Below are 72,089 nucleotides of genomic sequence, written 5' to 3'. Positions count from 1 at the left end.
TATATCGAGTGGATACATCTAAACTGCAGAAGAGACTTTTGTATCTTGAATGGGAACTGTTTAAGAACTGAATGGATTTGAAATCACCTAGCATTCTGGACAATAGAGCAGTTGTATTTCCCTTTTGTTTTAGCCCAGGGAGCTCCGGAAGACACATTAACTCAGTCCAACCACTCTGAGTTAGCCAATCACAGCTTTCTCTTGTGTATTGGACCCTTTGGGTGGGAATTTTGCACACAGCCCTTGCAAGGCAGAATGGCAGGGGGCTTACCAGGTATAAAGATAGCTGCTGAGAAGCTATCACTCTCTTTTTACTTCGCTGGACCACAGGTGAGCAGGGTGTTCTGACTCCTCAACAAGGCAACCTAGCAGGAGTTTGGGGGTGGTGATTTAAGGGAATTGCTAAGATTGTTTAAATAACATTGTAGTCATTTTATCCCTCGTTTTCGCCGTCTGCAACCCCCTGTTATATAGTTTTACTGTAATTACCGTGTTCGTGTGGTATAGTTTATTCTTTTGATTGTAGTTTATTTAGGTAATAAAACTTGATTTTTCTCTCATCCAAACCACTTGTCCGTTTTAATATCATTAATTATAAGTTCCTCCACTCAGAACTGAAGGAGGGGTAGCGATTCAAAACCACTGTTTGTAAATTGGTTTAGAGTGCAGCAGCAAAAATCTGCTGACCAGGTGAATTACCGTAAACCAGGTAAAAGGTTGGAATTGGTCAGAGCTCAGAGGCAAAGGCTGCTGGCCAGGTAAATTACCATAAACCAGTTAAAAGATGCCCCCCTTACAGACCAGGTGGACATCCCTTACTAGTGGCCGTCAAAGTCACCACCGCACTCAACTGTTTTGCCTCAGGCTCATTCCAGGGATCAGCAGCAGACATCAGCGGCATCTCCCAGGCGGCCGCACACACTTGCATCATGCAGGTAACCGATGCCCTCTATGCCATCGTGCACAATCACATCCATTTCACCAAGGATCAAGCAAGTGCGCATGCGGTTGGATTAGCTTATATGGCAGGCTTTCCAAGGGTGCAGGGTGTCATTGACTGCACACATGTGGCCCTTAAGGCACCCCATCGCAATCCAGGTGTTTTTGTCAACCACAAGGGCTTCCACTCCCTTAACGTTCAGCTGATGTGTGACCACAAGAAGGAAATTTTGCATGTTTGTGCCAAGTACCCTGGCAGTTGCCATGACTCCTTCATACTGCACCAGTCTAGTGTGCCTCCGCTATTCAGCCTGCCAGACCAACTTAATGGATGGCTACTTGGAGACAAGGGCTATCCCCTGAAGACGTGACTAATGACACCATTGAGGAGCCCATACAACGAAGCTGAGGAGAGCTACAACTGCAGCCACATGTCCGCCAGAGCCATAAATGAGCAAACCATCAGTTTGCTGAAAATGTGCTTCAGATGCCTGGAAAGATCAGGTGGAGCCCTGCAGTACTCAGCAGCCAGGGTCTCCAGAATCGTCGTGGTTTGCTGTGCACTTCACAACATGGCACAACGGCGTGGCTCGCAGATTCCTGAGGAGAAAGTGGCTCGTCAGATATCCTCCTCAGATGAGGAGGAGGGGGAGGAGGAGGAGGAAGAGGAGGAGAGTGAAAATGAACATCTTGCAGAGGCCCATCAACCAGCGGCAGCAGTACGCAAGAACATTGCTGCCCGGGATGCAAGGAAAGCATTCATCTTGGCCAGATTTGCTTAGCCTAGCCAATCAAGAGCTTTTGCCTCGCAGCTTCTTACCTGAGCATCGGCAATGACCAAGGACCAACGGATTCCTAGCGATTTGACCACCATACTGACATTTGCAAGTAATCCTAAGCCCTCAATGTGAAAGTGCCATTCGCAAAATGACACACGCCACAACTACAGCAGTAGTCATCAGATTTTTTATTTACATTATTCATCTGATGGCTTTTTCACATAAAACATCAAATTTCACCCAAGTGATTACCCTTGTGACTATTTGTGCAGTATCTTTCTCTTATGCGTGCTCCTACGTGGTGCTTCCCCTGTGGCTTCAGCAGGTGTGGTGGCCCCTTGCTCACTTTCCTGCTGCTCCTGTCTCGACACCTTTGGCGGGCGTCCTCTGTGGTTGCGAACCTGTGAGGGCTTGGCAACAGTATGCTGCTCCTGCGGCTGTGCAGGGGTTGAGACGCCGATCTCAGATGGGTATGGACTCTGGTGGTGCTCTGACCGAGGGCTCTGCAGTGGCATGGAAGTGTGTGCGCTTGGAGAGGAGCCCCCACTTCCTTGATGTCTGCCACCAACTTCCCTGTCATGGGTCTGGTCCCCCTCAGCGCTTGCAAATGGCTTGAGAGCACCTTGCTGCGCATCAGGGGGGACATGGGGACCCGTACCTGCACTGGCAGTCCTACTCAGAAGGACTTCCATGAAGGTCTGGTTTCTCTGTTCAATAGATGACCATCACTCCTCCAGAGATGTCATTCTATTCTGAACACTCACCATGTTTTCTGCACTCTGGCGATTTATCACCTCCATGGAGGTTGCCATCCTTTCCATGGTGATGCATTCATGCGCCAATGACTCCACAAAGGCTCTGCTCATGTTCGCTATGGACTCCTCCATTCGCTCCACACTCGTAGCGACCCTGGAGACAAAACCTGCCAGAGACTCCTGCATCTGTTCCTGGAGTTCCAGCACCGCTGATCTTCTGGATGGACCCAGAGGCAGAGGGTCGACATGCAGCTGAGCCGAGCTGGCAGAGTCCTGCACCCTCCGACTAGGACTCTCCACTGCTGTCCCTGTCTCCATAATCTGCTGATGCTCACTTGTAAGCTGTGATACACCAGTTGACAACACTACTCTATGTCCCGAAGGTCCCACCGAGATGTGAGTGTCTGCGCTGGTGCTGGATATGCTCAATTCTGCTGACGCTGCGCCCTCAGAGGTTGCAGCTTCCTCTGAGGAATCTTGAGGCTCATGCTCTTCCTCCTGGACAGTGGGAACGGGTGCTTGCGATGGTCCTGTGGGGGAGTAAAGGAAAGAGTCAGAGATGTGATGCCAAGCTTACATGCAAACTGCATATTGCAGATGATCATTAGTCCATCTGTTAGAGCTTCAGAATCATTATCAGCGACTCATGCAATGTCAATGAGATGGAAAACTATTCTGTCACCAGCTTGCTGTGATGCACCCCTCTGTCCGTCCCCCACTTGCGCATCTCCCTCCACTCCTACGATCTCCAGGACCGCCTCCTCCCAGGGGGTGAGGTGGGCTACTGAGGGTGGCCCTCCTCCTGTCCTCACTCTTTCTCGCTTATTGTGAGCTCTCTTTTCCTGCAATGAGGGAGACAATCAGAGGTTGAGTGAGAATGAAGGAGTGAGTGTAGAGATTCCATAGCATAGATACTTAGAAGGAGACAAAGATGGAGTGAGGTGGCAAGACCAAGGGCCCTCCCTGTGTGTTGTCAGTTGTTTTCATAGCATCACATTGACAGGGAGTGTGAGGGCTGCATAGTCGAATAGTTAGGTGAATGTGACCATAGAGAGAGGGGGAATGGGTAAGGGTGCATGGATGTCAGTCTCAAGTGGGATGTGGAGGATGAGATTGCTAAAGCTGAGTGCTGGTGAGGAAAGGCAATGGCGATCAGATTGAGGGTGATGGGAAATTCATACTCACTTTTCCAGTGCGCAGAAGATCATGAAATCTCTTCCTGCATTGAATGCAAGTTCTGCGGGTTACTGATAATGAGCTGACCTCCTCTGCCACCTGGATCCACACAGCCTTGGTCTGCTGGGGAGGCTTCTTCCTCCCTGTAGAAGGGAAGAGCACCTCTTTATGAGCTCTTGCTCCCTCAACTAAAGCCTGCAAGGCAACATATCAACATGGAAACATAGAAGATAGGAGCAGGAGTCGGCGATTCGGCCCCTCAAGCCCACTCCACCATTTAATGAGATCATGGCTGATCATCCAAATTCAGTACCCTGTCCCTGCTTTCTCCCCATATCCCTTGATCCCTTTAGCCTCAAGAAATATATCCAACTCCTTCTTGAATATATTTAACGAATTGGCCTCAACTGCCCCGTGTGGCAGATAATTCCACAGGTTCACCACTCTCTGGGTGAAGAAATTCCTCTTGATCTCAGTCCTAAATGGCTTACCCCTTATCCTTAGACTGTGTCCCCTGGTTGTGGACTCCCCCGACATCGGGACATCCTTCCTGCATCTAGTCTGTCTAGTCCTGTTAGAATTTTATAAGTTTCAATGAGATAACATCATCAAACCTCGGAGCAGCCCTAGGTCTCTCACTGGTCATTCTGCCTCCAGGTCCCTGTAGCATGAAAGGCCAAAAGGTTAGCAGTCTGCAGAAGAAGCAAGGCTTGTTGAAGACCTTAAATGCAGCAGCAATGATGATGTCATCGGAGGCGACTTTCAGACTGGAAAAACTCATTTGCCATGGGTTCCCACATGTTGGAACTCAATTGGCCAATTAAGTTAAAATCGCATCAATCTCCCACATCGATTTAGATTCGGGTGGATAACACAAAATGTGGATTACACGACCCCAGCCTGCCCCTGAATTAAAATCCAGCCCATAGAATGTGTCAGAGAGAGAGTGTGTCAGAGAGAGCCAGAGACAGTGTGGGTGGGCTGGGGCGTGTCAGGTGGCATTCGTGTCAGGGCCCCGACTCCGAAGTGAAGAAAAAGTGAGATTTTCCCCTAATTGGGCAATTGATTTCCAGCGTGTGGGAACCCCTGGCCCATTGAGTCTTTTCACACAGAAAGTCGCCTCCGATGACGTCATCAATGCTGCTGGATTTAAGGCCTGCAAGCGGCCTTGCTTCTTCTGGAGCCTGCAAGCTTTGTGGCCATTGTAGTAAGCACTTCATTGATCGACTATGTCCACCAGTAGCCAAAGTGTGCTCCACACTTCAATGAGCCCTCCCTGCAAGCTCTGGTGGAGGGAGCAAGATCCAATAAGGATGTGCTGTTCCTCAGGGAGAAAAAAGCCACCCCAGCAGATTAACGCTGTGTGGCTGCAAGTGGCCCAGGAGGTCAACTCCATCTCGAAGAGCCACAAAATCTGGTTGCAATGCAGGAAGAGGTTTCATGACCTTCTCCGCACAGGAAAAGTGAGTATGACTTTCCCATCACCCTCAATCTGATCCCCATCGCCTCTCCTCACCAGCACTCTGCTTTGTTAACCTCTTCATCCACATCCCACTTGACACTTACATCCCTGCACCCTTACCCATTCCCTCTCTCTCTATGGTCACATTCACTTAACCATTCGACCATGCAGCCCTCACATTCCCTATCACTGTGATGCCATGACAACAACTTACAACACACAGGGAGGGTCCTTTGTCTCCTTCTAAGTATCTATGCTATGGAATCTCTACACTCACTCCTTCATTCTCACTCAAGCTCCACTTGTGTCCCTCGTTGCAGGAAAAGAGAGCCCACAATAAGAGGGAAAGAGCCATGACTGGAGCAGGGCCACCGTTAGTAGCCCAGCTCACCGCCTGGGAGGAGGCGGCCCTGGAAATCAATGGGATCGATGACGATTCCCAAGTGGGGGACGGACAGACGGGTGTATCACAGCAAGATGGTGACAGAATAGTTTGGCATCTCTCTCATTGATATTGCATGAGTCACTGATAATGATTCTGATGCTCCAGCAGATTGACTTATGATCATCTGCACTATTCAATGTTATGTAACCTTGACCTAACATCTCTAACTCTTTCCTTTACTCCCCCACAGGACCATCGAAAGCCCCCGTCTCCACTGTCCAGGAGGAACAGCCTGAGCTTCCAGACTCTTCAGAGGAAGCTGCAGCCTCTGAGGGCGCTGCGTCAGCAGAATTCAGCGCACCCAGCACCAGCACAGACACTCACACCTCGATGGGACCTTCGGGACATAGAGTAGAGTTGTCACCTGGTGTAGCACATAAAAACATAGAAGATAGGAGCACGAGTAGGCCATTCGGCCCCTTGAGCCTGCTCTGCCATTTAATGAGATCATGGCTGATCATCCAAATTCAGTACCCTGTCCCTGCTTTCTCCCCATATCCCTTGATCCCTTTAGCCTTAAGAAATATATCTAACTCCTTCTTGAATATATTTAATGAATTGGCCTCAATTGCCTTTTGTGGTAGAGAATTCCACAAGTTCACCACTCTCTGGGTGAAGAAATTCCTCCTCATCTCTGTCCTAAATGGCTTACCACTTATCTTTAGACTATGGCCCCTGGTTCTGGACTCCCCCGCAAAAGGGAACATTCTTCCGGCATCTAGTCTGTCTAGTCCTGTTAGAATTTTATAAGTTTCAATGAGATCTCTCATTCTTCTAAACTCCAGTGAATATAAGCCCAATCAACTCAATCTCTCCTCATACGTCATTCCTGCCATCCCAGGTATCAGTCTGGTGAATCTTCGCTGCACTCCCTCCATGGCAAGAACATCCTTATTCAGATAAGGCGACCAAAACTGCACACAATACTCAAGGTGTGGTCTCACCAAGGCCCTGTACAACTGCAGCAAGACATCCTTGCTCCTGTAGTCGAATCCTCTCGCTATGAAGGCCAACATACCATTTTCCTTCTTAATCGCCTACTGAACCTGCATGCTTATCTTCAGCGACTGGTGCACAAGGACACCCAGGTCTCATTGCACTTCCCCTTCTCCCAATCTATTGCCGTTCAGATAATAATCTGCCTTCCTGTTTTTGCCACCAAAGTGGATAACCTCGCATTTATCCACATTATACTGCATCTGCCATGCATCTGCCCAATCACCCAACCTGTCCAAATCATACTGCAGTTTCTCGGCATCCTCCTCACAGCACACACGCCCACCCAGTTTTGTGTCGTCTGCAAACTTGGAGATATTACATCTAGTTCCCTCGTCTAGATCATTAATATATATTGTGAATATCTGGGGTCCTAGCACCGATCCCTGCGGTACATCACAATCACTGCCTGCCACTCAGAAAAAGACCCGTTTATTCCAACTCTTTGCTTCCTGTATGCCAACCAGTTCTCTATCCAAGTCAGTACCTTACCCCCAAGCCCATGTGCTTTAACTTTACACGCTAATCTCTTATGCGGGACCTTATCAAAAGCCTTCTGAAAGTCCAAATACACCACATCTACTGGTTCTCCCTTATCTATTCTACCAGTTACATCCTCAAAAAATTCCAGTAGATTAGTCAAGCACGATTTACCTTTTGTAAATTCATGTTGACTTTGTCCGATCCTGTCACTGTTTCCCAAGTGTTCTGCTATTACATCATTTATAATGGACGCTATCATTTTACCCACTACCGATGTCAGTCTTACCAGACTATAATTTCCCGTTTTCTCTCTACCACCTTTTTTAAATAGTGGGGTAACATTAGCTACCCTCCAATCCATGGGAACTGCGCCAGAGCCTATAGAATTTTGGAAGATGACCAGCAATGCATCTACTATTTCTAGGGTCACTTCCTTAAGTGCCCTAGGATGTAGATTATCAGGCCCTGGGGATTTATCGGCCTTCAATCCTGTCAATTTCCCTAACACCATTTCCCTACCAATAATGATTTCGCTCAGTTCCTCCCTCTCATTAGCCCCAATGTTCCCCGACATCTCTGGGGGGTTATTCGTATCCTCTCACAGCTCACAAGTGAGCATCAGCAGATGGTGGAGACAGGGACAGCAGTGGAGAGTCCTTGTCGGAGGGCACAGGACTCTGCCAGCTCATCTCAGCTGCATGTCGACCCTGTGCCTCCAGGTCCATCCAGAAGGAGAGCGGTGCTGGAACTCTAGGAACAGGTGCAGGATTCTCTGGCAAGTTTTGTCTCCAGGGTCGCTGCGAGGTTGGAGTGAATGGAGGAGTCCATCGCTAACATGAGCACAGCTTTGTGGAGGCATTGACGCATGAACGCATCACCGCGGAAAGGATGGCAACCTCCGTGGAAAGGATGGCAACCACAGTGGTATGCTGGCTATGGTAGAGGAGAGGATGGCTATGGTAGAGAAGAGGAGGGCTACGGCCATGGAGGAGCTTAGTCGCCAGGGTCTTGAAAACATGGTCATTGTTCAGAATAGAATGACATCTCTTGAACGAGCGATGGTCAGCTATTGAGCATACAAACCAGACCTTCATGGAAGTCCTCTGGAGTAGGACTTCCAGTGCAGTAACGGGTCCTCATGGCCGCCCTGTAGTGCAGCAAGGTGCTGTCAAGCCACTTGCTAGCTCTGAAGTGCGGCTGACGCATGAGAGGGATGTTGGTGGCAGACAACAAGGAGGTGGGGGCTCCTCTCCAAGTGCTCACACAACTTGCCAATGAAAAGCCCTCGGTCAGAGCCCCACCAAAGTCCTCACCCAATTGAGATGGGTGTCTCAGCCCCTGCACAGTCACAGGAGAGGCAGACTGATACCGAGCCCTCACAGGTTCGCAAACCCAGAGGACGCCCGCCAAAGGTTTCGAGACAAGAGCAGCAAGAAAGTGAGCAAGGGGCCATCACATCTGTTGAAGCCACAGGGGAAGCTTCACAGCCCGACCCCAATGGCAAAATCGAGCCCAGTCTGTCAAAGAGAGTGTGTCAGAGAGAGAGTGTCAGAGAAAGTCACAGAGAGAGTGAGAGAGAGTGTGCCAGAGAGAGAGTGTGCCAGAGAGAGAGTGTGCCAGAGAGAGAGTGTCAGAGAGGGAGTTTGTGTCAGAGAGGGAGAGAGTGTCAGAGAGAGTCAGGGAGAGAGAGTGAGTGAGTGAGAGTGTCAGAGAGAGAGTGTCAGAGGGAGAGAGAGAGGGCTTGGTTTTAATGGAGGAGGCGGGTTGGAGTCGGGTTGCCTGGTGTGCGGGTTTCTATCCCGCTGCTGATTTTAGGTACTCCCGATTTCCCAATTTGGCTCAATTGGACCAATTAGTCCCATCGTGCGCGCTGCCTGCTGCAATGTGTTGGAACGGGTCTGTTGGCCTGCACTGATGAGGTCTTTGCTGCACTTGTTTTTAAGGGCTCCCTGTAGCCTCAGCCTCTCATTTCTCGTTGCTGCTGCTGCTGGAAAGGGCCAGGATCACCATGAGTGCTGCCAAAGGCAAGGAGGCTGCTCCCAGATTCAATGACGACTCTTGTAGAGGGAGTAAGAGGGCGCAGGGACATTCTGTTCCCTGTCGATGGCCGCAGGATGCCTCCTCAACAGACACAGGCAGCCTGGCTGGAGATAGCTGAGGAGGTCAGCGCAAGGTCGCTGTGTGGACGCACCTGGCTCCAGTGCCGCAAACGCTTCCATGGTCTTGTGCGAACATCAAAAGTGAGGATCACCTCACACTGACCTTCACTCTACTTCCCTTCTCTTCTCATCACCAGCACTCTGCATTGTCAGCCTGCTCCTCCACATCCCACCTTACCCTTACTTCCCTTGCACCCTTACCTTTCTATCTCCCTCTCTGTACTGAATCACTTCACCATCCTGCTATGCAGCCCTGACACTCACTCTCACTGTTATGCAATGACAACAACTAACAACGCACAGGGAGGCTCCTTCCTCTTGCCACCTCACTCCATCCTGGCCTCCATCTAAGATTCTACCTTATGGATTCTTCACACTCACTCCATCACTCTCGCTGAAACTCCACTTGTGTCCCTCCTTGCATGAAAAGATAGCCCACAATAAGAGGGAGAGAGCTAAGACAGGAGGAGGCACACCATCACTTGCCACATTAACTCACGCTGAGGAGGTTGCTCATGACATCATGGGAGGTGGCGAGGAGCTGGAAGTAGGGGACGGAGAGACGGGCGCACTAGAGGAAGTTGGTGACAGAATGCATTTTCATCCCTCGCTTTTGCAATTCCTGACTGACTGCAATGGCACATGTTGCTCATAGAGATTGACTTCTTATCATCTGCACAATAGGATGTGTCTGCTACCTCCAAATCTGATGTCTAACTCATGCCTTTACTCTCCCACAGGACCATCGAGAGCTCCCCTCCCACTGTCCAGGAGGAAGAGCCAGACAAATCTTCAGCAGACTGTGGAGGAGCCCTCAAAGGCTCCCAAACTCAGAGGACGCCCACCAAAGGCATCTAAGCAGGCGCAACATCAAAGTGAGCAGGGTGCCTCTAAATCTGCTGAAGCCACAGAGGAAGCACCACGTAGGAGCACGCGTAAGAGGAAGTTAAAGCACAAATAGTCACAAGGGTAGTTACTTTGGAGTTTTATAGTGTTGTTAAATATCGAGTGTCATCCTTTTGTGATGTAATTAAACAAAAGTGATGGCATAGAGTTGAGGTTCTAGCCTATGTGTTCTGGGAAATGAAAGGTCAAGAGTGAGGGGCTCAGGGCTAATTCCATTTATAATGATGATGATGGTGAGAGTGAGCGGAAACCACCGTTTATTGGACAAATGATGCATGAGGTTTTGAGAAGGTCGGCCTTATATTCATCTCCATCTGCCAGCCACATCTGTTTGAAGCATAAGCTTTTGCGAATCTGGCATGGATGAGTGCTTCCCTTGCCAGACGGCCAGCAATGTGGTCGCGTGCGGCTGCATTGGCCACATCTGGCCCACAACGCATGGCTCCCCGTCCTCCTCCTCATGCTCCTCCTCATCCTCCTCCTTGCCCTCTTCATCATCCTCTTCCTCTTCTTCTGAGGAGTATGTGTGCTGAGCCACTTCTTTGTCCGGCAGCACTAAGCCGCGCTGCACAGCAGACCATGATGAGTCTGGACACCCTGGCTGGTGCATACTGCAGGGCTCCACCAGATCTGTCCGAGCATCAGAAGTGCATTTTGAGCAAGCCGATGATTTGCTCGATGGTGCTTCTGGTGGATAAGTGACTCAGATTGTAGCGCTCCTCAGCATCGTTTGATGGCCACCTCATTGGTGTCATAAGCCACTTTTTCAGGGGATAGCCCTTGTCGCCAATAAGCTATCCAGAAAGTTGGGTTGGCGGATGGAAGAGCTGAGGCACAGTAGACTGCCGCAGGATAAAGGAGTCATGGCAACTGCCAGTGTACTTAGCGCAAACATGCATGATGATCTTCCTGTGGTTACACACCAGCTGGACGTTCAGGGAGTGGAATCCCTTGCGGTTGACAAATACAGCTGATTTGTGATAGGGGGCCCTCAAGGCTATATGTGTGCAGTCTATGATGCCCTGCACCATTTTCAAGCCTGCCATATTAGCAAAGCCAAACACACGCGTGGTCACACTTGGGCCATCTGTGGACAAGTGGATGTAATTGTGCGCCTTTGCAAAGAGGGCATCGGTAACCTGTGTGATGCAGGTGTGTGTGTCTGACTGGGAGATGCCGCTGATGTCTGCAGCTGATCCCTGGAAGGAGCCCAAAGCAAAGAAGTTGAGTGCGGTGGTGACTTTAACAGCCAATGGTAAGGACTGTCCACCCGCTCCTCTGGGCTCCAGGTGTTGGTGCAGCATTGTGCAGATGTCAGCGACTACGTCTCTCAAAAAGTCTCAGCCTCCTTTGGCACTGCTGCTCAGTCATGCTGAGGAAGCTGATCCTCTGCCTGTAAACTCTGTGTTGGGGGTATCTCCTGCAGGGAGATGAAGCCCTGCACTGTGGCCCTCCGCCCTGTACATCATCAGGTGGGTGAGGAGGAGGTTGGCGCTCCTGGTGCTGGTGCTGCTGTTGTGGCTGGTTGAGGTGCTGTTGCGGCCGCTCTTCCTCCGACTCTGACGACCAGGATGAGAGGATGTAAATGGTTCCCATCCTGTTGCTATAGATTTCATTTCAGACAAGAAGATTGCAAGTGCACAGTCAAAGTGGCCTGAAATTATTCCAATCAGGTCACACTGCAGATGGCTGTAGGCTTGAACAGTCACAAGGTCAGTAGATTTGCAAAATCTTATCCCAAACCTCCAAAAACAAAGTTGTGGCATTTGAATGTCAGCCATGTTGCAGGAGCACTTTTAATGTGCTGCACCAATGACTACAAATCATGTCCTCAGGAAATTTGTCTCCTTGCAGCTGATGTGTTTCTCGGAAGATGGGAAACGGGAGCCAAAAGCTTTAAAATTGGAATTAAAATAGGATTAGCAAGGCCTTAACTGCCTGCCCCACCGTTTGGTGTCGGGTCAGTTTGGGAGCGGCTGACCCGACACTTACGAAATTAGGCGGGTTCACAGCCAACCAGCAATTTTTCTGATTTTCGCTGCTGACCCGCCTTCAAGCCCGCCCTCTGAGGTCCATTAAAATTGAGCCCAGAGTGTCAGAGAGAGAGAGAGAGAGAGAGTGGCCCCGATTTTCCCCCAGCCGTCGGGCAGCTTTTCAGGCGGGCGGGGGCCGAAAATCGCTGAAATAGGGGGTCGCGACCCCCCCCGCCTGTTTCCCCGCCCCTTCCGACTTTCGGACCGCCGTTTCTCCGCGAGCCGATTCAGTCCCGCCCGCTGCTGGCGGGACTGGCCGTCAGGACCCTAATCAGCAATTATTGGCATGTTTAATGCCATTTTAGGGTGCCCTTGTGATTTTCAGGGGTTCCCCATGCTAATCACGCCTGCGGGGAACCCCGCTGATGAAACCTGGCGTGAAGCTTGCCGGCTTGCTTGCTGTCAGCTGCAGGTCATTTGGGAAAGCTGCGATTTAAAGGGATAGCATTTGTATGTTGAAGGACCTTGTTGCAGGCTTGGGGCTACTTCTTCAAGGCTTAGGCACAGCTGTGGAAGGTTGGAGCCTCACACACTTCTCCAATGTGATCTCCTGGGAAGCCCCTCTCGCCACCCTCACTCAGCGCTTCCTCAGCAGAGGCATCTACCAGAAGCATGGGACGCCTTTTCTTCCTTCCCTTCTTGACATTAGAGGATCTCCAGCAGCAGAGGCGGCAGCAGCAGAACCAGCAACAGCAGGATGAGCATCAGGAGGTCACTCACCTGAAGCTGCACAGACCAGAAGGGGCCAGTGCTTGGAAGTGGCTTGAGAGCACCTTGCTGCGCTTTAGGGGGCCATGGGTACCCGTATCTGCACTGGCAGTCCTACTCAGAAGGACTTCCATGAAGGTCTGGTTTCTCTCTTCAATAGATGGCCAACGCTCCTCAAGAGATGTCATTCTCTTATGAGCACTCACCATGTTTTCCGTACCCTGGCGAGTTATCTCCTCCATGAAGGTTGCCAACCTTTCCATGGTGATGCGTTCCTGCGCCAATGACTCCACAAAGGCTCTGCTCATGGTCGCTATGGACTCCTCCATTCACTCCGCACTCGCAGCGACCCTGGAGACAAAACCTGCCAGAGACTCCTGCATCTGTGCATGGAGATCCATCACCTCTTCTCTTGCGGATGGACCCAGAGGCAGAGGGTCGACATGCAGCGCAGCTGAGCTGAGCTGGCAGAGTTCTGCGCCCTCTGACGAGGACTCTCCACTGCTGTCCCTGGCTCCAGAATCTGCTGACGCTCATTTGTGAGCTGTGAAACACCAGGGGACAACACTACTCTATGTCCCGAAGGTCCCCCCGAAGTGTGAGTGTCTGCGCTGGTGCTGGGTGCGCTTACTTCTGCTGACGCTGTGCCCTCTGAGGTTGGAGCATCCTCTGAGGAGTCTGGCTGCACAGCCTCTTCCTCCTCCACAGTGGGGACGGGGGCTCTGGATGGTCCTGTGGGGGAGTAGAAGAAGGAGTCAGAGATGTGATGCCAAGGTTACATGCGCATTCGAGTGGACATCTGCTGACACCTGCATCCATGCAGCCTTGGTCTCAGTGGGAGGCCTCTTCCTGCCTGACCTAGGGAAGAGGACCTCCCTGTGGGCCCTAACCCCATCCAATAATGCCTGCAGTGAAGCTTCGTCGATTTTGGAGGCAGCTCGGGGTCTGGCACTGGCCACAGCTGCTGTAGGCTCCTCTGCCATCCTGTATGGTTCATTTGGAAGCCAACAGAGGAAGGCAGTGCTTGCTGTGGACCTTGAAAGCACCACGAATTATGACATCATACTGTGGGGCTTTCTGACTGGAAATGGACAATTAGCAAGGCTGCCCACACGCTGGAAATTAATTGGCCACTTGAGGGAAAATTGCGTGCAGCTGGCTGACCCATTTTTTTGTGTGTCAGAACCCCACATTCGGGGAATCCGACCATTTCCCACACAATCCACAAAATCGGGCCCAGTGTGTCAAAGAGAGAGAGAGATTCAGAGAAGGAGTGTGTCAGAGAGGGAGCGTCAGAGAGAGAGCGTCAGAGAGAGAGCGTCAGAGAGTGTCAGAGAGAGTCAGAGAGTGTGTCAGAGAGAGAGTGTCAGAGAGAGAGTGTCAGAGAGAGAGCGTCAGAGAGAGAGCGTCAGAGAGAGTGTCAGAGTAATAATAATTACTATCCAAAAAAGAGCCACCAAATTTTGGAAACACCTAAAAATGAGCAACCCCCACTGCTATCATTACGAAGCCTTGAAATGCCAAGAGAGGACCATAAAGAAGAATACCCTCAGTCAACTAGTCCTGGGACTCAGTGAAGCAACCACTAACACTACTAACAATAACCAGCCCCAGGACAGTGACATCGTAGCACAGAGAATTCGACCCAACACAATTGTCACTAAGCAAAAGGAAAAATACCTGTCATATTGGGCAGAAACAACAAAAACCCAAAACAAACTCAATTGCTACTTGGCCCTAAACAGACAATACAACATGGCTGAATACCTGACCATGGTAAAGGATAGCAAACTGAGAAAAACCTTGACAAGGTACAGGCTTAGTGAACATAGCCTGGCGATCGAAAAAGGCAGACACAGACAGACCCGGCTGCCAAGAGAGGACAGGATATGCTTTCACTGCAGTCAGGGAGTGGTGGAGACAGAGATGCACTTCCTCACAGCTTGTGGAAAATATCAGGGCATCAGGGAGAATTTCTACCAAAAATTCTCACAAATATGCCCTGAATTCAGAAATTTGAATGACGACCAAAAACTCCCATACCTACTAGGGGAACAGAGAAACTGTGTAACCTTAGGGGCACACTATGTTACAGCATGCCATAAACAGAGGGACAACCAGTAAACCTAAGAAAAGAGTATATACAAATTATATGAATGTATATTTATACACTCAGGGATATATCTGTTTATACAATGTATGAATAGATCTGCGTTTATGTGTTCAACCATAAATGTATTTCGATGCTTTGGCAACAAAAGATGTACCTTATCATGCCAATAAAGCGATTTGAATTGAATTGAATTGAACTGAGTGTCAGAGAGAGAGAGAGTCAGAGAGAGAGAGTGTCAGAGAGAGAGTGTCAGAGAGAGCGAGAGTGTCAGAGAGAGAGTGTCAGAGAGAGAGAGAGTCAGAGAGAGAGAGTGTCAGAGAGAGAGAGCATCAAAGAGAGAGTGTCAGAGAGAGAGTGTCAGAGAGAGAGTGTGTCAGAGGGAGAGTGTCAGAGAGAGAGTGTGTCAGAGAGAGAGAGAGGGGGAGAAATTGGGGGAGTAGCGTCAGCTCTTTGCGCCTAAGGAGGCAGTCAGTGGCTGTAGTGCCACTGGCTGCGTCTGCGGTGATATTCAGTAGGGGCGCTAATGGTGGCGTTAGGCATTTGCGCTGCGCCGCCACCGATGACGTCACCGGTGTGCGCAGCGCCCCATTTGTGCCCCGTTCGCGATATTTGTTAGCGAACGCCGCAGTTGCGCCGCTCGCTATCCGCGCCCGGTTCACGGGGCCTTACTGTGCCGGCAGCGGCGCAAGTTAAGGTGGAGGTGCGGGGCGGCCGCTTTTTCGGCGGCCGCCTGCCAGCACCTCCGTCCCCGGCCTCCTAACCCCCACCCCCGCAGCATTGCCAGCTGTTTCCCGAGAGCCCGGCACTTCTCCTTGGTGCCGGGCTCATTTGCCGGCACTCGCGAGCGGGGATCGTGCTGTTGCAGGCACCTCCCCCTTAACAGTGGGAGGAAGGCCTGCAGTACCGCAGCGTGCCGTGCCGCAGCATGTGGCGCTGCGGCACGTTGCGCTGCGATAATCAGTTTCAGTGCCCTAAGAGGGACGCGGAGCGCCTCGAGCCTCGCCCCGTGTCCCTCGAGGGGCACTGAAACTGAATTTCTGGCGATCGCTATTACTCCGATCGCTGCGCTAAATCCTGCGCTCCGCCGACTTTTGCGCCACTTTGGCGCCCCAACCCAATTTCCTGGCCAGAGTGTCAGAGTGGGAGTGTGTCAGAGAGAGAAAGTGTCAGAGAGAGAGTGTCAGAGAGGGAGTGTGTCAGAGAGAGGGAGTGTCAGAGAGAGGGAGTGTCAGAGAGAGAGAGAGTGTCAGAGAGAGGGAGAGTGTCAGAGAGGGAGTGTGTCAGAGAGAGAGAGTGTCAGAGAGAGAGTGTCAGAGAGAGAGAGTGTCAGAGAGAGAGAGAGTGTCAGAGAGAGGGAGTGTCAGAGAGAGAGTTTGTCAGAGAGAGAGTGTCAGAGAGAGGGAGTGTCAGAGAGAGGGAGAGTGTCAGAGAGGGAGTGTGTCAGAGAGAGAGAGTGTCAGAGAGAGGGAGTGTCAGAGAGAGAGAGAATCAGAGAGAGAGAGAGAGTCAGAGAGAGAGAGAGTGTCAGAGAGAGAGAGTGTCAGAGAGAGAGAGTGTCAGAGAGAGGGAGAGTGTCAGAGAGGGAGTGTGTCAGAGAGAGAGAGTGTCAGAGAGAGGGAGTGTCAGAGAGAGAGTGTCAGAGAGAGAGAGAATCAGAGAGAGAGAGTGTCAGAGAGAGAGAGAGTGTCAGAGAGAGAGAGAGTGTCAGAGAGAGAGTGTGTCAGAGAGAGTGTCAGAGAGAGATAGAGTGTCAGAGAGAGGGAGTGTCAGAGAGAGAGTGTCAGAGAGAGAGAGAGTGTCAGAGAGAGGGAGTGTCAGAGAGAGAGTGTCAGAGAGAGAGAGAGTGTCAGAGAGAGAGTGTGTCAGAGAGAGAGGGTGTCAGAGAGAGAGTGTGTCAGAGAGAGAGAGAGTGTCAGAGAGAGAGAGTGTCAGAGAGAGAGTGTGTCAGAGAGAGAGAGAGTGTCAGAGAGAGAGTGTGTCAGAGAGAGAGAGTGTCAGAGAGAGAGAGTGTCAGAGAGAGAGTGTCAGAGAGAGAGAGTCAAATTACTATATATCTTAAAAAAACAGAAACAAACAACACAGAAACACAGCCCAGTAAACTGTTCAACACCAAAAAATCGTACAGATGGGCCAAAAACGACACGGAAAAATACCAGAATGCAATTAGCAATGAATCAACTCAAGCTCTCTTGGATACCTTTCTGGATAACATATACACTCACAATAAAGAAGGCGTAAACCGGGCAGTGAATAACCTAAACAATATTTTTGATAATTTGGCAACAAGGTCAAACTTGAAAGCTCGCAAGAACAAACCCAAAAGAAAAAACTATGAAAAATGGTTTGACCCAGATTGCCATAACTTGAGGAAAAAACATAGAAAAATATCACCAAAAACACAGACATCCAGAAAACGAGGAATTACGCCTTACTTATTGTCAGACACTAACACAATACAGAATAACACTCAGAACCAAAAAAGAGCAATATATTAAGAATACACTCAGCTCCATTGAGGAATCCATTGATTCCAATTGTTTCTGGGACAACTGGAATACATTACGCAAAAAACAACACGACGAACTGGCCATTCAAAATGGAGACACATGGGAAAACCACTTTGAAAAATTATACCAGAAAAACACACAAAGGCCAGAGCAACACCAAATATGCAAAAAACTGGAAAAGCTTGAAATGGCCATAAAAGATAACCAAAACCCGCTAGACTCCATAATAACAGAAAAAGAACTTTTTGAAAAACTCAAGGACCTGCGACCAGGAAAAGGTTGCGGGACAGACGGCATACTAAGCAAGATGATTAAACACACAGACGATAAAATGAAACTGGCTATCCTAAAACTCTTCAACTTGGTTCTGAGTGTCGGTTACTTCCCTGACATCTGGAACAAAGGACTCATAACGTCCATAAAGAAAAGTGGGGACAAAGTCGACCCAAATAACTATCGAGGCATCTGTGTAAACAGTAACCTGGGGAAGGTATTCTGTAGCATCATAAACAAAAGACTCATAAACTTCCTTGAGGAGCACAATGTCTTGAGTAAAAGCCAAATTGGATTCCTGCCAAACTATAGAACATCAGATCATATCTTCACCCTACAGACCCTAATTGACAAACGCGTTCATCAAAACAAAAGCAAAATCTACGCATGCTTTATAGATTTCCAGAAGGATTTCGACTCCATCTGGCATGACGGTTTATTCCTGAAACTTATCGAAAGCGGGGTAGGGGGAAAAACATATGATGTAATTAAATCAATGTATACAAACAACAAATGTGCAGTTAAAATTGGAGACAAAGAAACAAAATACTTCCCACAGGGGCGGGGGGTGATGCAGGGCTCGCCAATCTCACCGACACTCTTTAATATTTACATAAATGAATTGGCAAAACTACTTGAACAATCTACAGCACCCGGCCTCAGCCTATATGAATCCAAGGTTAAATTCCTCCTCTATGCAGACGACCTGGTTCTGCTGTCACCAACTAAGGAGGGTCTACAGCAGAACCTGGGTCTGCTGGAGTCGTACTGCCAGACTTGGGCCCTGACAATAAATCCCCAAAAAAACAAAGTCCTTGTGTTCCAGCAAAGATCCAGACATCAGGGACCCAAAATAAATTTCACACTAGGAACAACCAAAATTGAACAAACCACTAACTACACATACTTGGGCTTAAAAATCAGTTCTACAGGAAATTTCAAACTGGCTGTGAATGAACTGAAAGAGAAAGCAAGAAGGGCTTTCTATGCCATTAAAAAATCAATCCAAATAGAAATCCCAATTCGCATTTGGCTCAAAATTTTCAAATCAGTAATTGAACCAATTGCACTCTATGGCAGTGAGGTGTGGGGACCGCTAACACAACAAGAATTTGCCAAATGGGACAAACACCCAATTGAGATCCTACATGCAGAATTCTGTAAAAGTATCCTCCGGACTCAAAGGAAAACCGTAAACAATGCATGCAGGGCAGAACTAGGCCAATATCCATTAATAATCACTATCCAAAAAAGAGCCACCAAATTTTGGAAACACCGAGAAATGAGCAACCCCCAATGCTACCATTACGAAGCCCTGAAATGCCAAGAGAGGACCATAAAGAAGAATACCCTCAGTCAACTAGTCCTGGGACTCAGTGAAGTAACTATTAACACTACTAACAATAACCAGCCCCAGGACAGTGAGAGCGTAACACAAAGAATTCGACCCAACGCAATCGTCGCTAAGCAAAAGGAAAAATATCTGTCATATTGGGCAGAAACAACAAAAACCCAAAGCAAACTCAATTGCTACTTGGCCCTAAACAGACAATACAACATGGCTGATTACCTGACCATGGAAAAGGATAGCAAACTGAGAAAAACTTTGACAATGTACAGGCATAGTGAATATAACCTGGCGATCGAAAAAGGTAGACACAGACAGACCCGGCTACCAAGAGAGGACAGGATATGCTCTCACTGCAGTCAGGGAGTGGTGGAGACAGAGATGCACTTCCTCACAGCTTGTAGAAAATATCAGGGCATAAGGGAGAATTTCTACCCAAAATTCACAAAAATATGCCCGGAATTCAGAAATTTGAATGACGACCAAAACTCCCATACCTACTAGGGGAAGAGAGAAATTGCGTAACACTAGCCACACACTATGTTACAGCTTGCCATAAACAGAGGGACAACCACTAAATATAAAAAAAGAGTATATATAAATTATATGAAAGTATATTTATACACTCAGGGATATATCTGTTTATACACTGTATGGATAGATCTGTATTTTTGTGAACAAACATGAATGTTTTCCGATGCTTTGGCAACATAAGATGTAACTTGTCATGCCAGTAAAGCGATTTGAATTGAATTGAATTGAATTGAGTGTCAGAGAGAGAGTGTCAGAGAGAGAGAGAGTGTCAGAGAGAGAGAGAGAGTCAGAGCGAGAGTGTCAGAGAGAGAGAGAGTGTCAGAGAGTGTCAGAGAGAGTGTGTCAGAGAGAGAGTGTCAGAGAGAGAGAGAATGTCAGAGAGAGAGAGTGTCAGAGAGAGAGAGTGTCAGAGAGAGAGAGAGTGTCAGAGAGAGTGTCAGAGAGAGAGAGAGTGTCAGAGAGAGAGAGTGTCAGAGAGAGAGAGTGTAAGAGAGAGAGTGTCAGAGAGAGAGAGAGAGTCAGAGAGAGAAAGTGTCAGAGACAGACAGTGTCAGAGAGAGAGAGAGACAGAGAGAGAGAGAGAGAAACAGCGAGAGAAACAGCGAGAGAGAGAAACAGCGAGAAACAGCGAGAGAGAGACAGAGAGAGAGAAAGCTGGCAAGAGACAGAGAAAGCTGGCGAGAGAGAGAAACAGAGGCCTGAACCGCGAGACCGGAGACCGGGAGGAGCAGCCCGAACCAGGACAGTAAGTAAGAGGCCTGGGGAGGGTGAACCCGAGAACGCGAGGCCCAGAGACCGCGGGATCGGAGACCGGGAGGAGCGGCCCGAACCGGGAGAACGAGTAAGAGGCCTGGGGAGGGCGAACCCGAGACCGCGAGGTCGGAGAACGGGAGGAGCGGCCCGAACCGGGAAAACGAGTAAGAGGCCTGGGGAGGGTGAACCCGAGACCGCGAGGCCCAGAGACCGCGAGAACGGAGACCGGGAGACCAGGACAGAAAACAGCCTGGTGAGTCAAAAAACCCGGGGGCCTGAGACCGACACGACGACGCGAAGAGATCTGCCCAGAGCGCGGAAAGCGAATGAGTCCGGGGCACGGAGAGTGGACGAGTTTGGAGCACGGAGAGAGAGAGCGAGTGAGAGAGTCGGAAGAGGAAAAAAAAACCGGAGAAATAAGTTTTACCTAATTATACCTAAGTTTCATTTTAGTTAAAGTTAGTTCGGAAAAAGTTTAATTTTATTTAAATTTAGTTCGAAAAAGACCTGAAAAAAGAACAACAAACCCGCGAGGAAAAGGAATAGAAACCCGAGAGAAATGATAAAATACCCGAACCAAGAGCCTGTGAGAGAAAGAGAAAGATAAACCGTTAAGAGCAGCTATATCAAAGATGAACCCCTGAAAAACTCCCAATTTTGGACCTAAAAGTGGGCTAAGGTGGAACACGACACAAAAAAGAGAAAAAAAAAAAGTTATCTATCTGAGACAAAAAACAAACGACTACAATGAGCAGGGAAATGATATATCCTGAGCAATGCACAAAAAATAAGGCAAAGGAAAAATACAAGTACACAACACTAAAAAATAACCCAGAGATCCTCTACGTTGACTATACCACACACAAAGGGACTAAGCTGAAGAACAACCTCATATTCTACACCGAATACGTCACCTCCTGGAAGGAGACTTTACAAAAACACTACGCATACGTCTCCAGTGAAGGTATTGGCAGTGGAGGCAGACTGAAAATATGTAAAGATGGAAACCTAGATAAAGATGACCCCCTGCTAACCACAAGCTACTACAACAAAAATAGAAAGATCATGATACAGGGGAATGTGGAAAATCTAGACTCCTTCGAAAAGGAATTCCCCCAGTTGAAAACTAAGACAGACACAAGGAGGACCAATGGACAGGAAGCAAAAGAGAGTCGAACAGAGGATGATGAGAGCCAAGTGGAGGAAGAAGAAGAGAGACCAGCAGAGGAAAACACCTCCCTGTCCATCTCCACCCCCCCCACACCTCTCAACGAAAACAAAATGATGAAAGAGAATCTGGCCAAACTAGAATTTGATTTCAACGAATACAGAGAAACACTGGCCAAGAATTTGAAGGAGGAATTCAAACAGCTAAAAACGGAACACGAGTCCACCATCCACAAGCTGAGAAAGACCATAGAGGAGCAAAGAAATGAGATCAAAGAACTCCGTACTCAACTAAACAAAACGAAGGAGACCGTAGAAAGGCTCAGCAGGCAACACAAACCTCTTAAGGTCCAAAAACCTGAGGACACAAAAACAACACACACAAGGACACAGAACCCGCCGGATGCCACCCCACATGAAGACACACCGAAAGCCACAAACCCCGCTCCAACCAGCCCCCAGTCGAGTCATGCCCAGACTACTGCTACCCAGTCCTCACACACAGGAACACAAAAACCGTCAGATACCCCCCCAAACGAGGACACACCGAAAGCCCCAAACCCCGCTCCTGCCACACAACATATCCCAGAAACCCAGCCAACAACCAGCCACCAGGCGAGTCCTACCCAGACTACTGTTACCCAGTCTGAAAAACCAGCCCCTCAGGCGGTCCTGCTGACCGACTCCAACGGAAAGTTTCTGGACCCCCAGAGGCTGTTCCCAGACCATCAAGTCCTGAAAAAATGGTGCAGCAACACAGACCAAGCAATGAAGATCCTGAACAAAGAATCCCTTGGAAGCCCCAAATGGATTGTGATCCACACAGGCACGAACGACCTACGCACCCTACAGGAAGGCACTGCTAGGGCGGTGAGCAGGATGGCGGAAAAGGCCAGCAGGGAATTCCCCAAGGCGCGGATCGTGATCTCCACACTACTGCCCAGAAAGGACACCCCAGCCTATATAATCCACAACACCAACAGGGAGATCGACACGAGATGTTCTGTCCTCCCCAACGTCTCCCTGGCCCATCATCCAAACATCAACACAAGGGACCTCTATGACGAAATACATCTACTCAAACAGCGGATGTGGGTCTTCGCAAGAAACCTCATAAACACTGCCAAAAGACGCAGCCTTCCCACCCCCTCTACCATTGGGAGCCCAAACAGGACCACCAATGTCCCCCACCCCCCTATACAAAACCAACAACAGAACCGTGCTTTTATACCTGACCCAAGACCCCCCTCTAGACCACAGACTGTAGACCAAGAACTGAGAAAGATCATGACGATGATGAACAGCCTGATAGAAAGCCGGAGAAATTATTAATATTGTTATTTATCATTATCATTATTGTTATCGTATCAGTATTATTACAATTATTAGATAGCTATATGTGCATACCTCATGAAATTTATACTAAATCATCATTTAGCATTATAGAAAATAGTGTTTCCACACTCATCCCACAAAATAGGTCCATTTTATTTCGTTTTTTTGAACTATATAAATGCGTTCTTTCCACATAAGCTGCTGGAATATCCAGGGCCTCCGCTCCTCAACTTTTGGGATGAAGAATACAGACCCTGAATTCCTAAAAGCTATAAAAGACATTGATATAATTGTGTTAACAGAAACATGGTGCCAAAAGGACGTGCCGACCCACTGTCCTCCAATGTACCATGAAATCATTGTGCCCTCAGTAAAGAACACTAAAACACGCAAGGGCAGAACCTCCGGGGGAATATTGGTGTGGTATAAGGGAGAACTGGACAAACACATCTCACCGGCAAAACAGGGAAAATCACACATATGGCTAAAACTAGATAAAAATATAGGAATAGCAAAAAAAGATGTTTACTTATGTGCGATCTACATACCTCCAATAGAATCGCCATATTTCGAAGAGGAGTTATTTGATACTCTCCACATGGAAATCAGCCATTTCCAGGCCCAAGGAAAGGTGATAATATGTGGGGACCTAAATGCAAGGACCGGTTGTGAACCTGACTTCATAGACCCACAGGGAAACAACCATGTGTTTGGCCAGACCCCTTTAGATGTCACACCAGCCATCGCAAATCGGAACAACCTTGATCGTGAAATAAATAAAAGCGGTAGGGAGGTAGTGCAACTCTGCCGAACCTTAGGCCTGTACATAGTTAACGGTAGGTTCAGAGGGGACTCCCTAGGGAGACTCACATACTCCTCAACTCTTGGGTCTAGTGTGGTGGACTATACAATCACTGACCTGGACCCCTGCGATATCAACTCATTCACTGTCAGGCAGCAATCCCCCCTCTCAGACCATAACCAAATAAATATGTACCTTAAACTTTCTGCCCAAACTACAGACACAAAAAAGGAACCCAGTAAGCTCCATAAAATAAACCAGACATACAGATGGGCCCCAGACAGTGGAGAAAAATTCATCACAGCACTAAAGTCACCTGATCTCACAAGTAAAATATCAAAATTTAAAGAAAACCCATACGAGATCACCAGAGATGGTGTAAACATGGCCATAGAGGATATAAATATGATCTTCCATGAGGCAGCTGTAAAAGCCGACCTTGTGAAACAGAAGAGGAAGCGTCACAAAAGACAAAATAAAAATAAGAAATGGTTTGACCACGAATGCAAAAATGCCAGAAAAGACCTGAGAAAAATATCAAACCAAAAGCATCGCCAACCAAACAATCCGGACCTACGTACTAGATACAATGAAACCCTCAAAAGATATAAACACACCATTAGAAACAAAACACAAAACTATACCCACAAAATACTCGAAGAAATTGAAAACTCCACCAACCCAAAACAATTCTGGGAAATGTGGAATAACCTGAGTACAACACAATTGCAAGCATTACCAATCCAAGATGGCGACATCTGGAGAACACATTTTGAAAACCTCTACAAAGACATCCCAATAAACGAAACAAACCCAAGTCAACATCAGGTCACAGAAAAACTCCACACATTAGAAGCAACAATTAAAGACAACCAAAACCCTCTAGACTCCCCAATCACATGGAAAGAACTGGCCACAAAAACAAAATCTCTCCACCTAAAGAAAGCCTGTGGCCCAGACAACATCAAAAATGAAATGCTCAAGTTCAGCAATATGGAGATGCAGGGTGCGGTACTCAAATTATTCAACATCATATTACGTTCAGGCTGTTTTCCCGATATCTGGTGCCAAGGACTAATCTCCCCCATATATAAAAGTGGAAACAAATCAGACCCAAATAACTACCGCGGCATCTGTGTCAACAGTTGTCTAGGGAAGTTATTCTGCAGTATTCTAAATAGTAGATTACTTGATTTTCTTAACAAACATAATATCCTCAGAAAAAACCAAATAGGCTTTCTTCCAAAACACCGCACCGCCGACCATATCTATACCCTTCACACCCTCATTGAAAAACATATACACCAAACAAAAAATGGGAAAATATTCGCCTGTTTCATCGACTTCAAGAAACCTTTGACTCTATATGGCACGAAGGGCTCTATTATAAACTTCTTCAGTGTGGAATAGGGGGCAAAGTCTATGACCTTATTAAATCAATGTATCTGAAAAACAAATGCGGGGTCAAAATTGGAGACAAACGCACCGATTTCTTCACCCAGAGAAGAGGCGTCCGGCAGGGCTGCAATTTGAGCCCGACCCTGTTCAACATATACATAAATGAATTAGCAGACATGCTGGAGCAAAGCGAGTCACCAGGTCTCCGTCTCCTGGATGGAGAAGTGAAATCCCTGTTCTATGCGGACGACCTGGTTCTGCTGTCTCCCACAGAACAGGGATTACAGCAACAACTAGACCTACTCGACAAATACTGCCAAAATTGGGCTCTAACAGTAAATCTGAAAAACACCAACATCATGATTTTTCAAAAAAGGCCCAGGTGTCAGGAAAACAAATACCAGTTTACCCTCAGTGATACCGCTATAGGACACACTATGAGCTACACCTACCTTGGTCTAACTATTACAGCATCAGGGAGCTTCAACATAGCAGTGAATGCACTAAAAGAAAAAGCCCGAAGAGCCCTATATGCAATAAAAAGAAAATTCTACAACATCCAAATCCCAATCAAAATCTGGCTCAAAATATTTGACAGCATAATCCTGCCCATTGCACTGTACGGTAGTGAAGTATGGGGCCCGCTAAATCACCAAAGCTACACTAAATGGGAAAAACACGCAATAGAAGCCCTACATGCAGAATTCTGCCGAAGCATCCTTCGCACCCAAAGAAAAACGCCAACAAATGCATGCAGAGCCGAACTAGGCAGATACCCACTGATAATAAACATCCAAAAACGAACACTAAACTTCCTAAATCACCTCAAATCTAGCTCCCCAGACACCCTTCATTTCAAAGCCTTTCAGACCCAAGAGCTAAACCCAGAAAAGAGTCCCCTGAGTCAGCTGCTACTGAAACTAAGCACTCAGCCGGACCATGACCAGCCCCAGACCAACACAGCCATCCAAACACCAATCCGAGTGAACCAAATCATTAAACAATGCAAAGAAACCTACCTGGAACATTGGAACAAAATAACCGAAAGCCAAAGCAGATTAGAATGTTACCGGGCCCTAAAAAGAGAATATAAACTGGCAGACTACCTCAAGACCATCAGAGACACAAAACAGAGACAGACCCTCACCAGGTACAGACTAAGCGACCACCAACTGGAAATTGAAAAAGGCAGATACAAGAAATCCTGGCAGCCTAGAGAGAATAGAATATGCGATCAATGTCTGGCCGGCGAGGTTGAAACAGAAATGCATTTCCTCCTAAAATGCGAAACATTCAACACATCAAGAAACATATTATTCAACAAGCTAAGCCAAACAACCCCAGATTTCAAGGAATTGGATGACCTGTCAAAATTGAGATTAGTCCTGGGAGAAGGAGACAGACCATACCTTGGGGCCAAATATGTAACAACATGTCACAACCTGAGGACTGTTTAAAATTAAGACTGTTTAAAATTAATATTGAACGTACCAAATGAAGTACAAAGACTGTTTAAAATTAATATTGTTTAAAAGTAATATTGTATGTACCCAACAAATGTCAAATCGATTGACACCTACAGAATGTTTGAAAATGTACCTTTTTGCTATGTAAGCTTTGGCAATATGGTTCTCTGTAAACTTTCATGCCAATAAAGCATTTGAATTTGAATTTGAATTTGAGTGTCAGAGAGACAGAGTGTCAGAGAGAGAGAGTGTCAGAGAGAGAGCGAGTGTCAGAGAGAGAGAGAGTCTCAGAGAGAGAGAGTCAGATAGAGTCAGGTAGTGAAGTATGGGGCCCGCTAAATCACCAAAGCTACACTAAATGGGAAAAACACACAATAGAAGCCCTACATGCAGAATTCTGCCGAAGCATCCTTCGCACCCAAAGAAAAACGCCAACAAATGCATGCAGAGCCGAACTAGGCAGATACCCACCGATAATAAACATCCATAAACGAGCACTAAACTTCCTAAATCACCTCAAATCTAGCTCCCCAGACACCCTTCATTTCAAAGCCTTTCAGACCCAAGAGCTAAACTCAGAAAAGAGTCTCCTGAGTCAGCTGCTACTGAAACTAAGTACTCAGCCGGACCCTGACCAGCCCCAGACCAACACAGCCGTCCAAACACCAATCCGAGTGAACCAAATCATTAAACAATGCAAAGAAACCTACCTGGAACATTGGAACAAAATAACCGAAAGCCAAAGCAGATTAGAATGTTACCGGGCCCTAAAAAGAGAATATAAACTGGCAGACTACCTCACGACCATCAGAGACACAAAACAGAGACAGACCCTCATCAGGTACAGACTAAGCGACCACCAACTGGAAATTGAAAAAGGCAGATACAAGAAATCCTGGCAGCCTAGAGAGAATAGAATATGCGATCAATGTCTGGCCGGCGAGGTTGAAACAGAAATGCATTTCCTCCTAAAATGCGAAACATTCAACACATCAAGAAACATATTATTCAACAAGCTAAGCCAAACAACCCCAGATTTCAAGGAATTGGATGACCTGTCAAAATTGAGATTAGTCCTGGGAGAAGGAGACAGACCATACCTTGGGGCCAAATATGTAACAACATGTCACAACCTGAGGACTGTTTAAAAGTAAGACTGTTTAAAATTAATATTGAACGTACCAAATGAAGTACAAAGACTGTTTAAAATTAATATTGTTTAAAAGTAATATTGTATGTACCCAACAAATGTCAAATCGATTGACACCTACAGAATGTTGGAAAACTGTACCTTTTTGCTATGTAAGCTTTGGCAATATGGTTCTCTGTAAACTTTCATGCCAATAAAGCATTTGAATTGGAATTGGAATTGGAGTGTCAGAGAGAGAGAGAGAGAGAGAGAGAGAGAGTGTCAGAGAGAGAGAGAGTGTCAGAGAGAGAGTGTCAGAGAGAGAGAGAGAGTCAGAGAGAGAGAGAATGTCAGAGAGAGAGAGTGTCAGAGAGAGAGAGAGTGTCAGAGAGATAGAGTGTCAGAGAGAGAGAGTGTCAAATAGAGAGAGTGTCAGAGAGAGAGAAAGAGTCAGAGAGAGAGAGAGTGTCAGAGAGAGAGAGTGTTGTAATGTATGTAACTGTTCTACCTTTAAGAGAACTATTGTATGTAACCGTCCACCTTTAAGAGAACTATTTTAGGTGTGGCACTACTTTATCCTGGCTGCTGTATACTGTAATACCGACGGTGACCACACCGGTATATAAGTGCTGTGGCAGAATTTATTGGGCAGATTCGCCCTGACCTTCGAATAGTAAAGTCCTGTTTAAGTTACTCTTGTAGTCTGTGTATTACTTCGCTATACAACCCACAGACTTTACAGTGGCGACGAGTTCGATCTTACCCTGCGGCAACAATACTTCTGAAGAAGTAAACGAGCGTCGAGAAGAGGCACCCGCCCTCGTCGTTTTGCTGAGAGAAAACTCGAGTCTGCAGACCAAGAAAGGAGGAAGATTTCAAACACGAAGCCTTCCATCAGCAACAGGCACTGATTGTCCCTTCTGCCACGGTGGTGAGTGAGCCGATTAGCACGAGAAGCAAGTCGGCCACGGTGACTGTGAGTAAAGGGAAAATAGAAACAAATAAACGGAGGATAAGGGCGTTGCACTTGACCACGGTCGAGGGGGAAAGGAGCCGGACAGAAGTCGGGCCCAGAGGCGCTGAGACTGGGGTAGCGTGGAGCAGAAGCCGCGGTACAAGCGGGCTGGGGAGCGTCGTGAGACGACTAGACCGCGACGGCGAAAAAGGCCGGACAAATACCGCGACCACGAGGCGCTGCGACCGGGATCGTAAGGCGCGGGAAGATATAAACATAAATAAGCCACGGAGAACTCAGCCGCAGCCGGGGAGGAAAGCACCGGACTGCGAGAGGGCTGGGAGGCGCGATTGGAGCGAAAAAGGCCGGGCACCGACCGAGGCCGCGAGGCGCTGCGACCGGGGTCATAAGGCGCGGAGGCTATAAATAAATAAATAACTAAATAACCCACGAAGAATCAGCCGCAGCCGGGGAGGAAAGGACCGGACTGCGGGAGGTCTGGGAGAGGCGTTTAAAGCCGCTGAGGGAGAGCCGCGCGAGCGGGAGAGACAGAGCCCGAGAGAGAGCGAGCGAGAGCCGAGCGAGCGGGAGAGACAGAGCCCGAGAGAGAGCGAGCGAGAGCCGCGCGAGCGGGAGAGACAGAGCCCGAGAGAGAGCGAGCGAGAGCCGCGCGAGCGGGAGAAACAGAGCCCGAGAGAGAGGCCGAGCGAGGTTCCGGCCAACGGCTTGCAGCAGCTGCCGTGAAGGACCAGGAGCTGGATATGTCCGACGCCAACTGGTTGTCCCCAGCGCCGGTTGCCCCTGCCGAAAAGAAGAAGGGGGGGGGGAACAAGGAACGCGATCGGCTTTTCTAGCGCGCACTTCAGAATAAACTGAAGCCGGCGCACAGGCTACAAACCCCGTAAACCAGCGGTTGTCGCCCGAGGGCAAAGCTTACCCCTCCCACCAGAGGAAGAAGTCAGGAGCGGGAAACCGCCATTTTGCCAGTAGGGGGGAAGAAGACAAGCGCGGGAAACCGCCATTTTGCCAGTAGGCGGGGAAGAAGACAAGCGCGGGAAACCGCCATTTTTGAAAAAAAAAAGAAAAAGTTAAAAAGTTAAAGAGAAATCCTGTTGTTTCGCAGAAAGATAGTGGGAGATAGTGAAGATGCCTAAGCATGGTAACATCAACAACTTCGATGCCGAGGTGGAAGATTGGGCCACGTACGTAGAACGTATCGAGATATATTGTGAGGCCAACAAAATAGAAGATGATGATAAAGCTATAACCTTGCTAAACTCGATGGGCGCGAAGACATACGGGTTATTGAAGCATCTTCTATCACCAACTAAACTGGCAGATCAGACTTTCGATAATATTGTTGCTGTTCTGAAGGATCACTTGAACCCCACACCACTGATGTTGGCGGAATGATTCAAATTTTATGCGAGAACGCAACGGAAAGAGGAAAGCAACGCGGGATACTTGGTCGAACTGCGTAGATTAGCGAAATACTGCCAGTTTGGAGGAAATCTGACAGAGGCATTGCGAGACAAGTTCGTGTGCGGGTAGTCGAAGGAAGGAACGCAAAAGCGACTGCTCGAAGAGAACGACTTTACACTTGAGAGGGCTGTTCTTATTGCAGCATCACACGAAGCCGCAGCGAAAGGAACTGCGGAAATGCAGCTAAAGGCAACGGTACTCAGTGTGGATCAAATTACTTCGGGTACAACGAAATGTTATCGTTGTGGGAAGACAACACATGATCAGAACCAATGCTGGTTTAAAAACCAGAAATGTAGAAAATGTGGCAAACTGGGTCACATAGCTAAAGTATGCCAGTCAGGGAAGAAGACCAACAACCAAAGAAAACCATCACAGGAAAAGCACAACAAAGTACACAAGGTGGCTGAGAAGAGTTCAGATGAACCGAATTCGGATTCAGACCCAAACGGCCAGGAACTGGGTAGTCTGAGAATTCACAATGTGAGTAAGGAAGCTGACCTACAAACTATCTGGGTCATGCTAAAAATAGCCGGAGTCCAAGTAAAAATGGAGTTGGACACTGGATCAGCCCTATCAGTCATAAATCGAAGGGATTACAACCGGCTATTCTCACATATACCCTTGAGAGATACCAAGTTTGTATTGCAGACATACATGGGGCATAAAGTATACCCCATGGGAAAGATAAGAGTCAAGGTGAGAGACAGGGGCAAAGAACACCCAGGAATGGACTTATATGTACTACCTGAGGGAGGACCACCACTTCTAGGACGGGAGTGGATCAAGAAAATAGACATGGAATGGCACTACCTAAAAGCAATAACGAGTGAGGACTCGATGCGGACAATCAGCTCAGACTCTGAAACGGATGACGATAAGTCCAGCCCAAGTATGAAAGACAAGGCTAAAATGGACTTGCTGACTAAGGTTGGAAAAACGAAGGCGTGCATAAAGGCTTATGCTCCAGAGGAGAACAAAGTTTCAGAACAGAACTCCACTGAACAACAACAACATAGTTTGACAGAGAATTCTGAGTCTGTTCAGTTTACAGACATATACATTACTGAGGAACACCGAGCTCGAACTCAAACTTATTTCAAATTACGACAGCAATTAGAGCAATTGAGTTGCCATCTCGAACAAGAGATGAAAGCAATGAAAAAGTTCTATGACATCGAATGGGAGAATCTGGAAAGACAACAGAAGCAGCTGAGGGAGAAAAGGGAGCAGGAGCACACAAACCGTCTGCGAGAGGAGGCCAAACGGATCAAAGCTGATTCGGTTTCTGAAGGTGCGTGCTCTAATCTGGTGGAACAAGATGTGCAGCAACTGCAGGCGCTTGTTAGCAGGTTGCAGGCAGAAAAGGCTGATTTGGTCGACATGACTTCCGAGCTCCTACTGAAGTTGGGTGCAGCATCACCGGACGATTCATTTGTGGAAATTCGAATGGTGGAGGCTGCGGATGATGGCAAAGTAGAAACAGCAAAGGAGCCCCAGGGCAAGGTTATAAACAGCCCTGCAGCTAATGGGAAATGGATGATGGCAGAAGAGTTAACAGTCAGCCAACTTCTTCATATGCTGAGGGACAAGACCCTGAAATGGGAAAAACTTGAACACGAGCCTCAATCTTCAAAGAAAAGGGGTTCGGAACTCTCAAAGGTTATTGAAATAGCTGAGGTGGCAACACAGACTGAGAAGACTGCAGCAGAGCCGCTCTTGGATGCCGAAAGTACGCTGCCTCATGTCAATGCAGAACAACAGAATGCTGAAACAGCTACTCCAGTAGAGGGATTGAATGGTCCGATCAATCAATCTCCGAATGAAGTTGAAGTATTGAAATCACAAATGAGGTCATTAGTAAAAGACTTGCAGGAAGCCCAGAAAAAGCGGGATGAAGCTGAACGCATGATGAAGTCTCTTCAGGACAGATGTCGGGATTTAGAACAAAAGTCGGCTAACGTTCAGCTGGGCAAGGAGGAAATAGAAGACCCTCCCGCTGGCTTAGCTCAGGACGACACCGAATATTACCATGACCTGTTGAGCGACACCGAATATTACGAGGACCTGTTCTGCCCAGCTTGTGATGAAAACTCCCAAAGTGCAGAAACCTTGATGAATCACAAAAAGTCTAAGGAACATCGGGAGATGGTGGCGCTACAACAGGAGGGACTGTGCAGGCAGCTGGCAGCTGACAATGGAGCCCCGAGAGTCTCCAAGAAGCAGAAAAGGAAAAAACGAAGCAGAAGATGATAACCATCTGAACCACAGAAAAGGAAAAGACGAAGCAGAAGATGATGATCATCTGGACCATAATCATCACTATTAGATCACGCACGGGGTCCCTGCGAACGAAGCCAAATCAGTTTGGAAGTAGAAAACTTCCCAAGGTACTCAAGTTTTACAAGCCAACAATGCTGGTTCAGAAGGACGGAAGTTCAAGCTGTTAAGTCCAGTGAAGGACTATTGGATGAGTCACTCCAGCAACGTGAACCGACTACACCATGGGGAACTGCTGCACCACTGAGGCGTTGTCAGGACCGAGTCAAGAAGCACGGAAGGCGCATCCACCGAGATTGAATCTGTGAACTGTTTCCCGCAGAGACTAAATCTATGAACTGTTTCCCGCAGAGACTGAATCTGTGAACTGTTTCCGCAGAGATTACATCTGTGAACTGTTTTAACATAAAGTTGGATATATGTTAGGAGGTTATGTTTAATGGGGAATAAGTATGTTGTAAGCTAAAAAGGGAGGATTGTAGTGTATGTAACTGTTCTACCTTTAAGAGAACTATTGTATGTAACCATCCACCTTTAAGAGAACTATTTTAGGTGTGGCACTACTTTATCCTGGCTGCTGTATACTGTAATACCGACGGTGACCACACTGGTATATAAGTGCTGTGGCAGAATTTATTGGGCAGATTCGCCCTGACCTTCGAATAGTAAAGTCCTGTTTAAGTTACTCTTGTAGTCTGTGTATTACTTCGCTATACAACCCACAGACTTTACAAGTGTCAGAGAGAGAGAGAGTGTCAGAGAGAGAGAGAGAGAGAGTGTCAGAGAGAGAGAGAGTCAGAGAGAGAGAGAGAGTGTCAGAGAGACAGTGTCAGAGAGAGATCCGTAAACAATGCATGCAGGGCAGAACTAGGCCAATATCCATTAATAATTACTATCCAAAAAAGAGCCACCAAATTTTGGAAACACCTAAAAATGAGCAACCCCCACTGCTATCATTACGAAGCCTTGAAATGCCAAGAGAGGACCATAAAGAAGAATACCCTCAGTCAACTTGTCCTGGGACTCAGTGAAGCAACCACTAACACTACTAAAAATAACCAGCCACAGGACAGTGACATCATAGCACAGAGAATTCGACCCAACACAATTGTCACTAAGCAAAAGGAAAAATACCTGTCATATTGGGCAGAAACAACAAAAACCCAAAACAAACTCAATTGCTACTTGGCCCTAAACAGACAATACAACATGGCTGAATACCTGACCATGGTAAAGGATAGCAAACTGAGAAAAACCTTGACAAGGTACAGGCTTAGTGAACATAGCCTGGCGATCGAAAAAGGCAGACACAGACAGACCCGGCTGCCAAGAGAGGACAGGATATGCTTTCACTGCAGTCAGGGAGTGGTGGAGACAGAGATGCACTTCCTCACAGCTTGTGGAAAATATCAGGGCATCAGGGAGAATTTCTACCAAAAATTCTCACAAATATGCCCTGAATTCAGAAATTTGAATGACGACCAAAAACACCCATACCTACTAGGGGAACAGAGAAACTGTGTAACCTTAGCGGCACACTATGTTACAGCTTGCCATAAACAGAGGGACAACCAGTAAACCTAAGAAAAGAGTATATACAAATCATACGAATGTATATTTATACACTCAGGGATATATCTGTTTATACACTGTATGAATAGATCTGCGTTTATGTGTTCCACCATGAATGTTTTTCGATGCTTTGGCAACATAAGATGTATCTTATCATGCCAATAAAGCGATTTGAATTTGAATTTGAATTTGAGTGTCAGAAAGAGAGAGTGTCAGAGAGAGAGTATCAGAGGGAGAGAGTGTGTCAGAGAGAGAGAGAGTGTCAGAGAGAGAGAGAGTGTCAGAGACAGAGAGAGTGTCAGAGAGAGAGAGAGAGTCAGAGAGAGAGAGAGAGTGTCAGAGAGAGAGAGAGTGTCAGAGAGAGAGAGTGTGTCAGAGAGAGAGATTGTCAGGGAGAGAGAGAGTGTCAGAGAGAGAGTGTGTCAGAGAGAGAGAGAGAGTCAGAGAGAGAGAGAGAGTGTCAGAGATAGAGTGTCAGAGAGAGAGAGTGTCAGAGAGAGAGAGTGTCAGAGAGAGAGAGAGTGTCAGAGAGAGAGTGTCAGAGAGAGAAGAGAGTCAGAGAGAGAGAGAGAGAGTCAGAGAGAGAGAGAGTGTGTCAGAGAGAGAGAGAGTGTCAGAGAGAGAGAGAGTGTCAGAGAGAGAAGAGAGTCAGAGCGAGAGAGAGAGTAAAATTTCAAAATTTAAAGAAAATCTATATGAGATCACCAGAGATGGTGTAAACATGGCCATAGAGGATATAAATATGATCTTCCATGAGGCAGCTGTAAAAGCCGACCTCGTGAAACAGAAGAGGAAGCGTCACAAAAGACAAAATAAAAATAAGAAATGGTTTGACCACGAATGCAAAAATGCCAGAAAAGACCTGAGAAAAATATCAAACCAAAAGCATCGCCAACCAAACAATCCGGACCTACGTACTAGATACAATGAAACCCTCAAAAGATATAAACACACCATTAGAAACAAAACACAAAACTATACCCACAAAATACTCGAAGAAATTGAAAACTCCACCAACCCAAAACAATTCTGGGAAATGTGGAATAACCTGAGTACAACACAATTGCAAGCATTACCAATCCAAGATGGCGACATCTGGAGAACACATTTTGAAAACCTCTACAAAGACATCCCAATAAACGAAACAAACCCAAGTCAACATCAGGTCACAGAAAAACTCCACACATTAGAAGCAACAATTAAAGACAACCAAAACCCTCTAGACTCCCCAATCACATGGAAAGAACTGGCCACAAAAACAAAATCTCTCCACCTAAAGAAAGCCTGTGGCCCAGACAACATCAAAAATGAAATGCTCAAGTTCAGCAATATGGAGATGCAGGGTGCGGTACTCAAATTATTCAACATCATATTACGTTCAGGCTGTTTTCCCGATATCTGGTGCCAAGGACTAATCTCCCCCATATATAAAAGTGGAAACAAATCAGACCCAAATAACTACCGCGGCATCTGTGTCAACAGTTGTCTAGGGAAGTTATTCTGCAGTATTCTAAATAGTAGATTACTTGATTTTCTTAACAAACATAATATCCTCAGAAAAAACCAAATAGGTTTTCTTCCAAAACACCGCACCGCCGACCATATCTATACCCTTCACACCCTCATTGGAAAACATATACACCAAACAAAAAATGGGAAAATATTCGCCTGTTTCATCGACTTCAAGAAAGCCTTTGACTCTATATGGCACGAAGGGCTCTATTATAAACTTCTTCAGTGTGGAATAGGGGGCAAAGTCTATGACCTTATTAATCAATGTATCTGAAAAACAAATGCGGGGTCAAAATTGGAGACAAACGCACCGATTTCTTCACCCAGAGAAGAGGCGTCCGGCAGGGCTGCAATTTGAGCCCGACCCTGTTCAACATATACATAAATGAATTAGCAGACATGCTGGAGCAAAGCGAGTCACCAGGTCTCCGTCTCCTGGATGGAGAAGTGAAATCCCTGTTCTATGCGGACGACCTGGTTCTGCTGTCTCCCACAGAACAGGGATTACAGCAACAACTAGACCTACTCGACAAATACTGCCAAAATTGGGCTCTAACAGTAAATCTAAAGAAAACCAACATCATGATTTTTCAAAAAAGGCCCAGATGTCAGGAAAACAAATACCAGTTTACCCTCAGTGATACCGCTATAGGACACACTATGAGCTACACCTACCTTGGTCTAACTATTACAGCATCAGGGAGCTTCAGCATAGCAGTGAATGCACTAAAAGAAAAAGCCCGAAGAGCCCTATATGCAATAAAAAGAAAATTCTACAACATCCAAATCCCAATCAAAATCTGGCTCAAAATATTTGACAGCATAATCCTGCCCATTGCACTGTACGGTAGTGAAGTATGGGGCCCGCTAAATCACCAAAGCTACACTAAATGGGAAAAACACACAATAGAAGCCCTACATGCAGAATTCTGCCGAAGCATCCTTCGCATCCAAAGAAAAACGCCAACAAATGCATGCAGAGCCGAACTACGCAGATACCCACTGATAATAAACATCCAAAAACGAACACTAAACTTCCTAAATCACCTCAAATCTAGCTCCCCAGACACCCTTCATTTCAAAGCCTTTCAGACCCAAGAGCTAAACCCAGAAAAGAGTCCCCTGAGTCAGCTGCTACTGAAACTAAGGACTCAGCCGGACCCTGACCAGCCCCAGACCAACACAGCCGTCCAAACACCAATCCGAGTGAACCAAATCATTAAACAATGCAAAGAAACCTACCTGGAACATTGGAACAAAATAACCGAAAGCCAAAGCAGATTAGAATGTTACCGGGCCCTAAAAAGAGAATATAAACTGGCAGACTACCTCACGACCATCAGAGACACAAAGCAGAGACAGACCCTCACCAGGTACAGACTAAGCGACCACCAACTGGAAATTGAAAAAGGCAGATACAAGAAATCCTGGCAGCCTAGAGAGAATAGAATATGCGATCAATGTCTGGCCGGCGAGGTTGAAACAGAAATGCATTTCCTCCTAAAACGCGAAAAATTCAACACATCAAGAAACATATTATTCAACAAGCTAAGCCAAACAACCCCAGATTTCAAGGAATTGGATGACCTGTCAAAATTGAGATTAGTCCTGGGAGAAGGAGACAGACCATACCTTGGGGCCAAATATGTAACAACATGTCACAACCTGAGGACTGTTTAAAATTAAGACTGTTTAAAATTAATATTGAACGTACCAAATGAAGTACAAAGACTATTTAAAATTAATATTGTTTAAAAGTAATATTGTATGTACCCAACAAATGTCAAATCGATTGACACCTACAGAATGTTGGAAAACTGTACCTTTTTGCTATGTAAGCTTTGGCAATATGGTTCTCTGCAAACTTTCATGCCAATAAAGCATTTGAATTGAATTGAATTGAATTGAGTGTTACTGTTAATTATGAAGGATTTATGTGTGAGCGTGATCTTGGGCCTGGATTTTCAGTGCCACCACCAAAGCATCACGCTCAATTTCGGTGGGACCCAGCCGCCCCTCACAGTGTGTGGTCTGGCTACCCTGAAGGTAAAGCTGCCTTCGCTATTCGCGAACCTTACCCCTAACTGCCGGCCAATAGCGACCAAAAGCAGGAGGTACAGCTGGGAGGATAGGCAGTTTATCGCGACCGAGGTAGACAGGCTCCTGAAGGAGCGCAATATTGAACGCAGCAACAGCCCGTGGCACGCCCAAGTGGTGGTGGTGAGGGGTAGCTAGAAGAAGCAGATGGTGATTGACTATAGTCAAACAGTCAACATCTATACCCAACTAGACGCCTACCCGCTACCCCACATATCCGAGATGGTGAACCAAATCGCCCAATACCGGGTGTTCTCCACCATCGACCTCAAGTCAGCGTACCACCAGCTCCCTATCAGGCCAGAGGACCGTTCGTACACCGCCTTCGAGGCAAACGGACGCCTCGACCAGTTCCTCAGAGTCCCCTTTGGGGTGACGAATGGGGTCTCGGTCTTTCAGAGGGAGATGGACCGCATGGTCGATGACCACCACTTGCAGGCAACCTTCCCCTATCTCGACAACGTCACCATCTGCGGCCACAACCAACAGGACCACGACTCAAACCTCGCGAGGTTTCTCAAAACCGCACAAAAACTCAACCTCACCTACAACGAGGACAAGTGCGTTTGCAACACCACGCGCCTCTGCATACTAGGCAGCGTGGTGGAGAATGGGGAACTCGGACCAGACCCCGACCGATTGCGCCCCCTACGGGAGCTGCCCCTGCCCAACACTCCCAAAGCCCTGAAAAGGTGCCTGGGGTTATTCTCGTATTATGCCCAATGGGTCCCCAACTACTCCGATAAAGCCCGCCCCCTCTTCAAAACATCCTCTTTCCCGCTCTCTGCTGAGGCCCATGCTGCCTTATAAAGCATTAAGCAGGATATTGAGCAGGCCACGCTACAGGCAGCGGACGAGAACACTCCCTTTCAAGTGGAAAGTGATGCGCCTGACTTTGCCTTGGCGGCCACCCTCAACCAGGCGGGGCGGCCCGTAGCTTTCTTCTCGAGGACCCTCCAGGGGCCCGAGATCAGACACTCCTCCACGGAAAAGAAGGCCCAAGCCATCGTGGAGGCAGTGCGCCACTGGCGGCACTACCTAGCCGGCAAACGCTTCACCCTACTTACCGACCAGCGGTCGGTAGCGTTTATGTTCAATAATAAACAGAGGGGGAAGATTAAAAATGATAAGATTCTTAGGTGGCGGATCGAGCTCTCCACCTTCGAGTATGACATCATATACCGGCCGGGGGCCCTTAACGAATCCCCCGACGCCTTCTCACGAGGGATGTGTGCCAACGCCACCGGGGATCGGCTACAGACCCTCCACAACGACCTCTGCCACCCAGGGGTCACACGGCTGTTCCAGTTCATAAAGTCCCGCAACTTACCCTACTCGATTGAGGAAGTTCGGTCCCTGACCAGGAACTGCCGCACTTGCGCTGAGTGCAAGCCTCGGTTCTACCGCCCTGATAGAGCCTACCTAATCAAAGCTACACGGCCCTTTGAGCGGCTTAGCTTAGATTTCAAGGGCCCTCTCCCGTCCGTCGACCGCAATGTCTACTTCCTGAACATTGTGGACGAATACTCCCGTTTCCCATTCGCCTTCCCCTGCCCAGACATGACCAGCGCCACGGTCATTAAATGCCTCAACAGCCTGTTCTGCCTGTTCGGTATGCCAAGCTATATCCACACGGATAGGGGGGCGTCCTTCATGAGTGAAGAGCTACGCCAGAACATGCTGTCCAAGGGGATTGCCACGAGGCGTACCACCAGCTACAACCCCCGGGGTAACGGTCAGGTGGAGCGAGAGAACGGGACAGTATGGAGGGCAGTCACCCTAACTCTGAGGACCAAGGGCCTCCCTATCTCCCGCTGGCAGGAAGTCCTCCCAGATGTGCTCCACTCAATACGGTCACTATTGTGTACCGCCACTAATGCCACGCCTCATGAGCTAATGTTTGTGTTTCCCCGGAAATCCACCTCAGGCGTATCCATACCGTCATGGCTCTCCACCCCAGGTCCGGTACTTTTGCGGAAGCATGTGAGGGGCCACAAGACGGACCCTCTCGTGGAGCCTGTGCACCTGCTCCACGCCAACCCACAATATGCGTATGTCCGGCACGCCGACGGACGGGAGGACACTGTGTCCATAAAAGACCTCGCCCCAGCTGGTAACAACAGCAACAACGACAACGACAACAACCACAACAACTACTACCCACCCACTCCACCCACTATTCTTTCATCACCCCCGGAAGAACACCAGCCAATGGTACCCCCACCACCTACTCCTTCAACAACCCCGGTGACACCCCGGCAGACACCCAGGAGGTCACCCGGGACACCCAGCCGGCACCCGCGGCACCGCAACCGTTACGTCGGTCACAGAGGACTATCACACCCCCGGAGAGGCTAAATCTGTAGAAGGGGTGAATGTGATGAAATATGTCATTCATCAGACTCTGTATTTAACTACACATATTGTATTGCCTGCTCCGGTGTTTTACCTTGTATTGTATATAGTGCACCGCCCCCTTTCTCCCCATTGGATGTGTCGGCTCCGCCCATACCTGGCCCTACTTAAGACAAGCCCAGGCTTGTCTTGCAGCAGAACAGCAGAATGCTAGGTGAAGACACAGGCATATTTCTTTGCTAATAAAAGCCTTGTTTTATTCAGTTAACTTTGAGTCTTGAAGTTATTGAGGCGCATCAGAGTGTCAGAGAGAGAGAGAGAGAGAGTCAGAGAGAGAGTGTCAGAGCGAGAGAGTGTCAGAGAGAGAGAGTTTCAGAGAGAGAGAGAGAGAGAGAGTCAGAGAGAGAGTGTGTGAGAGAGGGAGAGAGAGAGAGTCAGAGAGAGAGTGTGTGAGAGAGGGAGAGAGAGAGAGTCAGAGAGAGAGAGTCAGAGAGAGTGAGTTTCAGAGAGAGAGTGTGTCAGAGAGAGAGTGTGTCAGAGAGAGAGTGTCAGAGAGAGAGTGTCAGAGAGAGAGTGTCAGAGAGTGTCAGAGAGAGAGTGTCAGAGAGAGAGAGAGAGAGAGAGAGAGTGACAGAGAGAGAGTGTCAGAGAGAGAGTGTCAGAGAGAGAGAGAGAGTCAGAGAGAGAGTGACAGAGAGAGAGTGTCAGAGAGAGAGTGTCAGAGGGAGAGTGTGTCAGAGAGAGAGAGAGAGAGAGAGAGTGACAGAGAGAGAGTGTCAGAGAGAGAGTGTCAGAGAGAGAGAGAGAGAGTCAGAGAGAGAGAGAGAGTGTCAGGGAGAGAGAGTGTCAGAGAGAGGGTGTCAGAGAGAGAGAGTGTCAGAGAGAGAGAGTGTCAGAGAGAGAGAGAGTGTCAGAGAGAGTGTCAGAGAGAGAGAGTGTCACAGAGAGAGAGAGTGTCAGAGAGAGTGTCAGAGAGAGAGAGTCAGAGAGAGAGAGAGAGTGTCAGAGAGAGAGAGTCAGAGAGCGTGTTTCAGAGAGAGAGAGAGTGTCAGAGAGAGAGAGTGTCAGAGAGAGAGTGTGTCAGAGAGAGAGAGTGTCAGAGAGAGAGTGTCAGAGAGAGAGAGTGTCAGAGAGAGAGAGAGTGTCAGAGAGAGTGTTTCAAAGAGAGAGAGAGTCAGAGAGAGAGAGTGTCAGAGAATGTCAGAGAGAGAGAGTCAGAGAGAGAGAGTGTCAGAGAGAGAGTGTGTCAGAGAGAGAGTGTCAGAGAGAGAGTGTCAGAGAGAGAGAGAGAGAGTCAGAGAGAGAGAGAGAGCTGTCACCAACTAAGGAGGGTCTACAGCAGAACCTGGATCTGCTGGAGTCATTCTGTCAGACCTGGGCCCTGACAATAAACCCCCGAAAAACCAAAGTCCTTGTGTTCCAGCAAAGATCCAGTCATCAGCGACCCAGAATAAATTTCACACTAGGAACAACTAAAATCGAACAAACCACTAACTACACATACTTGGGCATAAAAATCAGCTCTATGGGAAATTTTCATCTGGCTGTGAATGAACTGAAAGAGAAAGCTAGAAGGGCTTTCTATGCCATTAAAAGATCAATCCAAATAGAAATCCCAATTAGCATTTGGCTCAAAATTTTTAAATCAGTAATTGAACCAATTGCACTCTATGGCAGTGAGGTGTGGGGACCGCTAACACAACAAGAAGTTGCAAAATGGGACAAACACCCAATTGAGATCCTACATGCAGAATTCTGTAAAAGTATACTCCAGACTCAAAGGAAAACCGTAAACAATGCATGCAGGGCCAACTAGGCCAATAACCATTAATAATTACTATCCAAAAAAGAGCCACCAAATTTTGGAAACACCTAAAAATGAGCAACCCCCACTGCTATCATTACGAAGCCTTGAAATGCCAAGAGAGGACCATAAAGAAGAATACCCTCAGTCAACTAGTCCTGGGACTCAGTGAAGCAACCACTAACACTACTAACAATAACCAGCCCCAGGACAGTGACATCGTAGCACAGAGAATTCGACCCAACACAATTGTCACTAAGCAAAAGGAAAAATACCTGTCATATTGGGCAGAAACAACAAAAACCCAAAACAAACTCAATTGCTACTTGGCCCTAAACAGACAATACAACATGGCTGAATACCTGACCATGGTAAAGGATAGCAAACTGAGAAAAACCTTGACAAGGTACAGACTTAGTGAACATAGCCTGGCGATCGAAAAAGGCAGACACAGACAGACCCAGCTGCCAAGAGAGGACAGGATATGCTCTCACTGCAGTCAGGGAGTGGTGGAGACAGAGATGCACTTCCTCACAGCTTGTGGAAAATATCAGGGCATCAGGGAGAATTTCTACCAAAAATTCACACAAATATGCCCTGAATTCAGAAATTTGAATGACAACCAAAAACTCCCATACCTACTAGGGGAACAGAGAAACTGTGTAACCTTAGCGGCACACTATGTTACAGCTTGCCATAAACAGAGGGACAGCCAGTAAACCTAAGAAAAGAGTATATACAAATTATACGAATATATATTTATACACTCAGGGATATATCTGTTTATACACTGTATGAATAGATCTGCGTTTATGTGTTCAACCATAAATGTTTTTCGATGCTTTGGCAACATAAGATGTATCTTATCATGCCAATAAAGCGATTTGAATTGAATTGAATTGAGAGAGTCAGAGAGAGAGAGAGTGTCAGAGAGAGAGAGAGAGAGAGTCAGAGAGTGAGTGACAGAGAGAGAGTGTCAGAGAGAGAGTGTCAGAGAATATCCTCAGAAAAAAACAAATAGGCTTTCTTCCAAAACACCGCACCGCCGACCATATCTATACCCTTCACACCCTCATTGAAAAACATATACACCAAACAAAAAATGGGAAAATATTCGCCTGTTTCATCGACTTCAAGAAAGCCTTTGACTCTATATGGCACGAAGGGCTCTATTATAAACTTCTTCAGTGTGGAATAGGGGGCAAAGTCTATGACCTTATTAAATCAATGTATCTGAAAAACAAATGCGGGGTCAAAATTGGAGACAAACGCACCGATTTCTTCACCCAGAGAAGAGGCGTCCGACAGGGCTGCAATTTGAGCCCGACCCTGTTCAACATATACATAAATGAATTAGCAGACATGCTGGAGCAAAGCGAGTCACCAGGTCTCCGTCTCCTTGATGGAGAAGTGAACTCCCTGTTCTATGCGGACGACCTGGTTCTGCTGTCTCCCACAGAACAGGGATTACAGCAACAACTAGACCTACTCGACAAATACTGCCAAAATTGGGCTCTAACAGTAAATCTAAAGAAAACCAACATCATGATTTTTCAAAAAAGGCCCAGATGTCAGGAAAACAAATACCAATTTACCCTCAGTGATACCGCTATAGGACACACTATGAGCTACACCTACCTTGGTCTAACTATTACAGCATCAGGGAGCTTCAGCATAGCAGTGAATGCACTAAAAGAAAAAGCCCGAAGAGCCCTATATGCAATAAAAAGAAAATTCTACAACATCCAAATCCCAATCAAAATCTGGCTCAAAATATTTGACAGCATAATCCTGCCCATTGCACTTTACGGTAGTGAAGTATGGGGCCCGCTAAATCACCAAAGCTACACTAAATGGGAAAAACACACAATAGAAGCCCTACATGCAGAATTCTGCCGAAGCATCCTTCGCACCCAAAGAAAAACGGCAACAAATGCATGCAGAGCCGAACTAGGCAGATACCCACTGATAATAAACATCCAAAAACGAGCACTAAACTTCCTAAATCACCTCAAATCTAGCTCCCCAGACACCCTTCATTTCAAAGCCTTTCAGACCCAAGAGCTAAACCCAGAAAAGAGTCCCCTGAGTCAGCTGCTACTGAAACTAAGTACTCAGCCGGACCCTGACCAGCCCCAGACCAACACAGCCGTCCAAACACCAATCCGAGTGAACCAAATCATTAAAAAATGCAAAGAAACCTACCTGGAACATTGGAACAAAATAACCGAAAGCCAAAGCAGATTAGAATGTTACCGGGCCCTAAAAAGAGAATATAAACTGGCAGACTACCTCACGACCATCAGAGACACAAAACAGAGACAGACCCTCACCAGGTACAGACTAAGCGACCACCAACTGGAAATTGAAAAAGGCAGATACAAGAAATCCTGGCAGCCTAGAGAGAATAGAATATGCGATCAATGTCTGGCCGGCGAGGTTGAAACAGAGATGCATTTCCTCCTAAAATGCAAAAAATTCAACACATCAAGAAACATATTATTCAACAAGCTAAGCCAAACAACCCCAGATTTCAAGGAATTGGATGACCTGTCAAAATTGAGATTAGTCCTAGGAGAAGGAGACAGACCATACCTTGGGGCCAAATATGTAACAACATGTCACAACCTGAGGACTGTTTAAAATTAAGACTGTTTAAAATTAATATTGAACGTACCAAATGAAGTACAAAGACTGTTTAAAATTAATATTGTTTAAAAGTAATATTGTATTTACCCAACAAATGTCAAATCGATTGACACCTACAGAATGTTGGAAAACTGTACCTTTTTGCTATGTAAGCTTTGGCAATATGGTTCTCTGTAAACTTTCATGCCAATAAAGCATTTGAATTGGAATTGGAATTGGAGTCAGAGAGAGAGAGAGAGAGAGTCAGAGAGAGAGAGAGTGTCAGAGAGAGAGTGTCAGAGAGAGAGTGTCAGAGAGAGAGAGAGTGTCAGAGATGTAATGATATCAGCAAATAGTGATGGTATTTGCCTGTTTGATTATTATGCCTTACCAGCATATTTGCCTGTTTGATTATTTACGCCTTACCAGCAGAGGGCATGTGAGAGAGGCAGAGTTTAGTTTTAGTTTCGTTTTAGATGGATCTCTAAGATGGTGTCTCTTGCAATGCTGTTAACTGAGTTGAACATACTTTAGATTAAAAGACATTCTCTTTCATCAATGTTTTGTCATTGAACCCACATACAAATCGTTACATGGTGTCAGAAGTGATTGAAAGAGATGAAGAGGAAAAATCTGAAGTTAAATCAGCTCTCCACATATTAGCAAGCCAAAAGAGAACATCGTTACTTACCTTTGAAGAATAGCTAACGAAGTGAAAAAATGGAAGGTTTACACCCACTGGCGAAGCTTCAGTTGACAGGTAATGTGGCTGAAAATTGGAGGAGGTTCAAACAACGTTTGGAGTTGTATTTAGCGGCAATCGGAGCTGACGAGAAAAGTGATAAAATGAAAGCGTCAGTGTTCTTACATGTCGTGGGTGATGAAGCGCTGGAGGTGTATAATAACTTCACATTCGCTGCTGATGGAGACAAAATGAAGCTGGATAAAATAATGGAACAGTTTGAGGCCTACTGCATACCTAAACGTAATGTGATGTTTGAGAGGCACAGATTTTTCACATGTGTACAGAAAACGGGAGAGACTATTGATCAGTATGTGACTGAACTGAGAAACTAAAACTAAACTCTGCGATCTAAAGAAACTGCTCACAGAGGAACCAGTTCTGAGGTTTTATGACCCAGCGAGACCCATCAAGATATCATCCGATGCATCACAGAGTGGGCTCGGTGCCGTTCTTCTGCAAAAATATGACAACTGGCAACCTATTGCATATGCATCGCGCTCAATGACAGACGCGGAGACGCGATATGCTCAAATAGAAAAGGAGCTGCTCAGCATCACATACGCCTGTGAAAGATTTCACTAGTTTGTGTCAGGACAAGCAATCAGTGTAGAGACTGACCATAAGCCCTTGATTGCATTGTTCCAAAAGCCACTAAATAGCTGTCCGCTTAGAATACAAAGAATGATGATCAGGCTGCAACGCTATACAGTGAATGTTGCGTACACACTGGGTAAGCAGATGTATACAGCAGACACGTTGTCCAGAGCTGTTGACCCAAGAGAGCCCGCAAACACCAAAATGGATGAAAAAGTGAATGCCTACGTGGACATGATCACAAGTGCACTGCCCATAGCAGATGCAAAAATGGAGCTCATAAAGACTGAGACAAACAAAGATGAAACACTGAGACGCCTGAGGAAAAGCATCTTGGATGGATGGCCCAACATGAAGCAAGACTGCTCACCTGACATGGCAGAGTACTGGAACTGCAGGGCGGAACTATCAGTGGTCGAAGACATCATCTACAAAGGAAGTAAAATAGTTATCCCAAAGAGTCTGAGAAAAGAGATGCTAAAAAGGATCCATGGAGGACATCTGGGAATCGAAAAGTGTAAGAAAAGAGCACGAGAGGTGATGTACTGGCCATGAATCAACCAAGATGTAACAAATGAGGTGTCAAACTGCACAATATGCCTGAAATATCGAGCAAGCAATCCGGTAGAACCACTAAAGCCACACCCAGCGCCAGACAGACCTTACCAGAAGGTAGGCGCTGACCTATTCGTATGTCAAGGGAAGGACTATCTTGTAGTCACAGACTATTACTCCCTGTATCCAGAGGTTTGTAGACTGTACACCACCACTGCAGATGCTGTGATAAGATGTATGAAAGCCATATTCTCCAGACATGGCGTGGCAAGCGAGGCCTTCACAGACAACGGACCCCAGTTTTACAATGCAAGTTTCCGACACTTTGCCAAAGAGTGGGACTTTGTCCACACAACGTCAAGTCCTCACTTTCCACAGTCCAATGGACTAGTGGAAAAATCGGTCTAGACAGTGAAAAGACTGATGTACAAGGCAAAAGACAGTGGAACTGACTTCTACCAGAGCATGCTTGTATACCGCACAACGCCGCTCGAGTGTGGTATGTCACCAGCCCAACTCCATATGGGACGTCGGCTAAGGTCAAACCTACCCATCCCGGAGAACCTCCTGAAAACAAAAGGGGGGGAGAAAGTGAGGAAGTTCAAAGAACAACAGAAAGAAAAGCAAAAGTACTACTATGACAGAGGAACACAAAACCTACCTGAACTCCACACTGGTGACCAAGTAAGTTTCAAAGACAAAACAAACATATGGACTCAGAAGGGAACTGTCCTGAGTGAAGTCCAACCAAGATCATACACCATTCAGACAGATGAGGGTGCTGTTCTGCGAAGAAATCGTCGGGATCTTCTCATGGGACCAGCCACAGCAGGTCAAAAGACTGATACTGTTGAACAACCTGATCACACAGCAGGTCAAAAGACTGATACTGTTGGACAACCTGATCACACAGCTGAGAAACCATAATCTGAGGCAACAACTCAGATTCAAGGACAATCAATCAGAAAATCCTCAAGACACGTGAAGCTGCCTGAGAGACTCATTAATCAAATTTAAGGACTCTTGTTATAGAAGGAAGTAATGTTATCTTATTCTCTCTTCAAGTTCTAGTGTATTTACATATTTCATGTGAACACACAAAACAAGGTTAAAAAACCTTGATAATGATAATGATAATGTAAGTTCATTAAGTGTTACAGTTAAAATGCAGAGTAATACAAAGAAAACATGTTGTTAGATAAAAGTAAAATACTTTTGTTTTAAGAAAAGGAGATGTAATGATATCAGCAAATAGTGATGGTATTTGCCTGTTTGATTATTATGTCTTACCAGCATATTTGCCTGTTTGAATATTTATGCCTTACCAGCAGAGGGCATGTGAGAGAGGCAGAGTTTAGATTTAGTTTCGTTTTAGATGGATCTCTAAGATGGTGTCTCCTGTAATGCTGTTAACTGAGTTGAACATACTTCAGTTAAAAGACATTGGCCTAGAAATTCAGTGGCCTGCGCCACCAGTTTGCACCCAAAGAGGGCTTTTGCGCCTCTGGCCACAACCACCGCGATATTTAGCGGGGCGCTAATGGCGGCGTTAGCCTGTAGCGCTGCGCCGCCACCGATGACATCATCGGTGTGCGCAGCGCACACCGATGACGTCATCGGTGTGCGCAGCACCCCGCTATCACCCCGCTGGCCATATTTGGTCGCTGCCACCTCCTCCGCGCCGGCCGCAAACAGCGGCCGGTACACAGGGGCCTACCTGTGGCGGTAGTGGGGCGAGTTAAGGTGGAGGTGCGGCCGGCCGCTTTTTCGGCGGCCGCCTGCCCGCACCTCCGTCCCCGGCCTCCTACACCCCCCCCCGCGGCATTGCCGGATGTTTCCCGAGAGCCCGGCACTTCTCCTTGGTGCCGGGCTCATTTGCCAGCACTCGCGAGCGGGGATCGCGGTGTTGCAGGCACCTCCCCCTTAAGAGTGGGAGGAAGGCCTGCAGTACCGCAGGCTGCCGTGCCGCAGCGGGTGGCGCTGCGGCACTTTGCGCGCCGATATTCAGTTTCAGCGCCCCAAGCGGGGCGCCGAAACCCTTGTTTAGCGGCCGGCTTCCACTTGGGGCGCTGAAACTGAATATCCCGCTGGCGCAAGTGGCTCTGCGCGCAGCGGTAATTCCGGTGCCCAGGCGAGCTGGGCGCCCCAAACTGAATTTTTAGCCCATTCTCTTTCATCAATGTGTCGTCATTGAAAAAACATACAAATCGATACAAGAGAGAGAGTGTCAGAGAGAGAGAGAGAGAGAGTGTCAGAGAGAGAGTGTCAGAGAGAGAGAGAGTGTCAGAGAGAGAGTGTCAGAGAGAGAGAGTCAGAGAAAGAGAGTATCAGAGAGAGAGAGAGAGAGAGTCAGAGAGAGAGAGTGTCAGAGAGAGAGTGTCAGAGAGAGAGTGTCAGAGAGCGAGAGAGTGTCAGAGAGAGAGTGTCAGAGGAAGAGTGTCAGAGAGAGAGAGAGTGTCAGAGAGAGAGGGAGTCAGAGAGAGAGAGAGAGTCAGAGAGAGTGTCAGAGAGAGAGAGAGTGTCAGAGAGAGAGAGAGTGTCAGAGAGTGAGAGTGTCAGAGAGAGAGTGTCAGAAAGAGAGAGAGTGTCAGAGAGAGAGAGAGTGTCAGAGAGAGTGTCAGAGAGAGAGAGTGTCAGAGAGAGTGTTTCAAAGAGAGAGAGAGCCAGAGAGAGAGAGAGTGTCAGAGAGAGTGTCAGAGAGAGAGAGAGTGTCAGAGAGAGTGTTTCAAAGAGAGAGAGTGTCAGAGAGAGAGAGGATGTGTCAGAGAGTCAGAGAGTGTCTGTTAAGTCTGTGTGTTCTAGTTGTAATTACTAACACAGACTACAAGATTAAAGTTCAACAGGTCTTTACTGGTTGGAGGTCAGGACTATACTAAATACAATATTACTACACAGTGCATATGTACCGGTGGTCACCACCGGTATTACGTATACAGCAGCCAGAAAAAGTAGTACATCTCTTAAGGTGGAACAGGCTTAAGTTCTCTTAAGGTGGAACAGGTTACATACACCACAATCCTCCCTTTTTAGCTTAACAGTCATATCCCCATTTAACATAACATAATAACATATATAACTTCAGGTATAAACAGTTCAAAGGTTCAGTCTCTCAGGAGGCCTTCTGATCCGGTTTGGATAACGCCTTTCAGTGGGCTCTGATTCCTGTTGCTGAGGTGACTCCTCTAGTTGGTCTCCCATGCATTGGGTGTTATCATCATCAGGTACATTCCCTGCCGAGGTAGATGCTTCAGGTTCATTAACGTCTTCCACAGTTGTCTCTGTCGCAACCATGGGTTCGACCCTTGCTCTCGATTCTACCAGTTGATCCGCATGACGCCTTATCACATTGTTACCAATATCTACTGTGTACATCAGAGGTCCTTGTCTGGCCCGAATTGTTCCGGACTGCCATTTTTCATTTCCATAGTCCCTTGCCAACACTGGTTGTCCTACGTCGAAACTTCGAGTGGTCTTGTTATTAATATGCCGGAACTGTTTGTTTTCCACTTCCCTCCGCACATTTGGTTTTAACAAGTCCAACCTGGACCGCAACCTCCTGTTATAAAACATCATGGCAGGACTTTGGTTAGTCACTGCATGAGCGGCGTTTCGATATGCCATTAGGAAATTGTCCACCTTGTGCTGTAGCGGAATCTGATCATCGTTCATGGCCTTTATTGCCTTTTTGAATGTTTGGACAAATCTCTCGGCCAACCCGTTTGTCGCCGGATGATATGGGGCAGAGGTATAATGTTTCACCCCATTCTCCTTTAAGAATTTTTGGAATTCTTCCGGCACGAACTGTGGTCCGTTGTCCGAACAGATCTGTTCTGGCAATCCGTTCCTTGCGAATATTGTTCTTAACACCGCAATTGTCTTTTCTGAAGTAGTGGTATTCATCTTGATCACTTCTGGCCATTTGGAATGTGTGTCCACCGCAATTAGGAACATGGAGTCCATGAATGGACCAGCAAAGTCAATATGTACGCGTTGCCATGGGGCTGAAGGCCATTCCCATGGGTGTAGTGGTGCGATCGGAGGTGCATTTTGCACTTTTTGGCACCCAGCGCAGCTTTTCGTCAACTCCTCTATCTGTTGGTCAATACCCGGCCACCATACATAAGCCCTAGCAAGACTTTTCATCTTAACTCCCCCCAGATGACCTACATGCAGTTCTTTTAGAACTCTTTCCCTTAACTTGGGAGGAATAATCACTCTTGTCCCGTACATCAAAGTACCATGGCAGACGGACAGCTGGTCTCGCCTTGCCGAGAATGCCGGTAACAGAGGATCACCCCGTGTTGGCCATCCTTTCACTGTCACCTCGTAGACTCTGGACAGTGTCGGGTCATTCCTGGTTTCTCTTTCAATACTTGCATTGCTGACTGGTAAACACTCGATGATGGTCGAATGAAATAACTCAACAGGGTCAACTTTCGTCCTTTCTTCTTCTTCAGGTAGTGGCAGGCGCGACAGCCCATCAGCATTGCCATGCTGCTTTGTACCTTTGAATTCTATTTGATATTGATGTGCCCCTAGGAAAAGAGACCATCTCTGGAGACGCTGTGCTGTCAACACTGAAACACCCTTCTTAGGGTTAAAAATGGATACCAACGGCTGATGGTCTGTCAGAAGTGTGAATTTTTGGCCATGCAGGTAATGATTAAACTTCTTCACTCCCCATACAAGGCTGAGAGCCTCCCTATCGATCTGCACATAGTTGCGCTCAGCGGAGGTCAATGATCTGGATGCAAACGCGACTGGCCTTTCCGTGCCATTTGGCAACTTGTGTGAGAGTACTGCCCCAATACCATATGGAGAAGCATCACAAGCCAACCGAATAGGCAGTGTCGGGTTGAAGTGAGCCAACACTTCCTCTGAGGTGATCAATTCCTTGCTTTTGCGAAATGCCTTCTTACAGTTTTCGCTCCATTCCCATGGTACCCCCTTCTGTAAAAGAGCGTTTAGCGGGTGCAGTACCGTGGATAGATTTGGTAGAAATTTATGGTAATAGTTAATCAATCCTAGAAACGACCTCAACTGAGAGACATTATCCGGAGCGGGAGCCTTTACAACTGCCTCTATCTTGTCAGGAGACTTATGAAGCCCCTCCCGGTCAATGACATGACCACAGTATGAGATCCACTTCTGGAAGAACTCACATTTCTGCCGATTAACTCTAAGTCCATACTCTTTCAGTCTGTTGAGCACCAGTTCCAAGTTTGCGAGGTGTTCTTCATCACCATCACCTGTAATCAGAATATCGTCCAGGTAACATTGTGTGCCTGGAATTCCCTGTAATACCTGCTCCATGGCCCTCTGCCAAATTGCTGGAGCCGATGCCACTCCAAAAACCAGCCTATTGTACCGGTACAAACCTCGATGCGTGTTGAGCGTGAGGTATTGGCGTGACTCTTCTTCAACCTTCATCTGCAAGTACGCCTGCGCCAGGTCTATCTTAGTGAAGTGTTTCCCGCCAGACAACGAAGCAAAAATATCCTCAATCCGCGGAAGCGGATACTGCACCGTGTGAAGCACCGGATTAACGGTGATTTTGAAATCTCCACAGATGCGAAACTTCCCTGGTTCTCCTGGCTTGTTGCTCGAAGGACGTTTCATAACGGGAACAATGGGCGTAGCCCTCTCACTCCAATCTACCTTAGACAGTACACCTGAACGTTCTAGCGCTTCCAGTTCCGCTTCTACAGTAGGTCGTATTGCATCGGGTACCGGTCTGGCTTTAAAAAATTTTGGTTGTGCATGTTCATCAATCTTGATGTTTGCCGTAATTCCTCTCAGTGTTCCCAGTCCCTGCTGGAACACCTCTTTAGCATCATCCAATATTTTGGACAATCGTTTAGGTTTGACATCTGTTTCCTCGAAATCTACCGTTAGTGCCGTCAAGTAGTGCCAGTCCATATTCATTTTCCTAATCCACTCCCGTCCCAGTAGTGGTGGACCTCCTTCAGGTAGCACATATAAGTCCATTACTTGGCTTTTTTCGCCCTTGTGGACCACTTTTACCTCTATCTTTCCGATGGGGTACACTCTTTGCCCCGTGCATGTTTTCAATATAATCTCCGTATCCCGTAGGGGAATATGTTGGAATAACCTTTTGTAATCTTTCTTATTCATGACCGTCAATGCCGATCCAGTGTCCAATTCCATCTTTACTTGGACTCCTGCTACCTGAAGGGTGACCCAAATTGTCTGGAGATCTGCATCCTTACCAACGTTGTGTACTCTTAATCTACCCAGTTCATTACTGCTAGCGTCTGAATCTGACTTCTGTTCGGTCGAACTGTTCTTTGTCACCTTGTGTACCTTTATGTATTTTCCTTGCGGTGACTTTTTGTTGCTGGTCTTCTTTCCTGACCGGCATACTTTAGCTATGTGGCCAAGTCTGCCACACGTTCTGCATTCTTGGTTTTTAAACCAACATTGGTTCTGATCGTGCGTTGTCTTTCCACAACGATAACATTTTACAGTACTCAAACCCAATTTATTTGTACTGAGTTCTGGTGACCATAGCTGCATTACTGTCGTGCCTCTCGCTGCGGCTTCGTGTGCTGCTGCCATAGTGACCACTTTATCAAGTGTCAGCTCATTCTCCTCGAGCAGTCGCTTTTGTGTATCTTCTTTTAATAAACCACACACAAATTTATCTCGTAGCGCCTCTGTCAGTCTCGTTCCAAACTGACAGTACTTTGCTAGCTTACGCAATTCCATTAAATATTCAGCATTGCTTTCATCCTTCAGCTGCCTTCTGCTGTAAAATTTAAATCGTTCCGCTAGCATCAGCGGCGTGGGGTTTAGATGATTTTTCAGGACAGTAATAATCTCCTCGAACGTCTTATCCGCCGGTTCATCTGGTGATAAAAGGTGTTTCAATTGCCCATATGTCTTCGCACCCATTAAGTTTAATAATGTTAGTTCTTTCTCTTCATCTGGGATTTTATTTGCTTTACAATAATTTTGTATGCGTTCTACATACATGGCCCAATCTTCGATGTCGCTATCAAAGGTATTAATGTTCCCATGTTTAGGCATCGTTGCAATTTAATTTATTTTTATTTTTATCCAAGATGGCAGCTTCCCGCTCTTGTCTTCGTCCTCCGCCTACAAAATGGCAGTTTTCCCGCGCTTGGCGGTCTTCACCCGTCCCCCCGACGCTGTCTCCGCTTCACCGCGGCTCTCGCGCCTTCAGTTGCCCCAGACGCTGCGCCTTTTTAGCCCGAATGCGGCCCGGCCCTTATCACCAGCCGCGATCGATGTCCCCGCGCTGCGCCTTTCGGCCCGAATGCGGCCCGGCCCTTATCTCCGGTCGCGATCGATCTCACCGCCCTTATTCCTCCGTCTTCCCTCCCCGTCTGTACAGCCAACGCGGCCGACTTTCTGGTCGCGTCGCTGCCCGGCTTACCCACCACCGAGGTAGAAAGAAGATAGCTGACAGCCGCTGATGGAGGCTTCAAGTTCAGGATGTCTTCTGCACTCTGGTTTCTCGATGTCTGCCGCGCGACGTGTCTTCCAGCAGGGTGATGAGGGTGGAAGCCTCTCTTCGACGTCCGTTCTGTGGACGAAGCCACCGTGGATATAAACTGCCGCAGGGTAAGAATCGGACTCGTCGCCACTGTTAAGTCTGTGTGTTCTAGTTGTAATTACTAACACAGACTACAAGATTAAAGTTCAACAGGTCTTTACTGGTTGGAGGTCAGGACTATACTAAATACAATATTACTGCACAGTGCTTATATACCGGTGGTCACCACTGGTATTACATATACAGCAGCCAGAGAAAGTCGTACATCTCTTAAGGTGGAACAGGCTTAAGTTCTCTTAAGGTGGAACAGGTTACATACACCACAGTGTCAGAGAGAGAGAGAGTGTGTCAGAGAGAGAAAGTGTGTCAGGGAGAGAGAGAGAGTGTCAGAGAGTCAGAGTGTGTCAGAGAGAGGGAGAGTGTCAGAGAGAGAGAGGGTGTGTCAGAGAGTCAGAGAGTGTCAGAGAGAGAGAGAGTGTGTCAGAGAGAGAAAGTGTGTCAGGGAGAGAGAGAGTGTCAGAGAGTCAGAGTGTGTCAGAGAGAGGGAGAGTGTCAGGGAGAGAGAGAGCGTGTGTCAGAGTCAGAGTGTGTCAGAGAGGGAGAGAGAGAGAGTGTCAGAGAGTCAGAGTGTGTCAGGGAGAGTGTGTCAGAGAGTCAGAATGTGTTAGAGAGAGGGAGAGTGTCAGGGAGAGAGAGCGTGTGTCAGAGAGTCAGAGTGTGTCAGGGGGAGAGAGAGTGTCAGAGAGTCAGAATGTGTCAGAGAGAGGGAGAGTGTCAGGGAGAGAGAGAGTGCATCAGAGAGTCAGAGTGTGTCAGGGAGAGAGAGTGTCAGAGAGTCAGAGTGTGTCAGAGAGGGAGAGAGAGAGAGTGTCAGAGAGTCAGAGTATGTCAGGGAGAGAGTGTCAGAGAGTCAGAATATGTCAGAGAGAGGGAGAGTGTCAGGGAGAGAGAGCGTGTGTCAGAGAGTCAGAGTGTGTCAGGGGGAGAGAGAGAGTGTCAGAGAGTCAGAGTGTGTCAGAGAGAGAGAGGGAGAGTGTGTCAGAGAGAGAGAGAGAGTGTCAGGGAGAGAGAGAGTATCAGAGAGAGAGTGCCAGGGAGAGAGATGGTGTATCAGAGAGTCAGAGAGTGTCAGAGAGAGGGAGGGTTTCAGGGAAAGAGAGAGTGTGTCAGAGAGAGAGACAGACATTCAGCTAATTTATGTTCTTGCTTTTCTACTAGCATTTGTATGAAGACAGAACATCTCCCCTTGGTCTGCACTCCTGGAGAGCCCATTCTATTTGCAGCCTCCTTCATCTCTGTGACAACAATTAACCTTGGACAATGGAGGCCAGCACTCCAATCACCACTGGTTGTCTCTACTGCCACATCTGTAGTTGCCTTCTTCATAGATCAAATATTCATTATTTTGAGGAGAAATACATATTTGCAATATTAAAGATTGAGAGCAGCCATTTTCGCATCATTGCATGATAATTATTTTTAATAAAAAGAAATTTAGAATAAACAAAACACTGTGGGCAGAATTGATTCAATTCACATGGAACCATTCTTATGATCAGTGTCTGTGCTCGGAGTCTCCTGCCTGGTCAGCAATGGAATGGTAACCAGCACCACACCCTAACAGATCAAACATGGGTCTGAAGAAGAGTATCTTCCATAGGCTAACATCTCTCTCACTGTCTGCAGGGTGGGAGGTAAAAGGAAATATTTTAGCACAAAATACAAAAGCAAAATACTGCAGATCCTGGAAATCTGAAATAAAAAAGAGAAAATGCTGGAAATACTCAGCAGGTCAGGCAGCATCTGTGGAGAGAAAAACAGAGTTAATGTTTCAGGTCGATGACGTTTCGTTAGAAGTTCTGACTCTGATTCCAGTGAATGAAACCCCAGATCCCCGTTGCTAATCACATCCCGATCAACCACATCCTCATCATACCATCCCACTGTCATGGAATATCACAGTGTCCTCCTGGGCACAAAGCTGAAAAGAGGGCCACCACAAGACAAAGATTCCAAACAAATTTATTAATTTTATCAAGAATCAATTCAAACATACTATATCAACTAATCACGCTTGTGCAATCCCTTAGAGCCTGTCATCCAGGTGCCCATTCCTGTTCTAGTGCTCCTACAAAGTGCTCCCCCAGTGGCTGCAGCATGGCTGGTGGAAGGCTGCTGAGTTTTGTGTGGGAGAGACATCAGGTGGTCTTGCAGGACGACCTCAAGCAGCTCTGGACCTAGACAGCCTGGCTGTAGACTGCACCACCTCAGCATGAGCGGCAGCAGTCTGGGCTGGCTGGCTGACAGGCAGTGGCAAGGGCATTGGTGGAGTGGCAGTGGTGGGAGCAGGAATGCTGTCATCCTGAGAGAGGACAGCAGGTTCCTGCTCCATTGACCTACTGCCACTCCCCCGGGGCAGCACCACAGCATCCCTAGCAATCTGGTGGAGGACAGATTGCTGGCCTGCTGCAACACCCTGCAAGCCCTGTTCGACACTGGTAAACCCAGCCACGATAGCAACAGTCTGAGCTTGAGTGCTGTAAGATTCGCAAAATTGAATATTATTACATAAGGGTCTATTGGCAGAAGAGGCTGTGATTTTAAAGACTGTTTTAAAAGAAGCCCAGAAAAAGGGACACATAAAATGGCCGCCAGACCCCGTGACTAGCTTTTTGGGCACTTTAAAATGGTTCCTGCAGTCACCAGACAGCCTTTGTGGATTCAACCCACAGTAAGTTCTGGAAGCCGTTTCTGAGTAAATGAAACCAGACACAAACACATACATATGGATTGGATGCAGATCCAGTCAGATCGGCCTGTAGATAAAGGCCATCTAAATGTTTACCCAGACAAAGGGAAACAGTTTTATATTCATAATAAGGGAGCATCAACGACCCATTAAAGACATCAAGAAGACATTCAAAACAATGCAGGGTCATTCCAGACCAGAGATGGCCATCACCGGCCATCCCGAAAGCAGTTTAAATATAATAACTACCCCGTTGTGATACAAGCCCGCCAAAAGTTAAACAAAGACTAACCTTGATTTGGCGGGAGACAAAGGCTTCTCTTGAGAAGTATATTTGGAGTCCTGGGGTAGCCATCGGTAGCTATCAAGAGGCTCATCATCCTCCTTCACAGATCACCAGCTCGGAAGGATTGAAGAAGAAGAAGAACGAGGCAGCCACCAAGAAGGTGATTCGAGTCTGCGTCCCGCCCCGGGGTAACCATCGGGAGATCGTCGACAAACTCCGGGCCGCTGATGAGACAAAAGGGCAGCAGCCCTACAGAAGAAGCCCATATGAAAATGGTAACCAGCTAGAGACCTCTCCAACCGTGGTCAAACAGATGGTCTCCGTCCCCGCCGACGTCCAGGCCTGCCAGTGTCCAGCCTGCCCATGACCTTCACCTCGAGAGAGAGAGAGAGAGAGAAGTGTAGCGCAGCTCGCTGTGGCTCCACTGACCACGCGGAAACAGGACGCCTGAGGGGATCAAAACGTAGACGTGTTTCAAAACTCTATAATTTTTCCAACTGGATTGTTGAGCATGTTTCTGGCCCTTCATAATCTGATCTAGATAGGTTTAAGGGGGTGGGCATTTTGGGTATAATTAACATGAGTTGTTGTCCCTCGATGTTCCGTGTGTTTCCCCATTTCATGATGACGTTTGTAAAGTATAATATGCCTGTATTTATCTTAGCCAGTACTGTATTTTGATTTGTTTTTCCCTCCCATGTACCCTCTTATTTGCTTGCATTTGATTTGTTTTTCCTTATGCAATAAAATTTCATTTCGTTTCATTAAACTTGGTCTATAAGAGTATTCTCTGCATTGTAGTTCCTGCATCTAAGTCCAGTGTCTAGAACCTAAGGGCTGAGTGGGTCGAACCACTCAAGGTTTTACTGTGCAAGAGGGAGAGAGAGGCCTCTAGAGAGAGAAACCTCTGCGATCCAAAGAGGAGAACCCTTTACAGTGCCAGCAAGCTGAGACTGCATGAGAGCAGTCTGATCTTGATTGGCAGTAAGCTGAGACTGCAGGAATGCAGTCTGCGCTTCCGCTGCAGCACTAAGATGTTGGGTCGCTTCCGCCTGTACTGCAATGGCAGCCGCGACATCGCCCATCACACGTAGCATCATGTCTGGGTCGACGCGGTCTCTCCGGGAGTTTTCCATCATTTCCAGCCTGGAAATCATGGGCTCCAGGCTCTGCACAAAGCCCCGGCCAATGTTGGAGGTGGACTCCTCCATGCTCCTTGACATTGCTAAGAGGCTGTCTGGTAGGCTTGCCATTGCACCTAGCAATTCAGTGTGCATGCCCATCACATTTCTTCTGAAGGCTGCCCCATCGAGGATCTCATCTGAGTCGTGTGTAGCAGAACTCTGCGAGTGACAGATGCAGTGACGCTGTGTCTTCTTCTGCCCCCTTGCTCTCCTCCATCGCCTCAGGGACAGGCTGTGCTGCTGTTTGTTCTTGGCTACCTGAAAGCAGAAATGCACAAGAGCCGGGTTATGGTGAGGGGAGTGGGGAGGGGGGGTGACGGTGGCAAGCAAGATATGCATGCATACAGCATCAGCAGCCTGTAAGTCAGAAGAGATTATGGGCTGAGGCGGAAGTGGGACGTGAGAAGAAGGATAAGGAATAAGCATAATACTGTTGTCCCCAAGGGCTTTTAAACCTCGCCTGTTGCCACGGCTCCTCCAGTTGACTCAGGGCAGCTTGCCCCCCTGCCTGTCTTCCGCTGCTCCCGGCAATGATGCGTGACCTTGGCTGCAAGAGAAAGGGACGTGCGTGAGTGAGTGTGGAGCAATGTGTTTGGGTGAAGTACCTGCCATAGTTGAATAGCTGTCAGTGTGTGCAAGATGTGAGATGTGGGTGTGAGTGTTACAGCAGTGGTAAGGTTCTGAGGGTGAGGTAAAGCTATGATTGTGAGGTCTGAGTGGTGATTGGTAGAGATTGTTGGTATGTGAGTGATGGGGGTGTGGTGCATTGAACAGTGTCTGAGGTTTGTGGTGCAGATGGTGGGATATGGCATTTGTTGACACCTTCACTCACCTTGCCCTGCCGTCTGAGGTCACTAACCTTCTTGTGGCATTGAATGGAGGACCTACGTACCACACTGGTGGCCGTCACATAATCGGATATCTCCCGCCACAGTCTTCTGCACGTATGAGCCGAGGGCTTCCTCACAAGAGGACAGCCTGCCTCCTCTGCACAGCTACTACCAGTGCCTCCAGAGCTGCGACTGAGAAGCATCTTGCTCTCTCCCTGTCCTGAGGCTATCTTTTTGTAGTTGGTTGTGCTTCCAAATGGAGTTCCAAGTGGTACGACAATGAGGTGCTGTTGCATCAATGCACCTCCCCTTTAAGTACTGGATAAAGCCTAGGCCAAATATGACTGGGAATTAGACTGCAGTCGATATTGGCCCACCTATAGATAATGAGCGGTAAGCCAATGAGTAGCGGTTTTAGCATTGAGATCAGCACTATAATCATGTTAATGAGGATTGAACATGAATTATGCGTGCAACCTAGACTAGATTGACCCAGCGCAGTTTAATAGCGCTGGACCATGACACCGCCCGTTTTCAGGTCATATCCAATTTCTAGGCCTACATCTTTTGCTTTGATATATTCTTTCATCATTAAGTCTGAACAAGTAGCTCAGTTTGTATGCAGTGGTCTGGTAATGTGTCGTCTTTCCACCTTCTGAGGTGATGAGAGGTATGGTGGGTATTTGGACAATTTGAGGTTGATTGTTAGACCTGGCTATGCTAATCCATAACTGGAATAATGTAGAGATGCTGATTTCAGTTCATAAAAGATTCTGTTTATGGAAACTGTAGTCAGGCCAAGAACAGGAGAAAACTATTGGGACAAGGCCCAGGCTTAACAAGGATCATCTTCCACCCTATCCCAAGGGAGAGTGCATGTTGTGAAGATGATTGATTATGCATAGTAGGCAAAAGGATACAAATCTTGAAAGGGAAGGGTAGACTAGGGAGCATATAGAAACCTTCGTAAGTAGGCTTAGGAATTTCTTCACACAAAAGGGTGGGAATGTGGGATGCACAGGCACAGAAGGCTATAAATGCAAAATCAACTGAGGAGTTTAAAGGAAGATAGATAATGAGTAAGTAAGTGTATTAAGGGACACACAGAGAAAGGATGTGGAAGTGAGATTCAAAAGAATTGCCATGGATAATCAGATGGAGGAGGAGATTTGTTGGACTGAAGGACTATTCCGGTTTCTATGTTCCTAAATATTGCTGGGTAAGTTTATTTTCTTTTTCCATAACCGATGAGGAAGAGATGTCCAGGATATTGCTGGCACTTAATTTATATTCACAACTGATGGAAAATAAAATCTACAGCAGCCATTTCTGTGCCATTATATTTCATAGGTAGAAACCTATAATAAACATAACACTGTGGGGCACATAAGGGAGTAATTACTTTGAGAGTACAGTCGCCCTTCAACTAGCATAAAAGTCATTTAGTGCTGGCTCCAGAATTATAATCTTACCACAGATGTAAAGCATTATGTTTTATCTAATCATTTTAGACTGATTGGGGAAGTTGCTAGGTATCTGCAATGCATCTTATATAACAGTACAAGTCATAAATGCATTTCTTCCTAAATATCAATTTGTATGGACCCACTCCATTTTCCAAATATAAATGTCCCCAAGCACACAGTAGGTAGTTGAATTCACAATGATCTTGTCATCCAGGTATGTGCATTGTTATTTCTTAAAAGCACCATAATTTCTCCTGCCATCTTAAAATGACCTTATTAAATCATTTCGCAACCCAGCATTGACATGTGCTTTGAGGACAAAATAGTTATGGCAGAATTTCAGCCTGAAAAACTCATCCTTTTGCTTTCTCCCCCAAATCAGCCTTTATTGAAAAGAATCACTTTTCAGGAAGGCGGTTCACTGGTGTAAAGAATTAATACACTTCTCTCTATTTATTCGGTTCTCTAAATACTAGGTCAGGAAATGGGCCATTTGTGACGTCGTCTATAATAATGAATGTATGCTTGCGAAGTGGATAATATACATCGTTTGATGTTATTAAACTGATACTGTCACAAAAACAATCTATTTGAATGTCTTTTAGCTTTGGTACGATCTTATAAAAAAAAGCAGCAGACTGTAAGTTAATGATATATTACGAATATTAAGGGCAAGAGGATAACCAGGGAAAGAAAGGGCCCATTAGGGCCCAAAGTGGCAATCTGTGTGTAGAACCGGAAGATGTAGGTGAGGTTTTAAATGAATATTTTGCATCCGTGTTCACTATGGAGAAGGACAATGCAGGCATAGAAATCAGGTAGGGGGATTGTGATATATTTGAACAAATTAGTATTGAGAGGGAGGAGGTACTAGCGGTTTTAGCGGGCTTAAAAGTGGATAATTCTCCAGGCCCAGACGAGATGTATCCTAGGCTGCTGTGTGAGGCAAGGGAGGAGATTGCAGGGGCTCTGACACAAATTTTCAGAACCTCTCTGGCCACAGGGGAAGTGCCAGAGGAATGGAGGACAGCTAACGTAGTACCATTATTCAAGAAGAGTAGTAGGGATAAACCAGGGAATTACAGGCCAGTGAGCCTAACATCAGTGATAGGGAAATTATTGGAAAAAATTCTCAGGGACAGAATTAGTCTCCACTTGGAGAGGTAAGGATTAATCAAGGATAGTCAGCACGGCTTTGTCAGGGGGAGATCATGTCTAACCAATTTGATTAAATTTTGTAAGATTTGCAAAATTTCTGCATTTCCCCGAAGGCTGTTATTAATAAACGGGACCCTGCATGGACATTTTAAATAAAAAAGGGTACCCAAGATGGCGTCCATGCCTCGTGGCAGAAAGCCTGTGGGATTCCAAAATGGATTCTGCAACGCAGACAGCTTGGGAGAAATCGAAACTAAAGCTGCAGGCTTTTCTGTGAAGAGAAGCATTTGTGTTTTGGAACCAGACAGGAATCTGAATTATGCATTAGACCGAATTGGGGACAAAATCTAAATTCAGTTAGGCCAATAGTCAAGACCATCAAAAGTTTGCATATATTATCGGAAACAGATAAACACAGCCATCGAGGCTGGACAGGCCCATCAAGGAACTTTCAGGACAATATAAGTCAATTATCGGGCAGGTAGATGTGATTACCAGCCATCTAAAAACCAGTTAGTATGAGTTGCTACCATTATTTTAAACTAGCTCGCCAAAATTAAAACAAAGAACTAACCTGATTTGGCGCGCAGATAAGGGTTTTCGATGAAGGTATAATTAAAGGCCCTCGGGTAGCAATCGCTCTCTGTGTGTGCTGGTACTCTTCTCCCTCTGCCCGCCCTCATGGCTGCCGCTCTTTCCCCATCCCACGCTTACCCCCTGGCCTTTGCCCGTGCCTGTTGCCATTCCATCGGCCCCGGCGTTGCATCGAGCGGACACGGACAAATTCAGGCCAGGCGAGGCAGGACGCGATGAGGGGAGGAGGGAAGACCAACCGAGGAAGACCAACTGAGGGTAGGCTTCGAATCATCGGGCCTTCAGCCTCAGCCAACCTGCGACCATCTTCATGCAAACTCAAGCTGTCGGCTTTCGATGAAGAGCCATCCCTGCAAGGTAAACTACCCAAGCAGAGAATTTAACTTTGGGGTACTCGAACCTAGACAACGCCCTTGCAGCGCCCGGAGCCCACGTGATGACGGCAGGCTCCAGAGAGCACCAAGAGCGAACCCCGAACCCAACCGCTGTTTTGAGTCTAACAAACCCTTTTGATTGGTGAGCATGAAGTTCTGACCCCTCATAGCTTAGTCTAGTTAGGTATAGGATAAGGGGATTGTTAAGATAGTTGCTTTCCCTCGATGAGCTGTGTGTTCCCCATTCCCTGTATAAGTATTATTATGATTCTCTTGTAATTTTTACCTGTAGAAGTGTACACTAGTAATTTTTCCATAAGATTGTATCAAGTTTTCCTCTTCAATAAATCTTGGTTTTGCTTTACGTCCATCCACCTGTCTACTCGAGTCTTCTCTGTACCGCCGCCTTATACCTAAGTCCGGTGTCTAGAACCCAGGGGAGTGGGAGCGATTCAAACTGCTCACAAAACAATCAGAGGCATAACTGACTGGGCGCACACACGCGCCAGGCGACACCACCGCCACCGCCGCCACCCCCTACAATTTTTCGAGGGGGTGACTATGTGTGTGGATGAGGGTAGTGCCATTGATGTAAACATGGACTTCAGTAAGGCTTTTGATAAAGTCCCGCATGGGAGATTGGTCAAGAAGGTGAGAGCCCATGGGATCATGGGCAATTTGGCACATTGGATCCAAAATTGGCTTAGTGGCAGGAGGCAGAGGGTGATGGTCGAAGGTTGTTTTTGTGACTGGAAGCCTGTGTCCAATGGTGTACCATAGGGATCAGTGCTGGGTCCTTTGCTGCTTGTAGTGTACATTAATGAGTTAGATATGAATGTAGGAGGTATGATCAGTAAGTTCGCAGGTGACACGAAAATTGGTGGAGTGGTAAATAGCGAGGAGGGAAGCCTTAAGGTACAGGACGATATAGATGGGTTGGTTAGATGGGCAGAACAGTGGCAAATGGAATTTAACTCCAGAGCAGAGAAAGCTGAGGGGGGACCTGATTTTGAGGTGTACAAAATTATGAGGGGCATAGATAGGGTAGATAGAAATGAACTTTTCCCCTTAGTAGAGAGGTCAATATCCAGGGGCATAGATTCAAGGTAAGGGGCAGGAGCTTTAGAGCGGATTTGAGGAAAAACTGTTTCACCCAGAGGGTGGTTGGAATCTGGAACTCACTGCCTGAAAGGGTGGTAGAGGCAGGAAACCTCACAACATTCAAGAAGCATTTAGATGAGCACTTGAAATGCCATAGCATACAAGGCTACGGACCAAGTGCTGGAAAATTAGATTAGAATAGACAGGGCTTGATGGCCAGCATGGACACATAGAAACATAGAAACATAGAAGAGAGGAGCAGGAATAGGCCATTCGGCCCCTCGAGACTGCTCTGCCATTCAGTGAGATCATGGCTGATCATCCAAACTCAGTACCCTGTCCCTGCCTTCTCCCCATATCCCTTGATCCCTTTACCCTTAAGAAATATATCTAACTCCTTCTTGAATATATTTAATGAATTGGCCTCAACTGCCTTCTGCGGTAGAGAATTCCACAGGTTCACCACTCTCTGGGTGAAGAAATTCCTCCTCATCTCAGTCCTAATTCGCTTACCCCTTATCTTTAGAATGTGACCCCTGGTTCTGGACTCCCTGCCATCGGGATCATCCATCCTGCATCTAGTCTGTCTACTCCTGTTAGAATTTTATAAGTTTCAATGAGATCCCCTCTCATTATTCTAAACTCCAGTGAGTATAAGCCCAATCGACCCAATCTCTCCTCATATGTCATTCCTGCCATCCCAGGTATCAGTCTGGTGAATCTTCGCTGCACTCCCTCCATGGCAAGAACATCCTTCCTCAGATAAAGCGACCAAAACTGCACACAATACTCAAGGTGTGGTCTCACCAAGGCCCTGTACAACTGCAGCAAGACATCCTTGTTCCTGTACTCGAATCCTCTCGCTCTGAAGGCCAACATACCATTTGCCTTCTTAACCGCCTGCTGCACCTGCATGCTTACCTTCAGCGACTGGTGCACAAGGACACCCAGGTCTCGTTGCACTTCCCCTTCTCCCAATCTATTGCCGTTCAGATAATAATCTGCCTTCCTGTTTTTGCCACCAAAGTGGATAACCTCGCATTTATCCACATTATACTGCATCTGCCATGCATCTGCTCAATCACCCAACCTGTCCAAATCATATTGGAGTTTCTCGGCATCCTCCTCACAGCACACACGCCCACCCAGCTTTGTGTCATCTGTAAACTTGGAGATATTACATCTAGTTCCCTCATCTAGATCATTAATATATATTGTGAATAGCTGAGGTCCTAGCACCGATCCCTGCGGTACCCCACTAGTCACTGCCTGCCACTCGGAAAAAGACCCGTTTATTCCAACTCTTTGCTTCCTGTATGCCAACCAGTTCTCTATCCAAGTCAGTACCTTACCCCCAAGCCCATGTGCTTTAACTTTACACGCTAATCTCTTATGCGGGACCTTATCAAAAGCCTTCTGAAAGTCCAAATACACCACATCTACTGGTTCTCCCTTATCTATTCTACCAGTTACATCCTCAAAAAATTCCAGTAGATTAGTCAAGCACGATTTACCTTTTGTAAATCCATGTTGACTTTGTCCGATCCTGTTACTGTTTTCCAAGTGCTCTGCTATTACATCTTTTATAATGGACTCTAGCATTTTCTCTGTTTTCTCTTTACCACCTTGTTTGAATAGTGGGGTAACATTAGCTACCCTCCAATCCATGGGAACTGCGTCAGAGTCTATAGAATTTTGGAAGATGACCAGCAATGCATCTACTATTTCTAGGGCCACTTCCTTAAGTGCCCTTGGATGTAGATTATCAGGCCCTGGGGATTTATCAGCCTTCAATCCTGTCAATTTCCCTAACACCATTCCCCTACAAATACTGATTTCATTCAGTTCCTCCCTCTCATTAGACCCTATGTTCCCCGACATCTCTGGGAGGTTATTTGTGTCCTCCTTTGTGAAGACAGAACCAAAATATGTATTTAATTGACACAATTGTCCGAAGGGCCTCTTTCTGTGCTGTATGACCCTATGGGGGGAAAATTCAGTTGGTAGCGTCTCCCATTAGCGCCTTAAGAGGGCGCTAAATGGGGCGCAAACCAACTAGCACCTGGGCACGGCAATATTTGCGCCTCTCGCAAAATTGACCGGACATTTTGCGGCGGCGCTAAACAATACTGCCCAATCTCCTGCGCACGCAAATCTTGACGTCATTCGAGAGTGCAACGCCCTTGGGGCGCCCCAGACCAGAAATTCAGTGACGCCCCCCTTCTTTCCGCCTGGCGCTACCAACGACAGGTTGACTGGAACGCTTCCCAGTCGCTGTGGGGCTGGGGCAGCGCTATTTAAAGGAGGCCTCTTCCTGGCTTTTGCGTGGTAGCCATTTTTGCACCACTCGTTCTGAAAGAGAGAAAGAGAGGCTTTTGCATTGAGTCAACGCTGTCTGAGGTAGTTTTGGCTTCTGACCATAACTTTACAGGTACTTTGCTTTTTGACCTTCATAAATTTGATTGCCCAGATACTATGGGGGCTGCAATTAATGGGAACGTCGTCCTTCTCCATCACATTTGGAGGGCACAGAGATGCAGAGAGAGAGTGGCAATCATGGCCAGATGGAGGAGGGCCAACAGGCCTCGGTACAGGAGACCTTACCCTCCCAGGGTTTTTCGCCAACCGTTCTCCTACATATTAATATATCTGAGGAGCAGTGTTTGCGAAGCCTGTGATTCAGCAAGGAGATGGTCACTGAGCTCTGCCAGCTGCTTCAGCCAGATCTGCAGCCTCAACTGAGGAGCAGGACGTCTCTGTCAGTGGCAGTGAAGATAACAGTGGCTCTCAACTTTTATGCCACCAGCTCATTTCAATCAGCTACTGGGGACATCGCCAATATCTCCCAGTTTGTGGTGCATTGCTGCATCCATCAGGTAACAAATGCCCTCTAAAAGGAGACGAGAGTACATCTCTTTCCCCATGACCCCGGCCAAGCAGCAAGAACGCGGAACGGGCTTTGCGATGATAGCGGGCTTCCCCATGGTGCAGGGCGCCATTGACTGCACGCATGTGGCTTTGCGGGCACTGCAAGAGAATGCCGAGGATTCCCGCAACCGAAAGGGCTTCCATTCCTTAAACATCCAGTTGGTCTGTGACTACAGACAGCTGATACTCGCTGTCAATGCCCACTTTCCAGGCAGCAGCCACGATGCCTTCATCCTGCGCCAGACTTCTGTGGCAGACCTTTTTCAGGCACCGCATCACCCAGGAGGTTGGCTTCTCGGGGACAAGGGATATCCTCTGCGCACCTGGCTGATGACACCGCTCCATTCGCCCAGCATCCCTGCTGAGCTACAATACAACGAGAGCCATCAAGCTACCAGGGACATCGTTGAGCACACAATAGGCGTGCTCAAGCAACAGTTCCGCTGTCTGGACCATTCTGGAGGAGCCCTGCAGTACTCGCCTGAGCGAGTCTCCCACTTCGTTGTTGTGTGCTGTATGCTGCATAACCTTGCAATCCTCAGGACCCAGCCAATGCCACCAGACATTGGAGCACCAGCAGAGGAGGATGAGGAGGAGGAGGAGGAAGATGAGGAGGATGATCATCAGCAGCAGCAAGGCGGGAGGGAGGCACACAATATACAAAGTGGAAGGGCCGTCCGTCAAAGGCTCATAGCAAGTCGCTTCTAGGCCCCCTCTGAGGGAATGGCTTCTGCCATTCAAACAACCTGAATGAAAACATCCCGCAACCCCTAAGCCGGTCAAGGCAACAATGAGTGCAAAGACCAAACATGTACATTTTGAATACAGACACTTCTTTATTTCACAAACTGTGTCTCATTTCTGCATGACAAAGTAATAGAAAGAAACACAAAAAAAAGCAGTCATTCACATAACTGGCTCTCACAACCTGGAGACAATGTCCAAAACAGTAACAAAAATTTGACCACGAACCTCGACCTTCAATAAAACAATGAAAAACATTTTGCCACACCTCCTACTTTTTGCCCTTTGAGGGTGATCTGCTTCCCTTGCGAAATTCCCCCCTTCCCACCCTGCAGCTCCTCCGTAATGGGACCCCAGTGGCTGGAGCAAGGCTGGGGGAAGGCTGCTGAGTGTCAGAAACTGAGACTGCAGATGCCCTTGAGGGATGCTCTGGACCAGCTCTGGGCCTGGAGGGCCCGGCTGCTGACTGCTCCAACTCTGCATGGGCGGCAGCAGTCTGTCCTACAGGTGGTGGCAACTGCAGTGGAGAAGTGTCAGTGGTGGCAGCAGGAATGCTGTCATCTTGAGAGAGGACAGCAACTCCCTGCTCGACCGACACACTGGCACTCCCACGGGGCAGCACTTCAACATCCGGAGCAATCTGATGGAGTACCAATTGCTGGCCTGCTGTGGCGCGGTGAGAGCCCTGGGGAAATCTGCCCGATCCAGCGAGGGTGGCAGCAGTCAGTGCTCGTGTGGCCTCAATCTGCGTCTGCATGAGACCAGCCACTGACTGCATTGCAGCACTTAGCATTTGCGTGGCAACCGCCTGTGCTACAGCGAAGTGCTCCACACTCCTTGCCAGTGATTCAATGGATTTGCCACTGCAGCCGTGAGCTCAGTGTGCCTTTGCTCCGCCTGGGCGCTCATTTCAGTGAGGACCCGCTCCTCGCCTGCGTCCAGCGCAGCAGGACTTGAAGCCATACTCTCCCTCCGGGGAGAAGGCCCCCGAGCTTCCCTACCCCCCTCGCATTGCTGCAGCCCACTGGGTCCTGGAGCTTCACCCTCATCAGACCATTCCCCCCTGCTCCCCTCCAGGGAAGGCGTGTCCCCAGTATGGGCATGGGCTTCCTCGGTAGAGGGTGGCACTGATGGTCCGGCTTCCTCTTCCTCCTCGCCTTCAGCTTCACACTCACTGGCAGCTTGAGGGCCCATCTCCTCACCTGGTGAAACACCATCTGAAAGCAGGGAGGTACAAAAGTGGCTTTAGCGTGAGGACAGGGTGGCAGCAAGGGAGGCATGAGTGCAGCGATTTAGTGATTTGGATTGAAAGTGTCAAAGGCTGCTGTTGTGAGGAACAAGTGGAAAGAGAGAGGACAAAAAGGTGATGACCTTACCATTGCTGTCCAGAACGGGGTCGGCATCTCCAGTGGTGACGGGACCAATCACCCAGCTTGCCACAATCCTGTGGACGCGCTGCTCAAGATCGCTGAGGGCTTGAAGGTGAGGCCGCCCTCCACCGGCCCATTGCTGCTGTCTCCTATTATGAGACAGCTTGGCCTGCAAGAAAAAGGACGGCGTCTGAGTAAATATGCAGCTATGATCTTGCCTGAAATGCCTCCCATGGTTGAATAGCCCTTACTGTATGCAGCCATGATCTTGCCTGAAATGCCTCCCATGGTTGAATAGCCCTTACTGTATGCAGCCATGATCTTGCCTGAAATGCCTCCCATGGTTGAATAGCCCTCACTGTATGCAGCCATGATCTTGCCTGAAATGCCTCCCATGGTTGAATAGCCCTTACTGTATGCAAACTGTGGAATGTGCATGTGTGTTTGATGAAAGGGCCATAGGTGTTGTATGAGTGTTGGGCATTGGGGCTTTCAAGACCCTCTGGCCATAAAGTGAGGTTGAGATGGAGGGATGAAGAGGTTTTGAAAAAAAAGGCACTCACCCTGACGACCCTAGTGATGTCATTGAACTTTTCCTACATTGCACATGGGTCCTAGGCATGAGGACACTCTCTGAGCTACTTCCCTCCACACTTTTCTGTACTCGTGTGGCAAAGACCTCCTGCCACTCTCTGGGTACAGAATGTATCCTCTGCGCTCCACCCCACGAACCAGAGCCTCCAAAGCCCACTCGCAGAGTGCTGTGCTCGCTCCCTGGCCCTTTCCATAGTGTCTGGCTGCTAGATTTAGCCACAGCTCTGCCCAGGCCGAGATTCAAAGCTCCACTGAGCAGGGTGTGGCTGTGGAGCAAGATCAACCCTCCCCTTTAAGAACTGTCTGTGTCTGTGTTCAATCACTAACTGACAGCACTTGCACTGCGCCCGCCCTCTGAGGTAGCGCCTTGCTCCTCGGCCTTAGCGCCATAAGAGAGTTGTGTAGCGCCTGATTTAGCGCTCCAATCACCTCCAGGGGTGATAAAAGTAAAGTTTGCTGTCGGAGGCGATAATTAGCGCCAGGCGCTAATCTTTGCGCTAGGCCGATAATTGCGCCCCAAAAGGGGCGATACTGAATTTCTCCCCCTATGACTCTATATAGGCCTAGAAATTGGATATAGCCCCGCTTGAGGCATTAGAACTGGCGATGCGAAAAGTTTATAGCCAGACGAAACTTATCGCCGCCTGGCGCGATATTGGGTTGCATCGCCCCCAAAGGGGATTGAGGCGCTAAATCAGCCGTTGCACGGTGCTCTTAAGGTGCAAAAGGTCAGGCGCTACTCAATATCGACGCGGACGGGCGCAGCACAGGTGAACTCAATTACGGGAAACCACGAGACCTCCAGGCGCCGGCCGGCTCTTAAAGGGGCGGGTCAGTCAGACTGAGCTTAAACACCCAACGCCCTGTAGGCCTCAGATTCGGCGCTCGCCCTTGTCTGGCATTAGAAACTTGTGCATTATGAAGAAGGTTAGGCAGAGAGCAGAGCGCTTCAGCACTGAGGCTCTGGACCACTTGGTGGCTGCAGTTGAACACCGTCGAAAGGTCCTGTATCCGGATAATGGCAAGAGGCCAAATCAGAAGGCTTATCGACGATCTTGGAGGGAGGTTGCTGTGAGGGTGAATTCCAGCAGCATGGCGACCAGGACCCCTGTTCAGTGCAGGAAGAAATTCAACGACCTCACATGGATCGTTAGGGTGAGTGATGGTTTACCAAACTTGTGCTTCCCTCCATCTGCAGCTGACTTCGGGCACCCTGCTGCAATGATGCGCCAATGGCCATCTGTCAGTATGCACCCATGCCCCTTTCTGGCCACACACATGGACAGACGTCTCAAGGCCTCATGTAAGGGCTCTTGCACCATGGGGGGCATGCGATGAGGTCTCAAGGCCTCATGTAAGGGCTCTTGCACCATGGGGGGCATGCGATAAGCTCTCAAGGCCTCATGTAACAGAACCTCCCCTTCTTTCCCCTGCAGTCCAAGATGGCACAGATTAGAAAGGAGCAGCGTCGAACCGGTGGCGGACCTGCACAAGTGGTCACTCTCACGGATCTGGAGGAGAGAGTGCACCAGATACTTGGAGGACGTCTGTTTGGTCCAGTGACCACTGCATTTGCCGACCCCATTACCGACAGCGAGGGTAAGACTCTCACCTTTTCCACCTGTTGCCTTCCACTTGGTCCCCCCGCCAGCATGCATCCTCAGTGTGCAGCCATGTCAGAGCCTTGCCGCAATCTGGCATGCCTTTCAGCAAACCTGTCCTTTTGCTAAAGCCACTCTTCCACCTCCCACTTTCAGATGAAGCAGCACCAACACGGGCTCAACGCGCTGAAGCTGCCAGTGCCAGTGCCACCGGAGGCGAGGACCAGGAGGAATCCGGACCAGCCGTTGCAGAATCCGGGAGCGGAGACATCTGCAGACTGGGGATAGTAGTCCCCTGGAGGGGAGGGGGGTTGGCTCTGAGGATGAACCAGTTGCCGGACCAAGCGGCATGGAGCAACGCAGGGGGGATAGGCAAGTTCGGCCACCGTCTTCCCGCAGGGCAAGGCAGGTCGTCATGACTGCTGCACAGAGTGCAGATGAGGTCCGTCGCCCTCCAAACAAGCTCCCATTCCGATGCCAGTTGGTCAAAAGGCTTTTAGGTGTAGTGGTGCAAGTGCTTCGGACAGGGTTGAAGGTATCAAGTACTGTAAAGCTCAAATCCCAGAACTCCGCTCCACATTAGCTCGCCAACTCTCTCTAGCAGCGAGCGCAATGAGCAGGCCAAGTGGCAGAAGATTCTGCAGTAGAGCTGTCCCCTTTAAATAGCGCCCCCCTACTCTGAGAAGGGCCTGTTAGCCCTCACTCGAACTGTCACTAATAGCGCTGGGCGCTAAGGCTCCGGGCGCCACCCAATATGCGCTCAGGCGCTCCTAAAAGGCATTGCACACTGAAATGACATCATGAGCTGCTTGCGCTCGCGGGCGCGCGCAAACACTTAGCGCAGGCGCTAAATGTATAGTCAATATCTGAGTTGGCGCTATCTTCATAGCGTCCGCCCCAACATAGCGCTTCACCCCAATTCTAGGTCTCTTTAGGCGCTCAGCGCCGGCGCTACCAACCCAATTTCTAGGCCTATGAATCCTGTATGGTGACCATGAAGACCATTTGGAGTGTAAAGGTGGAACATTAACTGCATCTATCGCCCACATGATATTGTACGACTGCAGTTCATTTACAAATGCGATTTCACCTTAAGTTAAGCCATCTAATCGCATTAGATATTAAGCTGTTTAATTATAACTGGAGTTGATGTGTATTCCTTTGTTCCTTCTCTCCCTGGTTTTATCTCTTTAACCTTCCTGTCCAGAAAGCACTGACTTGTGTCCGGGTATGGTGCCATAGTGGTGCTCCGTCAGTTCCTCACCCATCCTTATGAAAGAGTCTGGGCAGTAAATTGTGGCAAGCTATTTAATAATGGTGCCAAT

Source organism: Somniosus microcephalus, chromosome 1, assembly GCF_052327205.1.
Source record: "Somniosus microcephalus isolate GS21.2 chromosome 1, FLI_Smic_1.0, whole genome shotgun sequence".
Classification (NCBI taxonomy): Eukaryota; Metazoa; Chordata; class Chondrichthyes; order Squaliformes; family Somniosidae; genus Somniosus; species Somniosus microcephalus.
Note: the sequence above shows the minus strand (reverse complement) of the source record.